This window comes from Pongo abelii, chromosome 2, assembly GCF_028885655.2.
Source record: "Pongo abelii isolate AG06213 chromosome 2, NHGRI_mPonAbe1-v2.0_pri, whole genome shotgun sequence".
NCBI classification, from domain to species: Eukaryota; Metazoa; Chordata; class Mammalia; order Primates; family Hominidae; genus Pongo; species Pongo abelii.
In genome coordinates, this window is record NC_085928.1 from 197402701 (window position 1) to 197474789 (window position 72089).

The 72089-nt window shown below is 39.6% G+C and overlaps 1 long non-coding RNA gene and 1 other non-coding gene across 2 annotated transcripts; one reads left to right on the plus strand and one right to left on the minus strand.

The window, feature by feature from the left end:
- Positions 1-9177: 9177 nt before the first annotated feature.
- Positions 9178-9278, minus strand: LOC112132937 (small nucleolar RNA U13). The gene has a single exon (XR_002914636.1). It is a non-coding gene; the product is annotated as a small nucleolar RNA U13 (small nucleolar RNA).
- A 23516-nt stretch (positions 9279-32794) lies between these two features.
- On the plus strand, positions 32795-35670 carry LOC112132773 (uncharacterized). The gene is made up of 4 exons (XR_002914499.2): positions 32795-32870; positions 33356-33504; positions 34574-34614; positions 34974-35670. It is a non-coding gene; the product is annotated as an uncharacterized LOC112132773 (long non-coding RNA).
- Positions 35671-72089: the final 36419 nt, after the last annotated feature.

The window sequence follows — 72089 nt, forward strand, 5'->3', positions numbered from 1 at the left end:
GTTTCTGTGCAACCCAGAGCATATCAGAGCTTCTCAGAGCAGTTACTGGAACATTGGCTCTGCTTTACTTACGGACTTTAGGATCTATAGACTTCTTTGTTTTTAACATCACATGTTGTTTCCATCAGAAGATTTTATTGTAATGAGTCAGTGCTTCTCACTGGGACTAATACTGGTCACAGGGCATGTTTTAAAATTTAATGGGATCATTTGATTTGCTACTGTTATTAGTGGACAAGAGCCAGGAATGACAGACCTTTTGCATTGCAAAGGACAGCTCCAAACAACTAAGAAGTGTCCTGCATTCCATGTAAAAGTTAAATAACCTTTTTTATGCTAGTCTGACCTTTTTACACTAGTCTTCCTTCACCAGTGCTTCTTTCCCCTCTCAAATAAACTGCTTTGCTATTGTGTCTTTGTTTCAAGGTGAGTTTCTGGTGTAGCCCGAACTATGGTAATTTGTTTAATTCTAGCATTTAACTCTCTCTCTCTCTCTCTCTGTCTCTCTCTCTCTCTCTATATATATATATACACACACATATACACACACACACACACACACACATATATATGTATATACACACTAGTCTGACCCTAGCATTCAACTCTATTTTATATATATACTCACACTGCTAATGGCATTTGAATTCCATTGTAACACACCTGTGCTGATCTGCATTTGTAGCTATGGCATGCAATCTGATCCTGTGAAGAAGTGCAAGCATTTCACTACTTGCTCATGTACTCGAGTGTGATGTGCTCCAGCAATTGCATTGCTAAAATGTTATTTTTTTTTACTAATTACTTCCCTTTATTTCTTCATGTATTAAGTTCGGAGCATTATATTGCAGTTTGTGAAATGATATGCTTACAGATTACATTATCTATGATTTTTATATCCAGATACTAAATGGGATATCACAAAATATTTGTTGTTGCTTTTGTTGTGTGCATGTGTGTTTGTGTGCTTTTTTTTTTTTTTTTAGAAAACAGAACATTCGATCTAAAAGTCAAGAAAATGGCTGATATAGGTGATAAATATTCACAGCTTAGACAAGGGCTCGAGGGGTGAAAAAGAAAGTCACTGTGGATATAGAACTAACAGAATTTACAAAGTGATTAGATTCAGTGGATTATAATTAAGCTCTGTTTCAACTTTCCCTTCTGTAGGCTAAATAAACCCAGAGCCATCAACTAACTTGGCCTGCTTTATAAACCTTTTGTTATCTTGGCTGCTGGCTTCAGAAGCACTTCCCTGGGTCTCTAAGTTGTGTTCAGTTATGGATTTCCAAACAGAGCTTAAACATATTAAGTGAGAAATCGGGTCCCCCAATTCCCACATAATACACCATGCCCTGGCTCACAGATCTGACCATGTAATGTGGATATGCACATGTAGCAGACATTATCAGTGGCCTGTCTATATTCTCCCATCTCCTGTGTATGTCCAGTGACTTGCAACTGCCAGCATCTGCATTTCTTTGATTAAGAGTCTTCTTTGGCCATTGAATCCCATCATGAAGGAGGCTGGAAGTGCAGCCCATCCGCATCACCCAAATAACACTCAACCTGTAACTTCCTGGAGTAGGTGTATAAATACTGGAGCTCCCTCATCCCTTATACGGGATAACTCTAAGGTGTGTTCCCAACACTGCTCTCTAGGGTTTCCTCTACAGGATTAAGCTCCAGTCATCCACAGTAATAGATGATTTGATAATAAACCCCATGTCGACTGCCTTCCCTGTCTCATTTTCCCCTTCTTTCACCAGTGTTTCTTTCACCTCCCAAATAAACTGCTTTGCTATTGTATCTTTGTTTCAAGGTGAGTTTCTGGTGTAACCCGAACTATGGTAATTTGTCATTCATTGGGCTAGAGTCCTCTCACGGTAGAGTTACATAGTTGAAGAGCCCAGGCCTAGGAGACAGACCTGGACCCTAGCTCCCATCTGTAACAACTCACCATTTGAGTTTAGGCATGTTACTTCTCTCTGGGCTTTAGTTTTCTTACCTTTAAAATAAGAATTTGGCTACATTAGCCTTTCCCAAAATGCACTCATTGGAAGAACACTCGGTTTTTGAAATGTTAATAGTTGTCATGGGGAAAACAGAAGAGAAGGAAGAACATTTCTGGTCTATATCAGGATTATGCTGAAGTAAAAGTAGGAGTGCCTAGCTCAGTGAATGACATATAGTAATCTTGTAATAAATGGTGATTGATTCTGAATACTAACGAGTTAGCTCATGCTCCACACAGAATTGCCATAGACAGGGGTTCTTAACCCGAAGTCCATGAACTTCCTGAAATTATAATTAGAATTATATACCCTGTGCTCCTGTGCCCTTTTCTGGGGCAAATTTCTCAGTTTAATTATATTTTTAGGCTCCCTACAAAATTAGCTCTGTATTAAGCCATTTATTCTTATCAGTTGTTTTAAAACATAACAGCAAACCACTACTTCCATTTCAGTGATTAATCATCAATAAGCACTTATTAAACATCTTATCTCCCTTTCGGAGGAACAATTTCTAGGTCTTTGTGCAGTGGTCAATTGTAGAAGGATGTAGTTGAAGAGCTACATAAGAATTTCTGAGATATGAATACAAATTGAATAAAGTGACATTTAAATATAAGAATTCAGTTGATATAAGAAAAAGAACTAATGGGTTAAAAAAAAACCCTGTATGTCACAGGAAGGGGTATCGGCATTTAGGTAGAAATGAAAAAAAAGTTGAATCTGGCCAGTTTGATGGAGATATGCTGTATGTTGGAATGGGGGTGGGATAGACTCTAAATGGATCAGGATAATCAGGCTGCTGTTAGAACACTTTCTCCACTCTTTTCTGTTAGAGCAACAGACCACAAGTCTTAGATTAAAATGCTTTGCTCCACTCTCTGTCCATCCATTGGATCAGTGTGTCCTGGTGTTTATTATTATTATTTTTTTAATGTTCACTACATCTGTCTTTGGTGCCTCAATAGCTTGCACGGTCCTTTCCTATGTGTGAGGCCTTAATAACGTTTTTCAGGCTGTTTGAAGATCTGATATTATCCCAAACCATGAACAGCAGAGCTGTCTTCGCATGAATCAACCTCAAGGAGAATGGAACAAACCACTAGAGGTGTTTCCAGCTCCAATTTTTTTTTCAGTCTTTTTCTCTACACAAAGCCTAATCTTTGGTTGTTATTGACAACTGTTATGACCACATTTGAGAGTGTGTGCCAGGAGCCGTGTGGAGGAAGTGTGGAGGCAGAAAGAAAAAGAGACAAATTGGCAGGAATAATTTTAAATGATGCCTTTTCCCCCAATTACTTAAACTCACCTGGCTTTGTCTACATCAAGAGAGGCATAATTTTCTTGTTTTTGAAAACAAATTATGCCTCAGTAGAAAATAAACGCATTATCATGGGTAAAAGGCAAATACATTGTCAAAATAATTGCTATGGGAGATAGAATCCAGTTTCAGCAAACTGTTTTCAGTTTCTTATAGGCAGCAAATACTGTTTAATGAGAATAAGCTAAACAATATCATTGGTACAATGACCTCTGCTACACTTTTTCAGTTAAAATTTCTAGCTCGGTCAGTCTTTACATTTTTGTGAGTTTAGGGTCCCTTTTTAATAACTGAGGATTTTAAGTACTGGTGGTTGTATGCTTAGTAACTATTAAAGAGAAAAAATATAAAATGGTGTTCTAGTTATTGTTGATACTGATTGTGGGACCACAGCTGTGACTGTCACCCACAAAACTTATACACAGCCTCTCTCTATAGTCTCTTTGCTTTCTCATGTCAAGGTAGTTGGGTTCAAGAGCAAGTATCTCAAGAAAACCTGGTGTCACCTGTATCACCTTTTATGATTCAGACTAAGGTCACTTGGACTCAGGTGTCCTCAGCTCAAGTCACAGAAATCACTCCTGCTTCCATAACAGACCCATCCAGACTTATTTGCTTCAGGTCAACATTATATTATAAGACAAATATCCGGGATTAGAGATATTGTGGCCATTTAAAAAAGTACAATCTTCCACAAATAGAAAAAATGCTATCACCATTTTTGTAACATTCTTAAATGAATATATGAGCTTATCACACCTGGCAATGAGATTTCAGTGTCTCAGTATCACCTCCCATCATTGGGCATCTCTGCTGTAGAGCAAATGCAGGTAAAACACACTTCAAAAGGGTCAAGGCAAATAGGCACTGCTTTCCACCCTTACCATGCCATTTCCACACACAGAAGATCGACCTTCTTGATCTCTACTGAGCATACCTTCCAGCACATTCCATATTCTGCCCTTTCTAGCCTTCTTTTAATCATTCACCTACATGTGATTTATCTCTCATTCAGACAACAAGGTTGAATGAAAATACATACCTAGTCACAAAACAAAGCATCTCACAAACCAACTCTGGCTACATTTTTTGGTACAAATAATAACAATGACATATGCAGCTACCAATTTTGAGTACTTAAATGCCAGACACTGGGCTAAGTGCTTAACAGACATTAGCTAAACTAACCATCAATAGGATAAGAAGACAGGTCCTAATATTATCCTATTAAAAAAAAACAAATCAAAAGACTCCATGAAGTTTATTATAAATGTACCCAAAGTCCCAGCTAGAACATCATGGACTGGAACTCACAGAAACCTTGCTTTTAATCATTATGTTGCTATGTTCCCATACAGGCTAAAATTGTCTATATAGTGTGACATTAATGGACTTGCATGATCTGGACCTTATTTTTCAGGTTTAACAGTTTTTCTCCACCCTTCTGCAATCTATACTGTAGTGACCTAGTGCATCTTACTATATCCCCTTCCTCCAGAGACACATAGTCACTTTCATTCTTTTGTACATGTGCTTAAGGTATCTTTCTATTTTCCAATTGGCAAAATAAAAATTCCCTGCAAAATTCCATTTCCTCTAGGAATCCTGTACTGACTTCTTCAGACAGTTAAATGTCTCTCCTCTCAAACTCTATGTCACTGAATACATTCCTCTATTAAAACTTCTCTGAAATCATTGAATTTAATTATCCGGGTGTCTTTCCCACAAGGTACTATATACTACGTGAAGCCTGAGATGTACCATTTGTCTGCAAAGCTCAAAGATGAACACAGCACTTGTACCAAGTAGTCATACATTAAATATTTGTTAGAACTTCAGTTTTTTGCCATGATGGAGTGCACTAGCCTTCTTGTGGTAAACAATCATAAGCCTGGATAAATAATATAACTGTTTTCTGATGTTGAACCAAAGGTAGTGGAAGACTGTGCTCTCTGAGAGCTGGGAAACAAACAAGATAATCCCCACAATAACCATGGCTTTCTGCCTGAAGGCACCTTTCAGACTGTAGGGCAGTGAAAAAAAAGCCAAAACAGCACAGTTGCCTCACTGAGCTAAAAAAGATAAAGACCAGAATTTAAGACTACTGAAACAGTTGGAGTTTCTGGAAACAGGATAAGAAGGAAAAGGAAGCTGAGTAGAGAAGGAACTCCAAAAATCTGCATAGGGAGCCCCTTGAGTCTTTGGCTGAGTATTAGCTTGTGTATATGCACAGACAAATTTCATAAAGCTATGCTAAAAGCATTTACCAGAGGGAAAAAAATACTGGGGAACTGTGAGCCAAACAAACCCCAGAGTTTGCACAGGGCTAGAAGATGATTGCATTCTGATCTTTCAGAGTGGAGACATTTTGCTAAACATCTCAGATATGCAATAAAACTTATAGAAAAGCAATACTTTAGGAATAGAATTAGCGGAACCCTAAGGTAGACATAATTCTAGTCTTTAAAAGTTTATGAATAAATCTCAAAAGGAACATGTTAATCCTTGAGCAAATTCAATGCCGAATGGAACAAAACACAAAATTCTATTATGAAAGATGAGAAAATTCTCCAAAAATGTAATTTCTACAATATCAACTATACAATCAAATTTACTACATATGTAAATGAACATAAATATGTGATCCATAACCATAGAAAAGTCAGAAAAATAGAAACAAAGAAGCGGGAAAGGTGATAAAATTAGTAAAGAAGAATTTGAAAACAACTGTTAAAATTATATTCAAGTATTTAAAGGATAGCATAAGCATAGTGAGAGAACAAATAGGGAATCTGAATAAAGGGAAATGTAGCATAATAAAATGGAAATTCTAGAATTGAAAGATGCAATATTTAAAAGGAAAAAATTATGAGATGAGTTTAATAGAAGACTAGACAGTCCATAAGAGAGGTTAATGAACTAAGATAGAAGAATATAAATTATGTAAATGGGAGGATGTCACAAAAAATAAAATGCTGAGGGAAGTGAATAGCATCTCTGTGAGCTCTGGGACAATATAAAGGAGTCTAGTAAGTGTGTAATTGGAATCCCAGGAGGAGACAAAAGAGAAGTTGAAGTGGGGAAAAATATTTACAGAAATAATGATTGAAACCTTTTAAATAACATGAACAATATAAATCCATGGCTACAAGAAATTCAGTGTACTTCAAGCAAGATAGACACAAAGAAAACTAGACCATAGTATGTTATAAACAAATTGATGTAAACCAGTAATATGTAAAATTAATAATAAAGAAAAAAAATCTTAAAAGCAGCCAGAGGGCAGAAGAAAAGACATATCAAAAACAAACACGAGAACAACTGATTATGAGTTGTTCTCAATTATCAATTATCACTGATTTCTTATCAGAAACTACTCAAATCAGAGAAAATTGGAACATCTGATGTGGTGGCAAGAAAACCTCTCAACTTAGAAATCATATCCAAAGAAAATGTTGTAAAAATGAAAGCAAAATACAATATTTTCAGATAGATGAAAGCTGAGAGACTTTGCGGCTAGCACATCTTCCTTTGGGCTGAAGCTTTCTTTAATGTTCTAGCCCAAAGGAAGATGATTTTCGATGGAAACTAAGAGCTACATAAAAGAATAAAAAGAGCCAGAAATGGAGCCAGGCGCAGTGGCTCATGCCTGTAATCCTAGCACTTTGGGAGGCTGAGACGGGCAGATCATTTGAAGTCAGGAGTTCGAGACCAGCCTGGCCAACATGGTGCAACCCCATCTCTACTAAAAATACAAAAAATAGCTGGGCATAGTGGCATGTGCCTGTAATCCCAGCTACCTGGGGGGCTGAGGCAGGAGAATTGCTAGAGCCCAGGAAGTAGAGGCTGTAGTGAGCCGAGCCACTGCACTCCAGCCTGGGTGACAGAGCGAGACTCTGTCTCAACAAACAAACAAACAAACAAACAAAAAAAGACTGAGAAAGCCAGAAATGGTAAATACATGTATGAATTTAAATTTTTTCTCAACTCTTAAAGTTTTTAAAAGACAACTATTTAAAAAGAAAAAATAATGTATTATAGGGTTCATAGCACATGAACAAGTAAAACACATAATAACAATAGCACAAAAGATAGGGCTGAAATGGAGATAGAGTGTTAAAGAGTATTTACTTTGTATGTGAAGTGATATATATTATTTGAAGCTTGACAATGATAAGCTAAAGATGTGTATTATGAACCCTAAAATTACCTCTGAGAAATAAAGCAGAGGGATGGCTAATAAACCAAAAGGGAAGATAAAATAAAATAATAGAAAGTACTTAGTTGGTTCAAAAACAGGCAGAAAAGTAGGGAGAAAATCATGAAGAACAGAGCCAAAAATTAGAAAGTGAATATCAAATTGGCACAGTAATACTCCACATAATAATTACATTAAATATAAATAGACCAAAAAATCCAGTCAAAAAAAGATTTTAAGATTTGATTAAAAAGGAAACACCAGCCATGCAGGGTGACTCATACCTGCCATTGCAGTACTTTGGGAGGCTGAGGCAGAAGGGTCACATGAGGCCAGGATTTTGAGACCAGCCTAAGAAAGCAAGACTCTGACTCTACAAAGAAAAGGAAATAGCTAACTATAGGCTGTTTACAAAAGACACATATTAAATATAAAAGACATATGTTAAATATAAATATATAAAATATATAAATTATACAATATATAAAAATATATAAAATATATAAATTATATAATATATAAATATATAAAATATATAAATATAAGTTAAAGTTAAAAGATAGAAAAAGACAAACAAGGAAATATTAATCATAAGAAAACTGGAGAGGTTCTGTTAATATAAAACAAAGTACATACAGAACATTGAGTATCACCAGAGATAAGGAGAAAAATTTCACAATGATTAATAAGTACCAATTCATCAAGAAAACATAAAACATGATCCTAAGTGTGTATGCACCTAAATACACAACTTCAAAATATACAAAACAAAAACTGAGAGAACTGAAAGAAGGAAAAAAATCCACAATTACAGTTGGAAATTTCAAAACTCATCTCTCAGGAATGAATAGAACAAGAAGGAAAGTCTAATAAGGAGACAGTCTTGAGCAACACTATCAATCAACTTGCCCAATGGACATTTACAGAAGACTGTACCCAACAACTGCAGTATACAGGTTTTCTTCAAGTACACATGGAACATTTATCAAGAGAAGCCATATGGTAAGCCAAAATCTGAGTGTTCATAAATTTTTAAATATATACGGAATATAAACATCTATTATATATAAGAATATATAATAGATATATAACTATAATATCTATATAGAATATAGACATATAATAGATTATATATGTATCTATTTTATATATATAATAGATTATCTATATCATAGATTTCGGGGGTAATGTGCAGATTCGTTACATAGGCATATTGCATAATGCTGGGGTTTGGGCTTCTAGTGAACCTATCACTGAAATAGTGAACATAGTATCCAGTAAGTAGTTTTTCCAACTCTTGCTTCCTCACTCCTTCTCTCCTTTTGGAGTCTCCGGTTTCTATTGCTTCTATCTTTATTTTCATGAGAACCTATACTTTAGTTCTCACTTGTAAGTAAGAATACGCAGTATTTAATTTTCTGTTTCTGCATTAATTCACTTAGGATTATTGTCTCCAGCTCCTTTCATGTTGCTGCAAAGGATGTGATTTTATTCATTTTTATGGCTATGTAGTATTCTATGGTGTACATGTATCACCTTTTCTTTATCCAATACACCATTGATGGACACATAAGTTGATTCCATGCCTTTGTTATTGTGAATAGTGCTGTGATAAATATATGAGTGCAAGTGCCTTTTTTTTTTTTTTTCAGGTCAGATGCTGATGTCATAACAAGATTCAGAGGGTGGCACCTCTCACACGTGTGCATGAACACCCAGCCATCACGTTCATGAACTACAAAAGGATCTGCAGGTATCTTTTTGAAAGAATAATTTATTTTCCTTTGGGTAGATACCCAATAACGGGAATTGCTGGGTTGTATAGTAGATTGATCTATTTTTAGTTCTTTGAGAAATCTTCATATTGTTTTCCGTAGGGGTTGAACTAATTTACATTCCCACCAACAGTGCATAAGTGCTCCTTTTTCTCTGCATCCTTACTAACATCTGTTATTTTTTGACTTTTTAATAATAGCCATTCTAACTGGTGTGAGATGGTATCTCCTTGTGGTTTTAATTTGCATTTCTCTGATGATTAGTGATGTTAACATTTTTTCCATATATTTGTTGGCTGCTTGTATGTTTTTTTAAGAAGTGTCTGTTCATGTCCTTTGTCCACTTTTAATGTTTATTTCTTGTTGACTTACTAAAATTTCTTATAGATTGTGGATGTTAGACCTTTGTTGGATGCATAGTTTGCAAATATTTTCTCCTATGTTGTAGGTTGCCTGTTTACTCTGTTGGTTGTTTCTTTTGCTGGGCAGAAGCTCTTTAGTTTAATTAAATCCCATTTGTCTTTTTTTGTTTTTGTTGCATTTGCTTTTAATGTCTTAGCCATAAATTCTTTGGCTAGGTCAATGTCCAGAAGAGTATTTCCTAGATTTTCTTCTAGCATTTTTATAGGTTGAGGTCTTACATTTAAGTCTTTAATCCATCTTGAGTTAATTTTTGTATATGGTGAGAAGTAGGGGTACAGTTTTATTCTTCTAAATATGGCCAGCCAATTTTCCAAGAACCATTTATTGAATAGGGTGTTGATATAGCTTGATATTTGTCTTTGCCAAAATCTCATGTTGAAATGTAATCCTAGCCAGGCATGGTGGCTCATGCCTGTAATCTCAGCACTTTGGGAGGCCAAGGCAGGTGGATCATCTGAGGTCAGGAGTTCGAGGCTTGGCAAATATACTGAAACTCTGCCTCTACTAAAAATACAAAAAAATTAGCCAGGTGGGGTGGTGTGTGCCTGTAGTCCCAGCTATTCAGGAGGCTGAGGCAGGAGAATTGCTTGAACCTGCGAGGTGGGGTTGCAGTGAGTCAAGATCCTGCCATTGCACTCCAGCATGGACGAAAGAGCGAGACTCCATCTCAAAACAAAAGAAAGAAATGTAATCCCCAGTATTGGAATTGGGGCCTGGCGAGAGGTGTTTGGGTTGTGGGGGTGGATCCCTCAAGTCCTGCTGCTTTCCTTGCTATAGTGAGTTCTCAAACTATCTGGTTGTTTAAAGCGTGTGGTACCTCTTCCCTTCTCTCTTGCTCCTACTCCTACCATATGAGATGCCTGCTCCCCCTTCACCTTCCACCATGATTGTAGCTTCCTAGGCCACTCCAGAAGCTGAGCAGATGCTTGACACCATGCTTCCTGTACAGCTTGCAGAGCTATGAGCCAATTAAACCTTGTTTCCTTATAAATTACCCTGACTCAGGTATTTGTTTATGATGATGCGAGAACAGCCTAAGACAGATGTTCTTTCTCCGTTGTTTATTTTTGCCAACTTTATTGCAGATCAGTTGATTGTAGGTGTATGGCTTTATTTCTGAGTTCTCTATTCTGTTTTATTGGTCTATGTGTCTATTTTTGTACCAGTACCATGCTCTTTGGATTACTCTAGCCTTCTAATGTAGTTTTAAGTCTGGTAATGTTATGCTTCTGGCTTTATTCTTTTTGCTTAGGATTGCTTTGGCTATTTGGGCTCTTTTTGGTTCCATACAAATTTTAGACCAGTTTTTTCTAGTTCTGTGAAAAATGACATTGGCAATTTGATAGAAATTGCTTTAAATCTGTAATTTACTTTGGCAAGTATGACATTTTAATGACATTGATTCTTCCACTCCATAAGCATGGAATGTTTTTCCATTTGTTTATGTTGTTTCTGATTTCTTTCAGCAGTGTTTTGTAGTTCTCCTTGTAGAGATCTTTTACCTCCTTGGTTAAATGTATTCCTAGGTATTGTGTGTGTGTGTGTGTGTGTGTGTGTGTGTGTGTGTGTGTGTATCCATTGTAAATGCGATTGATATCTTAATTTGTTTCTTAGTTTAAATGTTATTGGTGTATAGAAATGCTACTTATTTTGTAGGTTGATTTTGTATCTTAAAACTACTGAATTCATTTATCAGGTCTAGGATTCTTTTGGAGAAAATTAGGGCTTTCTAGGTATAGGATCTTGTCATCAGCAAACAGAGAAGATTTGTCTTCCTCTTTTCATATTTTGGTGTCTTTTATTTTTTTCTTTTGTCTAATTGCTCTGGCTAGGACTTCTAGTACTATGTTGAATAGGAGTTGTGAGAGTAGATAACCTTATTTTGTTGTAATTCTTAGGGGGAATGCTTTTAACTTTCGCCTGTTCAGCATGATGTTGGCTGTGGGTCTGTCATATATGGCTCTTATTATTTTGAGGTATGTTCCTTCAATGCCTAGTTTGTTGAGGATTTTTATCATGAAGGGACATTGGATTTTATTGAATGCTTTTTTTTTCTAGGCCCATTGAGATCATATAGTTTTTTATTTTAATTCTATTTATGTGGTGAGTCACATTTATTGATTTGCATGTGTTGAACCATTCTTGAGTCCCATGAATAAAAACCACTTGACTGTGATAAATTATCTTTTTGATGTGCTGTTGGATTCAGTTTACTAGTATTGTTTTGAGCATTTTTATGCCTATGTTCATCAGGGATATGGGCCTGTAGTTTTCTTTTTTGGTTGTGTCTTTGCCAGATTTTGATATCAGGATAATATTGGTTTAATAAAATGAGTTAGGGAAGAATCCCTCCCCTTCAATTTTTTGGAGTAGTTTCAATAAGATTGATACCAGCTGTTCTTTGAAAGTCTGGTAGAATTTGGTGGTGTATCTATTTGATCCAGGGCTTTTTTTTTGATGGTAGATTTTTTATTGCTGATTTACTTTCATAACTTGTTATTGGTCTGTTCAGGATTTCAATTTATTGGTGGTTCAATCTTGGGAGGTTGTGTTTCCAGGAATTTATTTCTATTTCCTCTAGGTTTTCTAGTTTATGTGCATAGACATGTTGATAGTAGTCTTTGAGGGTTTTTGTATTTCTGTGTTATCAGTTGCAATGTCACCTTTGTCATTTCTGATTGTGCTTATTTGAATCTTCTCTTCTTCCTCCTTAGTTAATCTAGCTGGAAGTCTATTAATTTTGTTTATCCTTTCAAAGAACCAATTTTGAAAGGTTCTTTGATCATTTGTATGGTTTTTTCGTTGATCGTTTGTATGTTTTTTTTTTGTTTGTTTTTGGTCTCAGATTCATTTAGTTCAGCTCTAATCTTTGTTATGTCTTTTCTTCTGCTAGCTTTGAATTAGGTTTATTCTTGCTTTTCTGTTTCCTTTAGGTGCAACATTAGATTGTTAATTTGGGATTATTCTATCTTTTTAATGTAGGAATTTAGTGTTATAAACTTTCCTCTTACACTGCTTTTGCTGTATCCCAGAGGTTTTGGTATGTTGTGCCTGTCTTCTTGTTGGTTTCAATTTTTTAAATTTCTGCCTTAATTTCATTGTTTATTCAAAAGTCATTCAGGAGCAAGTTGTTTAGTTTCCATGTACTTATGTCATTTTGAGAGTTTCTATTGGCACTGATTTCTAATTTTATTTCACTGTGGTCCAAGAAAATGTTTGATATGATTTTCATATGTTTGAATTTATTGAGACTTGCCTTATGACCAAGAATGTGGTCAATTTTAGAAAATGTTCCATATGCAGATGAGAAAAATGCATTTTCTGTGGTTGTTAGGTGAAATATTCTGTGTATGTTTATTAGGTCTATTTGATCAAGGGTCTGATTAAAGTCCAGGGTTTCTTTGTTGATTTTCTGCTTTGATGATCTGTCTAGTGCTGTTAGTGGAGTGCTGAAGTTCCCTACTATTATTGTATAGCTGTCTATCTTTTTTTTTGATAGGTCTAGTATCCTTTTTTTTTTTTTAATGTTCCGGGATACATGTGCAGAACGTACAGGTTTGTTACATAGGTAAATGTGTGCCATGGTGGTTTGCTGTACCTATCAACCTAGGTATTAAGCCTATTAAGCCTTGCATCCATTACCTATTTGCCCTGATGCTCTCTCTCCCTCCCCTCGCCCAGCCAACAGGCCCTGGTGCATGTTGTTTTCCTCCCTGTGGCCATGTGTTCTCATTGTTCAGCTCACACTTATGAGTGAGAACATGCACTGTTTGGTTTTCTGTTCCTGTGTTAGTTTGCTGAAGATGATGGCTTCCAGTTTCATCCATGTCCCTGCAAAGAACACGATCTCATTCCCTTTTATGGCTGCATAGTATTCCATGGTGCATATATACCACATTTTTTTAATCCAGTCTATGATTGATGGGCATTTGGGTTGATTCCATGTCTTTGCTCTTGTGAATAGTGTTGTGGTAAACACATGTATGCATGTATCTTTATAATAAAATGACTTATATTCCTTTGGGTATATACCCAGTAATGGGATTGCTGGGTCAAATGGTATTTCTGGTTAAAGATCCTTGAGGAATTACCACATTGTCTTCCACAATGGTTGAACTAATTTACATTCCCAAGAACAGTGTAAAAGTGTTCCTATTTCTCCACAGCCTCACCGGCATCTGTTGTTTCTTGACTTTTTAATAATCGCCCTTCTGACTGGCATGAGATGGTATCTCATTGTGGTTTTGATTTGCTTTTCTTTAATGATCAGCGATGTTGTGCTTTTTTTAATATGTTTGTTGACCGCATAAATGTCTTCTTTGGAGAAGTGACTGTTCATATCCTTTGCCCACTTTTTGATGGGGTTATTTGTTTTTTTCTTGTAAATTTTTAAAGTTTCTTGTAAATTCTGGATATTACACTGTTGTCAGATAGAGAGATGGCAAAAATTTTCTCCCATTCTTTAGGTTGCCTGTTCTCTCTGATGATAGTTTCTTTTGCTGTGCAGAAGCTCTTTAGTTTAATTATATCCCATTTGTCAATTTTAGCTTTTGTTGCAATTGCTTTTGGTGATTTCATTATAAAATTTTTGCCCATGCGTATGTCCTGAATGGTTTTGCCTAGGTTTTCTTCTATGGTTTTTATGGTTTTAGGTTTTACATTTAAGTTTTTAATCCATTTTGGGTTAATTTTACATCAGGTTTAAGGAAGGGGTCCAGTTTCAGTTTTCTGCATATTGTTAGCCAGTTTTCCTGTACCATTTATTAAATAGGGAATCCTTTCCCCATTGCTTGTTTTTGTCAGGTTTGTCAAAAATCAGATGGTTGTAGATGTGTGGTCTTATTTCTGATGTCTCTATTCTTTTCCATTGGTTTGTATGTCTGTTTTGGTACCATGCTGTTTTGGTTACCATAGCCTTGTGGTATAGTTTGAAGTCAGGTAGCGTGTTCCCTCCAGCTTTATTCTTTTTGCTTAGGATTGACTTGGCTATACAAGCTCTTTTTTGGTTCCGTATGAATGTTAAAGTAGTTTTTTCTAATTCTGTGAAGAATGCCTTTGGTATTTTGATGGGAATAGCATTGAATCTATAAATTACTTTGGTCAGTGTGGCCATTTTTGCAATATTGATTCTTCCTATCCATGAGGATGGAATGTTTTTCCATTTGTTTTTGGCCTCTCTTATTTCCTTGAGCAATGGTTTGTAGATGAATTTTCTTAGGGTTTGCTTGTCTGGGAAATACTTTATTTCTTCTTTGTTTTGAAGCTTAGTTTGGCAGAATATGAAATTCTTGGCTGGCATTTTTTTATTTAAGGAGGCTAAAAATAGGCTCGTTATCTCTTCTGGTTTGTAAGATTTCTGCTGAGAAGTCTGCTGTTAGTCTTATAAGGGATTTCCTTTATTCCTAATTTGCTTCTTTTCTCCAGCTGCCCTTAAGACTTTTTTCTTTTGCATTCACCTTGGAGAGTTCAATGATGATATGCCTTGGGGATGGCCATCTTGTATAGTATCATTCAGGTTTTCTCTGAATTTCTTGTATCTGGATGCCAGCCTCTCTAGAAAGATTAGAGAAATTTTCCTGAATTATCACCTAAAACATGTTTTCCAAGTTGCTTGTTTTTTCTTCTCCTCTCTCAGGAATGCCAATAAGTCATAGGTTTGGTCACTTTACATAATCACATATTTCTTGAAAGCTTTGTTGATTTTTTAAAAATTATTTTTTCTTTATTTTTGTCTGGCTGGGTTAATTGAGAAGATTTGCCCTGAAGCTCTGAAATTCTTTGTTTTGCTTGTTCTATTCGATTGTTAAAGCTTCTAACTATATTTTGAAATTCCTTTAGTGAATTTTTCTTTTTTTATATATTAATTTTTTTAGTTTTTAATTTTTTTATTTTCTTTTTAGTGCAGAGATGAGGTCTCACTATATTGCCCAGACTGGTCTCAAGCTCTTGTACTCAAACAACCATCACACCTTGGCCTCCCAAAGTGTTGAGATTATAGGCGTTAGCCACCACACCTGGCTCCTTTAGTGAATTTTTCAATTGCAGGAGTTCTACTTGGTTTTTTTCTTAATATAACTATCTCACCTTTCATACCCTGAGTAGTTTTTTTGTTTGTTTGTTTCTTTGTATTGGGTTTCAACTTGGATTTTGTTGGGTTTTCTTGCAATCCATATTTTGAATTCTTTATCTGTCATTTCAAAGTTTTCAATTTGGTTAAGATCTATTGTTAGAGAGCTGATGTGATCCTTTGGAGGTGTCAAGACACTCTGGCTTTTGGTACAGCTGGAGTTCTTGCATTTATTCTTTCTCATCTGAGGGAGCTGTAACTTCTTAATTTTGAGTTTGGATGACACTTTTTAATTTTTAATTTGTTTTCCTTTAGTGTATGAATGTGATGTATAATTATTCGGCGTTGTTTCTGGGTGCTTTCAGGGGACTGAGGCATTGTATGGGTTCCTTGGTTGTGGATAGCTTCTGTGTGGTGTTTTTATCATATGCTACTTTTTGTAGTGATGTATTGAATGTATGAGCCAACACACTACATCTTGTGGGGCTGAGGTTGCAGAGGTGTCAGGAAGTTTATCTCATTGACTAGTACTAAGCCTTTCTGGTAGCAGGTTTTTAATTTTGGTGGTTCAGTTCAGGCTGAAGACCAGTAGGAGGTGCTTAAGAGTAAGAGCCCGCTGACCCTCAGGTAGGCTGATGTCTGGTGGAAACGACTATCCTGATGGAGGAAGCAGGGGGCAGAGGTGGGAAGAGAGTGTTGGGATGTGCTGAGGTCTTGGGGAAAGCAGTGGGAGTGGGGGATGTGTGCACCAGCTCCTTTTCCTGAGCTAGAAGTAATGAGACCCCCTCTGAGGGCAACCACAAAAATGGGCTCGGGGCAGGGCCTCTTCCCCCAGTCAGGTCCAGGGCAGGCAACTCCACAATTTGTCTGTCTTCCATTGTGAGAATCCTGCCACTGTGTGTAGGCAGCGGAAGTTGGCCCTTGCCCTCTCTGTAAACCCAAGCATCTTGAGATCACCTTCAACAGAGTGGAGCAACCAAGAAAAGAGCCAAAAACACTCTGTGAGTATACACACTGCTCCCTAGAAGGAAGATCCACTACTGTGTCCATAACAGTGTACAGGGGAGTGGGAGATGACCCCCTCTCCATGCCTGTTCCCGGGCGATGGGTGTTGCCACATTTAGTGGTTGGTGCTGTGCCTTCCTTTTCTTTGTTCTGAGGAGGTTTTAGTGGGCTGTACTCCCCCGTCCTTATGGGTGGCCCATACCCAGGGTTAGGTCTGCATGGGTCTCACAGCTTCCCAGGAACCCGCCAGTTCCCTGTGCTTGCCGGAGTTAGAGTGGAATATGTTTTTGTCCATAATGGAATTAAATTGGAAACCACAACAGAAATATGTATGGAAAATCTTCAATAATTTGAAATTAAACAACATATTTTTAAATACGAAATATGTCAAATAAGAAAACATAAAGGAAGTCAGCAAATATTTTGAACTTAATCATAATGAAAATACAACAGATCAAAATTTCAGGGATGTAGTCAAAATAGTTCTTATGGGGAAATTTATCGTTCTTATGGGAGAAGGTTTAAAAGCAATGTATGTTTACTTCTTAAGAACTTAGAAGAAAGAAGAGCAGATTGAAGCCATAATAAACAGAAGGAAGAACATAGAAAAGATAAAAACAGAAATCAACTAAATAGAAAGAGAACAAATAATATAGAAAATTAATAAAAAGCAAAGGTACTACTATGAAAAGATTAATAAGATTAATATACCTCAAGCACATAGCCTTGCTTGATTACAAAGAGAAGAAAAGAAAAAACACAAATTACTAACATTGGAACACTATTTTATTATCTACAGACATTTAAAAAATCTTAATACCTTAATGCCAGTAAATTAAGTAATTTAGACAAAACTGGCAAATTTTTTGAGATACAAATTACCAAAACTAATTAGAAAACAAGAAAAAATATAAATAGCCCAATATCTATTAATGAAATTAAAAGTTACTGAAAAGATTTCCAAAAAGAAAATTTCAAGTCTATATGACTTTACTCATCAATTTCATTAAATGTTTAGAGAAGAAATGAGATTGTTTTATAACAGATTCTCTAGAAAAAAGAAGAGACAGGACTTCTCAACACATATTATGATAATCTTGTTTCCAAAATCAGACACATTATAAGAAAACCACAAACCAATATCTCTTATAAATGTAGACATGAATTTCCTTAAAAGTACATCATTAAATAAAATCAAACAAATCTTAAAAAGAATAATATATCAAAACCAAGTGGGGCTTATCTTCATCATCTTAGTCAGTACTTTGTCCATAATGAAGAGAGATTTATTTTTTTGTAATTCTTAAGGCTGGGAAGTCCAAGACTGGAGTGGGGTGGGGTTGGGGGGGTGGGCAGCTACATCTTGCAAAGGCCTTTGTGCTGCATCATCCCATGGTAGAAGGTGAAGGGCAAGAGAGGGAGAAAAAGACAGGGCCAAACTCAACCTTTTATAATAAACCTACTCCCAAGATAACAGCCTTAGTCCATTCATGAAGGCTCCACCCTCATGGCCTAATCACCTCTTAAAGGTCCCACCTCTTAACCCTGTTGCATTAGGGATTTAGTTTCCAACACATGCTTTGGGGGAGAAAATCAAAATGTCCACTTTGCTTGTATTCAGAGTTGAATTGGAGTTTCTAAGCAGTGTCTAAAAACAAGAAGAAGGAGGAGAAAGAGGATAGGAAAGGGAGGAAGTGGGAGAGGGGAGAAGAGAGAGAAAGAAAAAAAGAAAGAAAGAGGCCAAGCATACAGATTGAAAAAGAAGACTTGGCAGGGTGCAGTGGCTCACGCTTGTAATCCTAGAGATCTGGGAGGCCAAGGCAGGTGGATAGCTTGAGTCCAGGAGTTCAAGACCAGCCTGGGCACCATGGCAAAACCTTATCTCTACAAAAATAAAATTAAAAAAATTAGCTGGGCGTGGTGGCACATACCTGTGATCCCAGCTACAGTGAGCCAAGATCATGCCATTGCACTCTAGTCTGAGTGACAGAGTGAGATCTTGTCTCAAAAAAAAAAAAAAAAAAGAAGAAAGAAAGAAGAAAGAAAGAAAAAGAAAAGAAAGAAAAAGAAAGAAAGGAAATAAAGAAAAAGAAAAACAAGAGTTAAACTATCTTTATTGGCAAATGGAGAGAATCCTAAATAATCCTTTGAAAGTACAAAAGCTAATAATAAAGTTAGCAAGGTTGCAGGATACATGATCAATAGAAAAACCAATTGTATTTCCATACAAAACAATTTAAAATAAAATTTTAAAATTAAAGCATTTTAAATTAGAGAAAATTTATTTACAACAATATTTTCAAAGCATAAAATCCTTAGGGATAAATGTAATGCAGTATGTGCACACCTCTATACTGAAAACTACAAAATATTCCTGAGAGAAATTTTAAAAGACTTAAGTGAATGGCATGGCATCCCATGCTCATTATTTGAAAGGCTAAATGTTGTTAAAATATTAATTCTCCTCAAATTAATCTATAGAATCAATTTAATCCCAATCAAAATCCCAGAATGCTTTTTTGCATAAATTAATAAGCTAAATTTAAAATGTATACGGAAATGCAAAGAACCTTAAATAACCAAAACAATTTTATAAGAGAAGATAAACTTTGGAAGGCAGATACTACCTTATTTTAAAACTTATTAAAAGCTATGATAATCAAAACAGTGTGGTATTAGGGAAAGACAGACAAATAGATTCATGGAATAGAACAGAGAGTACAGAAATAGACCCACATGTATACGGTGAGTTGATATTTTACTAAAGCGCCAAAGAAATCTAATGAAGAAAGACATTCTTTTAAACACATGGTGCTGCAAAAACTGGCTCCCTGTAGATAATAAAATAAACTTCAATCCATAGCTTACATCATACTATAGTACTAACCTGAGATAGATTATAAACATAAAAGCTAAAACTACAAAACTTTTAGTAGAATATATTTGTGATCCTAGTGTAAGCACAACTTTCTTAGAAAAAGCCATTAAGGAAAATGAATAGTCAAACTAAATTGAGAGAATATATATATATATATATGTATATATATATATGTATATATATATATGTATATATATATATGTATATATATATATATACCACACACACACATATATATATCTGACTTCTATTATATATAGTTATAGGTAAACAATTTTTATACTTCAATAATATAAAGACTTTACAGTTATGCCTTGTAACTCTTATGATATTTTTTAGTTGACAAAGTACTTTTCTACCAATGTTTTTATGTGGACTTTTCAACATTACCCCATGAGATTAAACAGTATTAGGATTATTTTTCTAATCTTACAAATGTAAAAACGAAGCTCAGAAATGTGTGTTTTCCAACAGAACTAGAACTAAATCCGAGTCTTTGAGGCACCCAGTTCATCATCATTGCCATCACACTGGCTGGTATGCCTCGCTTAGTTGATTTCTGATATGCCTCTCCTTATGGACTGACTCCTCAGGCTTGCCTCTCAATTAGAACAGCCCTGGCACAACACTAACCCCTTACCTTGCCAAACTCCAGCTCCGAGCTTCTTGTCTTTCCAATTCCAGATTACAGCATTAAACTCTGGTTGAGCCTGAATGATCCCATATAGTCCTTCCCAGGTAAAATATTCGTTAGTTGATGGTTTCTTAATCACAGCTCAGCTGCCTCCTTGGGTTATTTATCCGATTCTGGGCATGTCACAAAAAGAATGTTGTTGAAAGGCAATGTAATAAGTATGCATCAATCCTGCAGCCTTTCTTATTAAGAAATTTCAAGAGGGTCCACCTTCTGGAAGGAAGCAGCACTTTGCTACAGAGGCAAACACATCCCACGGCATTTTATGAACCCCTTCTGAAGGGAATGGAGAGACAGCTCATGTTAGTGACAGATCAGTCGCAGGCAGTAAGAGGGCAACAGGGAGTCAGACTGTTACCTATTAACGTTATTACTATTGCTGTTGTCATTATTATGATTATATTACGCATTCACTTAATGGTAACAATACGGCCTGGACCCAAAAGAAGGCTCAAAAAAAAAGATGTAATCTCTTCCCAGAGGCCTCATTTTTAAGTCAGACATGTTTCCGGTAATCCATTGTCACAGTCCTCTGGTGCCGCCTGTTTGGGTATCTGTCTGTGTGCTCTGACTAGCCTGGTCAGATAAATGTCAATAAATTGTGCGCACAGAGGAATTTTCTCTCTCATGTATGCTTTACTTTTGATAAAGCAGGGCCTATTCTGAAGATAACATGACAGATTTATTGACATAATCATGCATATACTTCCATCTTCTCAAATAGGTCTTGGAGAACCTAATAAAACGCCTGGGGTTGAAACTGACCTCAGAGATCCAACTACATAGAGCTCAAATTCTGCCCTTCAGTCGCCATCCAGCTTATGCTTGAATGCCCCTAATGTTGGAGAACACAGCACCTCCTGAAACAGTCCATTCCATTCTTAGACAGCTCTTCCTTTTATTAGTTCTTAAGTATCTGCCGAGTCACCTCCCTTCTCTTTTCAGAGACAGGCATTCTCCAATCTGTATAGGAAAACAGCTTTCTCCTATCTTTGCCCATGGCTTTGCCCTCACTGGAGTTCTCCCTAGCACTGGGGAGTTCTCCTATTGCTATGGTTTTTCCATGGCTGCCCTGCAAATCCTCTGGGCATCACCTGGAGCTCATGCTCCAGTAAAGGGGCTGTTGCTTAATAAGCCTCCCCAAAATGTAGTGGCTTAAAACAATGATCCATTATTTGTTATGATCTGAAGTGTTGGCTGGGGAGTCTGCTCTGCTGGTTTCACCTGGGATCCCTGGTAGGGCTGCATTCAGTTGGAAAGCTTGGCTAGGCTAGAAGAGGCAACATGGCCTGAGTGTCAGGTATTGCAGTTGGTGCTGACAGTGACTAGGACTCCTTGGTTCTCCTGCAAGTGGCTGCTCGTTCTTCCCTAGGCTCAATTGCCATTCTGACATGGTCTCTGGGTAGCTTTCCAAGGTGGCAAACATGGAGCTTACAAGGCCTCTTAAGGCCTAACCTCGAAAATAGCACATTATTTCTGACACATTCTATTGGTTAAAGCCAATCACAAAGCCAGCCGAGCTTTGGGGTGGGGATATCGACTCCATGTCTTAATGGAGTGTGGCATGTTTTTCGTTTTCGTTCTACCAATGCCCTGTCTGCTAGAAAACACGGAAGATTGAAAGTACGGGTGGAGCACAAGGGCTTCCTCCTTCTCTTTTTTCACTCTGTTTCTTCATTTTCTTAACACCAGTCTCTCTGGGTATATGGTGTCATGCAAATTTCTTTTCTAAGGAGTTTCAATTATCTTGAAAGAGAATTATTACATAAAAAGGAAGAGAGCATGGTTGTAAAAAATGTAAACATTGCTTTGAATCTCAAAAATGAAGGCACTTAAAGACCTGTGAGGGGGTCCTCTGTGGCCATTTTACCAAATCTCAGTCTGGTTCTTCTGTCCTCAGGTTCAATAATTTCTGCTTCTTTCATACCAAGGGCCTCATTGTTCAAGGGCCTCTATCCAAATTTCCACCCCCTCCACTTCCTTCTAGGAAGCCTTACCTCTTTACAAAGGATGAGATTCCCCTTACTCAGATTCTTTATCTTTTCCAGATATAAAAAGGGTTTAAGATTGAAGCATGTGATCTTAGCACCCCAAGCCTTCACTGATGTTGGTCATCAGCCAAATTTCAGACAGGCAGGCACAAAATTCCTGGGGCAAAGTGAGCAGAGTGTCCCATTCTAGAGTTTTTTATTTGATGGCATCTTGTGAAAGCTGAGGCTGTCAGTTATTCTTTCCTGGAACCTATTAAAATAAGATCAGCTCCCAAGAACAAACGACAGGTGTGTGTGTGTGTGTGTGTTTGTGTGTATGTGTGTGCATGTACATGTGTGCACATGTGTGAATAGGTTTAGGAGTGGGTGTTGAGGATGGTTCAGGTAGAGTGGATTTTTATCAATTAAGAATGGAGTCAATTTGTCAATTGAAAATGGAGTTAGTGAAGCTCCCAATATTGAGTAAGAAGTGTCTGGCTTCTTTTCTACTCAGCTTTGATCTCTGATGGAATCATAAAAGTCTCATGCTGCAGACTGGATTCAGTGGTTTCCAACCCCAACCACACATATGCATACACAGACACACACATATCTGAAGGGATGTCCTGACTCTTTTTACTATGTAAAAAGGGGAAATCTACCTTCTTATAATCTCCACCCACCTGTAATAATTTTCTGCTGCAGACACACAGATAAGGTCTAATTCATCTTTTTATGAGAGGCTTTTGTGTATTCCAAGATAATTACCACCAGGCACAGTGGTTTATACTGGTAATTCCAGCAATTCAGAAGGCTGAGGCAGGAGAATCACTTGAGGTCAGGAGATTGAGACCATCCTGGGTGACATAGTGAGACCCATATCTAAAAAAAACCAAACAAATAGAAACAAAAATAAAAGTTAGCGGGGTATGGTAATGCATGCCTGTAGTCCCAGCTACTTGGGAGGCTGAGGCAGGAGGATCACTCCTTGAGCCCAAGAGTTCGAGGCTGCAGTGAACTATGATTGTGCTGCCGCAACTGCAATCTAGCTTAAGCAACAGAGTGAGACCTCACCTCTAAAAATTAAAAAGAAAAATATAATTACTATGTACTTCTCAAGTTTTCTATTGTCCTAGCTAAACATTGAGGCTGGCTGAATACAATATTACCTGACAAATGTCATGTGATTGATGCAAAAAAAGATGAGAAAACATATTCATGTTCATACCTATTATTTTTACGCTAGATATTTCAGTAGTGCATCCAGCAGAAATTCAAATTGTTAGATATAGGACATAGATAATGGGTGGAATATGGAACATGGAATATTAAGTCATCAATTCTGCTCTATTTCTTTTTGTTTATGTGTCCAGCACAGTCAAAAAAGATAAGAAGGAAAAGACTGTGAAAGTAGGTTGTCTTAATCCATTTTACGCTGTTATGATAGGATACCACAAAGTGGGTAATTTATAAAGAAAATAAATGTATTTCTCACAGTTCTGGAGGTTGGGAAGTCCAAGAGCATGGCACCAGCATCTGGTGAGGGTCATCCCATGGCAGAAGGATGGAAAATAGAAGCAAGCATGAGAGAAAAAGATAGCACACGTTTATAACAAAGCGATTCCTTCAATATCTAACCTACCCCTGAGATGACAGCAGTAATCTATTTGTGAGGGTGGAATGCTCATGACCTAATCACCTCTTAAAGGTTCCACTTCCCAATAGTGTTACGCTGGCAGTTAAATTTCAGCATGAATTTTGGACGGTACATTCAAACTACAAGACAGATTTCATGTTCAATCTAATAATTCTCTTCCATAACTGGACAAGTCCTACAAATAAGGTTAGTATTTAATAACATTCAATAATATTTATTAAACACCTACTATACATCAGTCACTGTGCACCTGGCACCCAGAAAACCCGGCTGGGTGAATACTAGATATCACTTAAGTCATACAACTCTGTGAGGTAGAAATTATCCCAATTTTCAAGATAAAGAAATTGGAATGTGGGTAGGTTAAGTGAGTAGGCCAAATTTTTACTTCAGTAAGTATAAAGCTACCCCAGAACTTTTGTCTCCAAACTCAGTACTTCTCTTTACTCTGCTCAGTGCATGCCTGTTCTGTGCATCGGGTGGTGGGGTTAGACACAGCACAAGAGGTTTTTGCCTTTGTATTTTACCCTCTGCATGGGAGGAGGAGAATTCAGAGAGGAGGGGAATATTGAGCTGGTCCTGCAAAAACAGTGGGCAGAGGAGGCATAGGAGGGGACATCAATACAGGGAGATTTAAGAGCCAAGATATATATAGAGAAATTTGCTGGGATGGTCAGCAAATATTGGGCAGAGTGGTCTGGCTAGATGGTGAAAGACCCATATTGGGAGTGAAAGGAGGCTGGTTTGAAACTCTGTGTTAGTTTGGCTATAGTCCCTGATAGAGTGTGACTGTGAAGAGCCTTGAACAACAGATTAAGAAGCCTTGTTCCCATGGTTGGTCAGGCCCAGTGTATTGATTGGCCGCATTTCCAGAGGTCTAGATAAGCCTGCATCAAGGAAAATTCCTTTTTTGTTGCTGCTGATGTTGAGCATGTTCTGGGCTGGCCTTTTCTCACCATTGGAAAGGTAAACAACTGTAGGATTTAGATTTGAGTTTGACAATAGGAAGTAAGGTACCTTGCTTGACCTGTGTACTTACCAGTAGAATGGGGAGAAACATAACCATTGGAAAGGTAAACAACTGTAGGATTTAGATTTGAGTTTGACAATAGGAAGTAAGGTACCTTGCTTGACCTGTGTACTTACCAGTAGAATGGGGAGAAACATAACAATTATTTACATGGTATCTGGCATATATTTTTGGGGGGAGTTCCTAGAAATATTTAGCAACAGAATTCAAAGGGTCCGGATCCAGCCATTTAAGTCTTAAGCTTTTCTTCGTCCCAACTCCATCAAGAGGGAGTCAATGAATACTTCTAGCAGAGTTGTCACTTGATGAAAAGTAGTGTGATGGGACCACCAATCTGGGGCAGATGTCCTAGCATGGCTTAGAGTAGAGATCCAGGAAGCAGGAGGACCAGGTAAGAGACAAGCCAGTGGTGGAAGGGTTGTCAGGAAATCTAATAAATTTGTCCATGTATTTATTTATTTATTCATTCATTCACTCATTCATTTATTCATTTATTTAGTTACTCAACAATTATGTAGGAAGAACCTACCATGTGCCGGGTTGTAGGTCAAAGCTCTGGAAATCAGAGGTGAACAAACTGGACATAATTCCTTCCCTCAAATTATTTACAGTCTCTCTTCTAAACTTATTCTTCTAACATTTCGATGCAATCTTTCAGTGTTTTAGGATGGTGGGATTTTACCGTATTTAAGATGTTTCAGCAAAGGGAGAGGGTAGTTGGTTATGTAGTGGTCTCGCTGACCTTAGAGGTAGTTGTTGCACTAACTAAGAGTCTGACTGAAATTTCTACTAAATATCTCCCAACACAGGAAGATAAGCATCTAGAATTCGTGTTTATAGGATATGCATCTGAGCCTGTGATGAGACCTCAACTGGGATTCTTCTTAAAAGGAGTCAAGAAATGAAGTGAGAAGATTTTTTTCTTCTTTATTCTCGAGCAAAAACAATGTAGGATAGAGAAGCCACAGGCCAAACTCTCTTAGGAAAGCTGGCCAGGAATGCAAGCACTGTGAAAGTTCTTTCACAAGAAAAGGAGAATTGCCTTCTAGGATTATCCTGATTTCAAAGTCAAGGTAGCATGAGATTGGCTTATTTTTGCTCTGGGCTTGAAAATTTAACTGACTCAGGAGAGAAATGTTAGGACCAATTTCTGGCCTTGAGAAATTCCCTATCAGGAGGTTGGTACAAAGGTGCATTTGCAGTAATCAGCCTTTTTCTTTAGCTTACACCTCCACCTGCATCATGTAATTGCATCAATACCTCCTCAAATTCCCATAAGATTATTTTTGAGAAAACTTAATGTGTTACTATGTAACTTCTCTGAGCCTCAGTTTCCTCACCTGTCCAATGGGGCTGATGATATTTTAGCAGCACTAAGTTGTATCACAGAAGTAATAAGCCAAATTAAGTTTAGCAGACTTAAGTTGTATCACAGAAGTAATTATCCAAATATAGTACATAGTAGCTCGCTGTCACCTAATACTTGCCTCATACCATCACATCTAGGAAAGTTAAAATACCTTTTCTAAGTGACACACTTTGTGAGAAAAGTTAGACCAAATATGTAAGGAAGAAATTATTAGTTAGTAATATTTTCCCCAGTCGGTTTCTAAGTTCCTCAGATTATTTATCCCAAGATTTGTGGGAAGAAGCTCAAATGAGACAGGGTCTAGGAAAACCTGTTGCAAGCTATTAAGTGTCCTCCGCCTATAGGGGACCATCTTAGACCTGAGGGGGCCTGCTTCCTTGCTTTCAGCAAGACTGCTTGTGCCCCAAGGCCAGCATCAGTGCATGGAAGAGGGCTTATTATCAGCCCTGCATGCCTGCTAATGATGACCACAAGCGGCCTTGAAGAGGCTTTTCATCACCATGCCTTGTCTTCTTCCAACTCCAATTTGTACAGGCTATGGGTTGCTTCACTTCCAGGAGCCAGACCCCAGGGGCTGTTAATAGCCAAGGTCACCAGTGTGAACCTCCGCTCATCCTAGCCAGCATGGCTCTGACTTCCCAAGAGAAGATAAATGACTGATAATCACCCCCCCCGCCAGAGAGGAGAGAGTGACACTTCTCATTAACAGAGGGCCGGTCAGGGAGTAGGATGCAAATGGCACTGATGCCCCTGTGGCTGCCGCCACTCTCATTGCCTCCTGGCACATCACGGCAGCTGGATGACAACTTGTCTCACTGAAGAACTCCGAAACTGTTTCTAGGGGTGCTTTTGGGAGAAGCAGAGGCAAATCCTGCCAGAGCTTTCTGATACCAACCCTATGGCATTTGTCTTCTTGACTATATACCCGAGGCTGCAGCACAGTCCTCCACTTGAAATGTAGGCCTAGAGGAGGACCCACCTCTAGAGGGACTCATTCCAGCTTTACTTTCTTCGAATACACACGCATGCACACGTGCACACACACACCCCTACACGCACACACACACCCCTACACGCACACACACACATTTTTCCTATTTTTTTTTTAGGGCAGTGAGAAATTCTCAAATTTCAGTGTGCATCAAAATAACCTGGAAAAGTTATAAACATACAGGGCCACACCCCAGACCTACAGGGCCTAGAGAACCTATGTTTTAACCAGTTTTCCAGGTAATTCTGATATAAAGGATCATGAGATCACACTTTGAAGTATACTATTCTAGGAGTTAAAAAATAAATACAGAACCTATTTTATAGAGTGTTAAAAACTGGAAGATAATTCAAAGATATCTAGAATAGCCTTTTATTCTACAAATGAGACAGTGGATAGAGGCCTAGGCTCTAGCTGCCTGTCAGAGTTCAAACCCTGGCTCAGCCTCTTACAAGCTGGATGATTTGGGGTAAGTTACTTAAATTCCCCATGCTTCAGTTTTCTCATCTATACAAGAGAAACAATATAAAATATTACCTACCTCAGAAGAGATTTTATGAGGTTTAAATGCATTCATATAGTCAAAGTTTTGGAAAAGTGCCTGGCACATAGTGAACATTCAATAAATTATTTGTATCATTCAGGTTCAATCAGAAAAACAGAACCACTTTGAGTAGCATAGAATATGGCATATATTACAAGGCTTAGACCAGACATAATTGTGGGAGCTCATTATGTTGCTACCTTGGGGGGCAGTTTCTGCTTTTGGTGCTGGCCCTAATGTCAGCAGGGCTAGAAACATAGAAGAAAAGATAGACATCAAGTAGGAATATCAAGGACAGACTAGAATCTGCAAGAATTAGCTGGAACAATATGTGCTGCTTCTTCAATCTCGGTGATGCTGTTGGCCTACAAGATAAGCTGGCAGCCTGCATGATAGAGTCACACCTGCTCTTGTCCCAGTACTCAGAGAAGTTGAAAGAGGGGATCTGGCAGGAGCTGAAGGAGCTGCAGTGTCAACTGTGCTCTAAACCAACCAAGTAAGCCAGCATATCAGTGACCATGTGCAAGAGCTTGTAGCTGCCCTCATTAACCTTTAGAGGATAAAGAAAATAAAATAGCCCTTCTTCACTTTCCCCTTTCAAATCTCACGTGACTTGGAACACTAATTTGTGGCCAAAGTTAACCTGAAATTATATAGACAAGGGGACTCCAAGATTTGTAATTCCAGCTTAGCTAAGTTGACAAAGTACAAAACCATCATATTGTCAATTTCTCTTAATACACATCAGGAAACTGAAACAGAGCTGGTGAGTACCTTAGGCAAGGTCACACAGCAAATTTTTGGGAGAAGAGAGAGAGAGAAAGGCCTAGGTGTAGGCTACTCAGCTTCTGACATTCAAACCTCCTGGTTGCCACAAAGAACTTAAGAAGGTGTCCCTCTGAATGTTTCTTAAACCTACGGAGGGAAAGCCCAAGGAGATGATGGGTCTGTTTCAATAATACATTCACTGAGGGACTGCTAGGTGCCAGTTAGTCTGTCATCAGGCAGGTAGGACTCCCTTCTTTGCTTACAGAGAAGAAAACTGCATTGGTAAGTACAATAAAAGGCCAAAGAGATATATGCTTCAAGGGAGAGACAATGGTAGTGTTTTAGGGTGGAGCTTGTTAAAAGATGGGTTATCAGACCATGTCAAGTGACTTCTGCCTAATACTCAAAAGTCATCAGTCTAGATCCTATTCTCTACCCTCTTATCTCTTGCTACTCTGCCCAAATGAAGTACGATATATGGGACAATTTACTTTAAAGCCTGTTGCTACTGTGATAACATGGATACTGTTGTTTTCTCCAACATCCATCTGAGTAAATCAGGCTAAGCATAACCTCCTTGCCGCAGTGGTTGCTTCAAGTTACCCAGAACTAAGCCAGGTACTAGAGTTCGTTTGGTTGCTGGTGTTGAGATGATCACTTAAAAAATTGTCTAACTCTTTGAGACCAGCCTGGCCAACATGGTGAAACCCTGTTTCTACTAAAAATACAAAAATTAGCTGGGTGTGGTGGTGCACACCTGTAATTCCAGCTACTTGGGAGGCTGAGGCAGGAGAATTGCCTGAACCCAGGAGTTGGAGGTTGCCAGATATTTACTCAATGGTTGGAGGAAGTGCATTTCCTCTTCCACTAGATACTAAAAAGGAGTTATCACACTGATTGTGCTATCCTCAGCTGACAAACACAGAAGGAACCAGTTGTAGCCTAGAGTCAACATTATGGATGGCAGAATGAAAGAAACATCATTGAGCCATTGAATCAACCATCTTGGAAGCCTGCTTGAACTCTAGGCTTTCCAGTTAACTGAGTCATTATGTTATCCTGTGTTTGAAATAGTTCAAGTTAGACTTTTCCATTACGTGTTATAGAAAACATCTGCATTAATACACGTGCCTTTGAATATGCTGAGGATTTTTTTCCTCTGCTAAAATAACAATTCTTCTTACTTTACCTAAAGTCTTCTACTTTTCTCTCAAGAACTTGTTCCATTGTCTCATCCATCCCAAAGCCTTTGCTGATCTATTTCCAGAGCCTCTATTCCCACTTAGGTTCTGATATTCTTTCAACTCTTGTCTGTTTTTCCCAGAGGTGCCAAAGACCACTGGGCTTGGTTTTACGTTGTGTCTCTATGGCTTTTGACTTTTGGTCTTTCATTGACTCTGGCTTCACTGCTGCCTTTCTGAGTCTTCCCAATTAAGAAAACTTAGAGGAGAATGCCCACACTCAAAGCACCTAGGATTGCCAAGAGAGAACCTTAAACAGAAGAGAAGGTACTGGAGTCCATTTGGTTGCTGGTGTTGAGATGACCACTTAAAAAGTTGTCTAACTCTTTGAGACCAGCCTGGCCAACATGATGAAACCCTGTCTCTACTAAAAATACAAAAATTAGCCAGGTGTGGTAGCACACACCTATAATCCCAACTACTTGGGAGGCTGAGGCAGGAGAATCCACTTGAACCCAGGAGTCAGAGGTTTGCAGTGAGCCAAGATCATGCCATTGCACTCCAGCCTAGGCAACAAGAGCAAAACTCCTTCTCAAAAAAAAAAAAAATTGTCTAACTCTTTGTATGGAAAGTTTGGAATAATCAGGGACTCCTATCAAGACCTTTAGCTTCCACCATGCAAACATCATATAGGATGAATCACCTTCCGGATCTTCCAACCAGGGTCTTTGTTCAGCTTGAACAACTAAAATTAGCACTTTATTCACAGTCCATAATGGCTGGGGAATTATTTCATACACATGGGACAAAGGAGAGGGATCCAAAGAGGGCCCTCTTCCCTAAGTCTCATTCATGAGATTCTTCTCATTGAAGAGGCACTCTTCAAGCGTCCAATTTGCTGCAATTATAGCAATCAAAAAAGCATTCAGTCTTCTTCCGCACCTGACAAGCCGGCTCATGCATTCTCACCAACAGTGGTGGGGTGGATGCTATTGCAGCTCCCATCCCCCGATTCCAGCTACAGCCACTAATACCACCCTTATCCCCACACCCAGAGCTAGAGGTGGTTCACAGTCCAAGGAACTCTGTCATGTTAACATCGATGGTAGACCTGTAGCTGCCCAGAATCACATGGGTTTACTGGTTCTCTAGAAAGAGACTGGTTTGCCTTTAGTATTGGCTTATAAATATCTCTATCCCCATGGCCTGAAAGAGAACTGATGATAGATAAACTTCTCCATTATGTAAGTTTCTAAGGGCTGATAAATAAGTTCCTGCCATGATAACAGGTGCAGGTGTAGTGCCATGGAGAAGCTGGGGCCTGTCTGATTGCTGCATTGTGCCAGCATTCATGTTACTTGAATGGGTGCTTTGTGAGAATACAGTCTCTGCAGATTGCAGGGACCGGCTGCTGCTGGTGAAAGGGTGGGGGTCTGTTGATTAAAGTCCCATTAACAACACACAAATAACTCTCAGCTTCCTCTTCTCACTTGCCTCTTTGTTCTAGGCCAATGGCTCTCAGGAGAGCTGAAAATGTTATTTAATTATTTCTAACCCCTATACTGCTGCTACTAGGACTCCTTCTGGAATATCCATTCCCTGCAAGGCATCTGTATTCATTCTCATGAGCCACTCCAGGCTTGCCAATGGATGAAAGAAGTCTGCAACCACTGTAAACAATCAGGCTGGTGTTGAGTCACTTACGTGGACCACCACTGTGCCACTCCTTCTGAACACTCCAGCTGCTCCACCTCTGACATGCTTCCATCTACCTTGGAGGCCAGCTGACCACAGCCCTTAGATCATTACTCGATCTCTCAATCCCCTCTGAGAGTCTTTGGGAAACAACATGCGAATGTTTATCATTGTTAAGTCTGGTCACTGAGCCTCATGGAAAATTCTCCCCTCTTTTCTCAATTTTCTCATTTATAAAATGGGAATAATGAGAATACTCAGACCTTCTTCAAAAGGTTATTGTGAGTCCCAAGTGAGATAATACCTGCAGAATACTGAATATTCAATTAAAGAGGTGCTCAGTAAGAGCACTACTATTTCATTACTGTTTCTCTCATGTCAGTTATTAGGGTATTTTAAAATATCTTTCTCCAGAATGTCTTTCTATCTCCCAATGTGACGATAGGTTCTCCTAGAGCAGGACACTTCTAAATTTTCTGATGTGTCCACACAATTTATCAGGCAGCTGGAACATGGAATGAACACTTGCATGGCAGCCAGGAGCCTCAAGCTGGAGTCCCAGCACCACCTGTGATTACCACATTCCTCTGTCTGGCTGTCTTTCATTAGGTCTTCTATTATCTCCTCTCTGCCCTCACTCTCCCTTCCCTTCTTAAATCCCCATCCTTCTACCTTGGGCTCACCTACTGAAATCTCACTCCACCTTCCAGTTCAAACCAAATTCCCCACCTTCTGGGAATCCCTTCCTCAGTAGCTGCGGACTACACTGGCCTGTTTTTTCCCAGACTTCTCATTCCTTCACGTTAGCACCCCAATGCTTAGCAACTAGTGGCTTTTTCAATAAGAAAGATGTAGTCTTATTTATCTCTTTGCACAACTCCCTTCTCTATTGTGTTTTCCACATTTACATAGAACTTTGGGGAAGAAATTGGCCCAGTGGCCAAATCTGGACCACTTTCTTTTTGTATGGTCTAAAGCTAAGAATGTTTTTGTACTTTAAATAGTCAAAAAAAGATCAAAAGAAGAAAAATGTTTCATGAAGTGTAAAAATTACCTAAAATTTAAATTTTGGCATCCACAAATAAAGTTTTATTGAAACATAGCCACACTCATTTGTGAAGCACGTTCACTGTGCACTGGTTACCAACTTGTCTGAGTCTGGGAAGGCAGAAGATCCTCAAACATAACAAATTACATGAAACAAATTTATTATTTACAGATAAACAGCAAGGGATAACAGAAGTGTAGGATTGATTGTGAGCTTCTCCCCCCAAACTCAGAAAAGCTGCCAGGTAAATGAGGTCTCATCTGCATGTGCCCCACTTGCATTACTGCTGAGGGACCCTGAAAAGCAGACAACCCTGGGTTTTACACCCTCCCCAGGGTATAAAAGGACTCACTAGGCTAATGTGTTGAAGAACATCCCGTTTCTAGGTGGAAACTGGAACAGAGCCGGCCTGTTCCAGCCAGTCTCTCCTTGTCTCAGGATGTTGCATTCTCAGCATACTTTACAGTTATTCCAGGGAACAACAGCGAGAAGGGGAGAGAGCTGGGTTGGTCCAAGGCCACCTGGAGAACTGTCCTGCACCTGTGTTATATATTGTTTATGGCTGCTTTGACACTGCAACAGCAGTGTTGAGTAGTTGCAGTAGGGACTGTTTAACCCACAAAGCCTACATTACTTACATCTGGACCTTTGCAGGAAAAGTTTGCTGACCTGTACTTTAATATATAAAAACCCATTCACATTTGCACATTCATTTGGTAGTCACTACAGGCCTATGGTAACATCTCCATTTTCAGAAACTCACAAAATAAGCTGCTTGCTCAAGACTGCACGGCTTCAAGGTGGCAGAGCTGGTAGTTTCTAACTCACTCACCTCATACTCAGACCTGCAATGTTTTTCAAGACAGTCAATATTTCAGGTAACTCTTCTTTCTTGTAATCCATTTCCTATCACATGCCTCACTTAGCATCTCCAATGAGCTCCCTCAAGAAATGTGAGCTTGCATCAGTGGCTGCCTAGTCTCTCTGAAAAGTGATGTAATTTTTAGCAAATTAAAGCCCATCGGTAACCGGTAAACTGCTCTGCTCTTAGCTGGCTGGGCCCACAAGGCTTTATCGAACCAACCATAACTTCTTCCTTGGCTGACTGATAAGGTTTAATTAGGAGGAGGTGACATGTTGCTGGTGACCACCGATTTATAATGAACGGCAGCGAGTTTTTTGAAGGGACAGGTAGACATGCTGGCCCCCATCCAAGCCTGCCTGCCTGACCTGTCTCCTAATCTCTTGCCACCCTCCCTCTTTGCCCGAGCTCATGTGGTGGGTGTTCACAGGTGTCCTTAGTCTCTGTCTTGATGGCCCTTGGTCTTCAGGCATACTCTTTCCTTGGGACATCTTTTCCCAGAGCTTGGTGATTTAGGGGAAATTATTTTCTTACACTGAGCTTAGTTTCCCCATCTGTTGAATGAGAATGATGCTTCTAGCTTTCAGCACAGTTGAGATGATCATGTGTGGCAATTTATGTAAAGTGTACCTAGCACAGCTCCTGGCACATCAGCAGGACTCAGTAAGTGATATTACAGAATTTTCTATGATACTACTGTATCTTCATTCTGAGTCTCAGCAAGGGTGGGCACTAAGCCTTATCTTAGGAGGTCGTTTCTTCTTTCAGGTGCTTTATGATTGGGCATGATCCTTTCTCCATCCTTGCCATTCAGTGCTCAAGTTCCCTGACACTTCCTCAGAGCTCACTTGTCAGGAAAGCCAAGAATGTCTGTTGATGTGACTCCTGCCCAGGTAGGAAGTGGTGGTTCTGAACCAGAGCTGAGGTCCCTTGATAGGCTCCATGGAATGGCCTTTGTGGCCACTGGGGCCACTAACCAGGCCTTTCTCCCTCCCACAAATAAGGGTTCCCAGACTTTCATTGGGAGGGCAGTCTGCTGGAGAATTCTATCCAGCTTGTGAGGCTGATGTTTTTCTTCCATTCAGGCCATCTACTGATTGGATGAGGCCCACCAGCATTCTGAAGGGTAATCTGCTTTACTCAAAGTTGATCAATTCAAGTGTTAGTCTCATCCAAGAACACCTTCCAAGGTGACACATAAAATTAATTAACATTATGCGTTAGCATGCAGAGTACTCGCCATGGTCTCTCCCTGACAATTCTTATTTTGTTTGTCTTTCTAAACAAATGTATTTAAGAGGTAAAACAACTGGAGAGCCATATGATGTTTCTTTCTCTGTTCAAGGTGGTCAAATAATACTAATATAAATATTTCCTCATGGGGAGATTAACTATCTCAATTGTATAAAGCATTTTCAGTCTACTCTCTCATTGTTTTGTCATATAAGGCCAATGATCAACTGATCTGATGCATTCATTTTTCAGACAGGGAATCTGAGACCTGGCTGGGAGAAGAGGATTTGCCTGAAGTTATCCCACACAGCAAATTAGTTGGAAAACCAGGATAGTTGATAAATATCCTGAAGCCCAGCCAAGTAATGAAGCCAGAATTCAGAAAGCTGTTCTGACTAGATCTGGGATTTTTACAATAAAGGATCTGTAAGGGATATTTGTGAAAAATTTTGACACTTGACGGCTGTCCTGATTCATTCAGCTACCTAGGTTATCTCTGCCTCTCCTTGACTTGTGTTTTGTCTTTTAAGATGGCAGTCTTGCTCTTTTGCCTGGGCTGGTCTTGAACTCCTGGGCTCAAGCAGTTTTCCTGCTTCAGCCTCCTGAGTAGCTGGGGCTACAGGAGGACATCACTGTGCCCAGCTCTCTCCGTATCTTTGACTAGGTTATTTTACAACCCCATAAGATAGAAATGAAGTTATAGAAAGCTGATAGGAATACAAATAATTATTGCCCATAGAAATGCAAATTGGATCTAATGGAAATCAACTGATTTATTTCCGGCAGATAGTGACCACTTTTGTATCCTTTTGTAAATTCATTTCAGCATTCCATATTTGACTAAAAATGTGTGACACTCCCAGTTTGTTTTTGAATTCATTGTAACATCTACCAATTCCCTCATTAATTAATGAGTTAAATAAAGCCTTTGGCATGTATTTATTTTGTATTTGTAGGAGAGTCATGAGTATATCTTCTTTTAAAAGGTATTCTTCAGTAGGTCTTAGTGTGCACGATAATTACATCTTATTTTCTCATTCTACACTGCTCCCACACCTCACTCAGAATAAATGTAATCTCCTATGAGCTTCTGAACATCATGAAGAACAACAGCTCATTTTGTAAAGTCCTTCAGCATTTGCAAAGCACCTTCACTTCGATCATCTCATTTGATTCCTACAATCAGCCTGGGAGAGCACTTGACATTCCCATTTCACATATGGGGAAGATGAAGGCCAGAGAAAGAATGTGCTGTATAAAACTGAGGTCTTACATATATATATGAGGTAGAGTCATGACCTCAGTATAAGTTTCCTGTTTCTAAGACCTATGCTCATCCCCTTCATTAAGTTATGTCATATTTCTGTGTGTGTGAAATGCTTTGGGTCTGGATGCAAAGCCGGGAGCAGGAGAGCTGCTATTTTAGAAAGAAAAGGCCAAGAATTTGGATGTAATTGAAGTTGTGAGAAGTTGCAGTTCCATCACCAGGATTTTTGTTATTCAGCTCCCTTTTTAATTTTTCCCCTTGAGAATAAAAGCCAGTTTTACATGTTAATGGATTTAATTACTGCATAGAGATCTGAACACATAGAAAAGTATCAGGCAGTGATGACGCAGTGATGGTCTATTGAGCAGCATTTGAATTAATTTGGAGTTTTCAATGCTGTGATTAGTGTGGTTATTAGTGTTAATGCTTGAAGTTCATGTTAACAGGGTGTTACTGTGAATTTGAAGCACTAAAACAGGCCTGGTTTCCTAGTATTTGTTTGTTTATTTATTAATCAGTCCATTCATAATTGGTACAGTGCTGACATATAAAACGCCCCCTGCATTCAACTTCTCAGCTTGACTTAATAAAGGATAATATTGGGTCTAATTTAGCCCAGTGCTAATAGGTTGTCCTTATCTATTCTGGTGCCTTCCCTACTGTGGACATTGTCTCCTTTGTCCTCAGACCACCACTGAGAGACAGATAAAGCCTCAGAACGTGAAGAAACAGCCTGAACTGTAGCTTAGGATAACAGTTCTTTGTTCACTTGAACTCTGTGTGACGTTGCCAAAAACATGCCTCCTTTCTGGACTTCAGTTTTCTGCTGAAAGGAAAACTGTGCTTCAGTTTTCAGCTCGGAGGAAATACAGGGATCTTCTAATCTAAACCTCTATAAAATAAGGGGTTTTGTATTTCCTTTCAGCTCTGTGGTTCAGGGAGCAAATCAAAATGGAGAGATGACTGGAGAGTCATCAAACTCCAGAGTTGTGACTAAAAGATTATCTACCCTAGGACATTAATTCTACAATAGAGGACAGTGAGATACAAAACAGGTTAGTGATGTCCGAGGTCAGATAGCAGGTTAAGGTCAGAGCCTGAAACTGATCCAGAGATTTTAATTCCTAATCTGGTGCTATTTGCTTCTTTTCATTTAGTTATCATATGGTTTTAAAATAGAGTGAATAATATATCCAACTATTTGACTCCCATAATAAAACTTGTACCTCGTTAGTATAAAATGTTAACTTTCAGTCATATTTACTCCCCCATCCCCCTCTTAATATACCATTAAACTCCAGCAGAATTCCAAACCCTGAAGTGGCCATCCTAATAAATAACTGCCATCCTGAGATTGGTGTGTAATATTCTTATGTGATTATTGTTGTTGATATTTTTATTACATATGAAATATCCATTTTCCATTTAATTAATTGAATGTTATTCTTTTTTTTCCTCTACTGGTTGGAATTACACTTTGTATCTCTTCTCTTTTAGGTGTTACCCTTAAATTGTTAATATGCCTACTTAACATTAAAAATGATCTTCGTTTAATCAAAATCTTTCTCACACCAGTATGTAAAACCACCAATAATCCAATAAACCTCATCCTAAATTCCATGTATTTGGAATTGTCGACTGTTTAATTCTACCTCTTTTAAGCATCCCAATTAGTCATTGTTATTTTTTAATACTTTGTGCTTATTTGGATTTAGACACATGTTATTTATACATTTTCTTATCTTTTTTCTTGTATATAATTGCTCTAACACATTGAAGATAATATTCTATTGTCTTCAGGTTTCTAGGTTTGCTACTAAGAAGTCTGTTGTTTGTCCAGTTTGTTTTGTTGTGTATAATTCCTCTTTTCTCTCTGGTAAATTTTAAGATCTTTTCCTTGTTTTGTTCTGTATTTTCATTTCAAAGAATCTAGGTGTTACCGGTGGAGGGTGTCTGGGTTCTTGGCCTTTTAAACAAAGAATTGGACAAAATGCACAAACAAAGCAAGGAAAGAATAAAGCAACAAAAGCGGAGATTTATTGAAAATGAAAGCAGACTCCACAGGGTGGGAGCAGGCCTGAGCAAGCAGCTCAAAGGTCTGGTTACAGACTTTTCTGGGGTTTAAATACCCTCTAGAGGTTTTCATTGGTTACTTAGCGTATGTCCTATGTAAATGAAGAGGCTGAAGTGAAGTTACAAAGTTATTTACTTGGTGTACACTCTATGTAAATGAAGAGGATATTTCCTGTCATAGCTGAAGTGTTTCTGTTTGATTTAGTTCTAGGAAGTCCTTAGGTTCCTTGGACTTCCTTGGAAGTCCTTAGGTTCCAGGCTCTATTCTCCCACCTCATAGGTATAAATTCATTTTTCTTTTTGCTGCTCTGAATGTATTGTAAATCTCCAATCTAAAGTTTCGTATCTTTCTTCAACTATAAAAAATTCTTAGCCATTTCTTTAAACTCCTACTAAAAGAATGTTGTCTGCATTCTAATATCCAAAATCTGTCTTTTGTGCACTAATTCTCTCTATAACTGTGTTTAGTCTCCTCTCTAAACTGTCTGGAAAATTTTCAGTTTCAATAATTTTATTTTTTGTTTCTGTATCTACTATTTGGCTCTTTCTCAAATCTGCCTATTCTGTTTCCATGGAGTATTATTTTTTCTTACTGTTTTATTGTTAATTTCACATCTTTAATTATTTTAAACATTTATTTTGTAGTCTCCCTTAGATGGCTTTATCTCATGCTCTTAGCATGCAAACTCTTATTTTTTGTATCTGTTTACTGTCATTTTTTCATGTATATTCTATAATTTTTGAGTGTGAGCACATTTTCAATGACAATATGGAGATGGGTAGAAATTAGATGTGGTCTGGGTTGTGGAAGTGTCCCTGCAGAAAAGCATTGCAGTTGCTTTTGGTAGGTGCCCCCAGAAATATCATGACCCCAGGAACATTTTTTAATGTAAATGTTAAGGTATAGGAATTCCCACAGTTAATAGGTGGTGTACTTTTTTTTTTTTTTTTTTTTTTAACTCTAAGCTCCTTCATAGAATGGATGCATGAAAGGCTTTCTTTTTTTTTTATCAACACAGAATCTCAATGAAGACATTATATGCTTCTTTATAATGTCTCTGGGTGGTGTGGTATACTGAATAACGTCTGCCAAAGATATTCAGATCCTAATCCCTGGCATTTGTGAATGTTACCTTATATAGCAAAAAGAGACTTTGCAAATATGTTTAAATTAAGGATCTTGAGATAGGAATCCTGGATTTTCCTAAATGCAGTCACAACTGTCCTTATAAACAGGGAGGCAGAGGGAGATTTGACCACAAAGAGGAGAACGTGATTTGAAGATGGAAGCAGATATTGGAATGATACGCTTTGAAAACAGAAGGGGCCATGAGACAAAGTACGCAAGAAAGGTACCTCTAGAAGTTGGAAGAGGCAAGGAAACAAAATGTCTTCTAGAGTCTCCCAAGAGAACACAGTTCTGCCAATCCCTTGATTTTAGACTTCTGGCCTCCAGAAATGTAAAAGAATTAATGTATTGTTTCAAGACGCTACATTTGTGGTAATTTGTTACAGCAGCAGTATGAAACAGCTTGACTTAATAAAACGGAGTCTTTCTAGCCCCCTTTGACTGAGAGTGCAGTATTTCAAAAGTCTCTGCATGGAGACTTGACTGGATTTTTCCATGAAGACTAAGGGTGAGGATGCTATCACTTCTACCAAGTCAAGCTGGGAAGATATCGGATGACAAGATACCACAAAAAAAATCAGTGGTAAAAAAAATCAGACTTGAGAGGGAAATAAAAATACATGATTTCATGATTCTGATCCTTTTTTATTAGCCAAATCAGTGATCTCAGATAATATGTCACAGTTGTCAGGGAAGTGGGGATAGAAGATGGTGTTTCTATTCCATATGTTTTATAAATTTTCACATGAACAGAGAAAAGCAACTTGGGTAACTTAGTTCTGTACTTCAATTTTCTCATGTGTAATGGAGCTAATAATAGTGCTTCTCTCACATAATCATGGTGAGGCACCAACTTGATGGTGCATATAAAGTGCCTGGCATATATATATGCCTTTGCCTTGCATAGACTAAGGATATTTGAGGGGCTTGATCCAGTATTTTTGTCCAAGAATTATGGGAAAAGAATGGAGTGACCCAAAAGGATTTATAAGAAGTTTTCTCAACTAAAAAAAGAAATACAAATGAAGTTTTGGAATTCATCACCAAAGCTTTGGAAAACAGAAAGTTCTGTTAATTTTGGAAGGAGAAGGGTCCAGTTTAAAATGGAAGATGCTAATGTGATCGCTATGTTGTTCATTCAACAAAAATGTGCCTGCAGGGTGGTTAACTTATGCTAAGTGCTACAAGGGAAGCAGACGTCAACAGCAACCACACTCTTCCCATTTAGAACATTCAAATGAACTATTGTAGCAGTTCACAATGTTGCAAGTGAATTTCATCAGCATCCTTTGAGATGGAGAATCCAGAAACTACTTATCGGCAGTTTATGGATGAGGAAATTGACCTTCAGTTTTAACAGGGTCAAAGCTGGCTCTCTACCACCTCTCCTGATTCAATGCAGTTGACCCCGTATCATAGACAACTGGATGGGATCTCTCATCTCAAAGGGTTTCCAATCAAGTAAGGAAAACAAGATGCATAAAAAGAAGGGTGGATACCACAAGGTAAAAAGTGACCATCACAATATATAAAAGGAGAAATAAATAAAGAGCTTTCGAAGATTAGGAAGTCAGCGGCATGGATGGGAGAGGGGTGCCTGGTAAAGCACAGCAGAAAGGCACTGTGGAGGGGTAATGAAACATATGCATTTTAAAGTATCTTTGCCTTAAAAAATAAAAGCCAGTGGTACAATAATAATACAAATGGTTTCTTACTATGCCAGCATGTTCCATCGTATTCTCCATTCCACAAACAATTATTGTGCATGCACTTACCATACATGAGGAACTGGTCATACTGAAAAAAAAGCTATGATGTATCATGGCACTAGCCTGATTTAGGGAAAAGAGCACTATACTTTGTCACCAGGAGACCTGCAGTCCAGCCCTGACACTGCGAGTGACATTGGATAATGTGTTTCCTCTTTACCTTAGTTTCTTCTTCCACACATTAGAAATCTAAAATTCCTTTGCTGCCCTATCATTCTTAATCTGAATGATGAGACATTGTCTACTCTGCTGTCTTCTCTTTCATTACTCTCTGTTTTTCATTGTCTTCCATGATTTTCCTTTCCTCCTTTCCTCTTATTTTTTTCTCCTCTTTCTTTTGGGATAACCCCTCCTCTCGCCTCCCTACTGGTTATTCTGCTTCTCACGTTCAGTGTCTGCATCTTTTCTTCTTCATTACCTAAGTACATGTAAATTGGTCATGTTGCTGATGCGGAAGCAATCTTTAAAATTGGTTAAAATATGCCAACGTCAAATATGACGAATTCTTCCACTTTTGGATTCCTCATGATTTTAATCAACCCAAATCAGCCAATTGAGAAATGACAGCATGAGGTCCAAATTCCCTTAGCATCAATTTTTTTCTTGTTTTGTCCTTTGATGGTGATGATGATATGTGTGTGTGTCTGTGTGTGTGTGCATTGTGTTCACTAGAGTTGTTAGTAGGTTCAGGCATTATTTAACCCATCAAGTAGCACTGAGCCCTTGCTGTGTTTCAGGCACTGACTGAATAGCTGGGGATGGGGAAGATTAAAAAAACAAAACAAAACAAAACAACAACAACAGCATCTCAAGTCTGTTAGTCAGAATGAGACGTGGGGATGTGGCAGATGCAAACATGTGGACATGGTTAGGAATAAAGAAAGAAGCTTTGGCTGCATAATGAGGATATTTTTGCCCATGACGCAGGAATGCCTGGCTCTTGTCTTCAGCACAGGTTTCTTGGATGTTGCTGAACACACAGTAAATTGCAGCAGCATGGGAAGAAAATTACCACTTTGCCACTGAGGCTGAGGTCTGATAATCCATGATAAGGGGCTATCTGGTCAAACCTGATTCAGAGAATGTAATTTAGGCCTATTGACTGCCTTCCTAAGCACCAAATCTGGGACTAATACATTTAGAAATACCCATGGAGAGAGAAAGAGAATTAGGCCCCAGAGGGACCTTAAACTCATTTAATAAGCTAAGCTGAAGACCAACAAAGCTGTCCAATCTGGCCTGGAGCCAGACATTTCCTGGACTTCAGGCAAAAAAGCAAGAGAGAACACAGCACGTGGCTGTAGCTTGGACTAGGTAGAATAAGCCAGGCCACAAGGAAACTGGGCTTACTTGGTGTCCCCGCTGAAGGTACAGGGAGGCAGAGGCTTCCAAGTCATTTATATTTTCTGAAAGGGTACATCTCTCTCCCAGGCAAGCAAAGCCATAGGTCCCTTTTCAATTCTGTGCAACAGATTTTTTATGAATAGATATAGCAACTCAGGGCATACCAGTAAATGCTCGAGAATCCAGCTCATGGTGGGCTGGCTGCAGGAGCCCTCTGACACAGTGGCACTGGCTCAGTGGCTGGCTTTCTATTGTAATTAGTAAATTTTCTTCTTTTTGGAAGTGGAAGTAGCTGGAGAGGAAATGCTCCCTACCATCCTCCATTAAGACAGGAGGAGTTACTGGTCTGATGCAGCCTGACTGAGTTTATTTATTTATTTTATTTTATTTTTTTGAGACAGAGTTTCGCTCTTGTTGCCCAGGCTAGAGTGCAATGGTGTGATCTCGGCTCACTGCAACCTCTGCTTCCTGGCTTCAAGTGATTCTCCCGCCTCAGCCTCCCAAGTACCTGGAATTACAGGCATACACCACCATGCCCGGCTAATGTGTGTTCTTTTTTTTTTTGGTAGAGATGGGGTTTCTCCATGTTGGTCAGGCTGGTCTCGAACTCCTGCCCTCAGGTGATCTGCCCGCCTCCGCCTCCCAAAGCTGACTTAGTTTATGAGAGAAGCAAGAACATTCTTTACTCCAACAGAGACCTGGATACAAGACATTGCTAATGAAGTGCACAGGTTTAGGATGAAGCAGTAGGGTCCACCCTATTTCAGGTTATAAAAGGAAGTTTAGGAACGTGGGTAAAGAATTGTATCTGGATAATGTGGTGAATTATATTCTGATTTCCGAGTAAATGCTCAGATAAGCAAAATGGCATAACCAAGGCCACACTGGAGAACCAACGCACAAATGGATCTTCTGGCTCCAACTCTAGGGCTTTTTCCATTTCAGCACAGCTGCCAGGGGAATAGACAGCAGTCTAGGTAAATGCTAGTAGCAGGGGTCACAGCAGGTGGACAGAGTGTCTGGGAAAAGGCTGCTCATGGAATATGGGATCCCTGTCCTTAGAGAGAGGACAAGACAGAGGAAAATGGGAAAAGCACAGAAAAGGCCTAAACAGAGAGGGGTGGGGGGCAAAACTGGCTTTCCATGAAGGCCCAGAGACATATAGACCAGAAGTGAGGACCAGGTGGGGTTTGGCTGCATGCCACAGTGGAAAGCCAGCACTGAGCCAGTGCCACTGTGTCAGAGGGCTCCTGCAGCCAGCCCACCAGGGGCTGGATTCTCGAGCATTTACTGGTGTGCCGTGAGTTGCTATATCCATTCTAAAAAAATCTGTTGCACAGAACTGAAAAGGGACCTCTGGCTTTGCTTGCCTGGGAGAGAGATGGACCCTTTCAGAAAATACAAATGACTTGGAAGTCTCTGTCTCCCTGTACCTTCAGCAGGTGCTCAACAAATACATGTCTTGCCTAAACTGCACCAGAGTAGACATAATGTCTTAAATGCTGGTATGAACAGAGGGGTTATTATAGTCAGAGCATCAGTAAAAATGGAATTGGGGGGGATCACCCTCCTTGAACATCAGTAAAAGTGGAATTGGCAAGGAATAACCCTCCTTGAACATCGGTGCATTTACCTATCAGAAAGCTCATCTATGTCTCACATTCCAGATGTTTACTGTGGCCTTACTGACGGAGATCTGAATATGACCAGGCTTGGAATACTGTGGCTTTGGAGTTAGATTATGGTTTGAAGTCTGGTTTTGCCACTCCATGGTATAAACTTTTACCCCAAGCACTCTTATTTTTCCCCATAAGAAGTTCTTATAGCTGTAGTGGCATCCCCTCTCCTTTGACTTGTTACAAAGATTAAATGTCATAACATGTGAGGTTAGTGCTGTTAGAGAGTCAAGAGAACAAGGGTCCATCCCCCCCGAGCCTGGGACAGTCAGAGGTGACTGTGCAGAGTAGCTCCATGGTTCTATGTAAGTATTTAACTTCTCTGACCCTCAGTTTTCTCATCTGTAAAGCAAAGATAAAAATACCTACTTCAAATTATTTGTGTAAGGATAAGATGAGATGATCTATGTACATAGCATTTGGATGTAGTATGTGCTCAGTTAAAGGTGGCATTATTCTTGGTGTCATGTGTTATCCTCCGCAATATAAAATATACTAACTACCATAGAAGAGTGACTCCTGAATTCTAATGTGCATGAGAATCACCTATGGAGTTTGTTAAAAATATGGATTCTCAGTCTCATCTCACTTCAAACAATTTTGAGGGGTGACCCTGAAACCTGCATTTTAGTGAGTATTCTCAAGTGATTTTGATGAAGTCATTCAATGATCATACTTGGAAAAATATTGCTATAGAATTATATGTTAAATAGAAAACCTGGCTTTGGTTCATGGCTGTCAAAACTGTCTAGGTTAGGCCTACATCCTAAAAATGTCCCACTCCCCTTTCTTTCCCTTCTCCTCTGTCTCCAAGCATGACGGAAGTGGCAGTTGTTTAAAATAAGCTGCTACTATTATTAGCATCACCTTTGGATACCTCTTAGAAGAGTAGCTCTCCACCTTGGAGGCATATTAGAATCACTTGGAAAGCTTTCGATCATCCGGAGGCCAAGGCCAAACCCCTGACCAATTAAGTAGGGATCCCCAGGTGGATCCAGGCGTTGGGGTTTTGGAAGCTTGCCTGGTGATTTCAATGTGCAGCCAAATTGAGAACCACTGCTCTAGATCCACTTTCCCCCAAATCTCTTCAAAACTTCTCCCTAACCTAGTTTCCATCCCATGCCTTCTATCTTGGAATTTCTTCTCTTTCTAATTTTTTGGCTGAGTCCACTCAGCAGGTTTCCTGGTTCTGTTGGGATTTTTCCTGATGCCCTGATACCTCTTACCTGTCTCGATTTGGCATTGATGTGCTACTCATCACTGTGTCCAAGCCTGCAGGACACCTGGGATAGCTTCTCCTTGTCTTGGAAAAAGAGGATCACACATGCCACTGTCTTTCAAACTGTTTTGCCACTTGCTCCTGCTGCAGCGTTTTTCTTACTCTTGCCTACTTACCCTGCCAGAACTCATGCAGAATTCTCCTCCCCTGCACAGCCACCTCTGACTATCCCAGGCTCAGGTAGATGGACGCTTTTTCTCTTGATTCTCTAATAGCACTAACCTCACATGTTATGACATTTCATCTGTGTAACAAGTCGAGGGAGAGGGTCTGCCATGGCAGCTGTAAGAACTTCTTGTGGGAAAAAATATGAGTGCTTGGGGCAAAATTTCATACCAAGAGGAGTAAAAAACAGTTCAGAAATGCATTTTCAAAATCAAAGAGGGATTGCTAATCATTCCAGAGAGAAGAAAGGAGGTCATCCACTCTGCAATATGACCTACACTATGATTTTCTCAAAATCCTGAGTGTATTCTATACAATTATTACAAAATATTTTATAAGAGTAGATTTCTTAGGGCACTGCTAGTGTGTCTGTGTCCAGGGAATTGCAGGGAAAAACAGGTCACGTGAGCACTGGCATAAAGACAAGAATAAGCAGAGGGCTCTCACAGAAACCTTAGAGAGGGCTTTAGACTATCACAGGTTGTGGAATGTGTGTTAAGGCCAGATTTAACCACACCTATAATGAGCAGAGAGGCTGCATCCATTATCAGAATTCTTTTTAAGCATTCTCTGTGCCCACTGAACTGTGGGTTTTCTGATGGAAGGGCCTATCTCCATGCATTCCGGTTTTCTGGGCACAAGTCTTGGCACATAGGATGCTCTAAATAAATCTTTGGAGAATGAACAACACAGAAAGCATATAATATAGGCTTTTTTCCTAAGGTTCAAGGAAGCACGAAGGAGTCCTTATTGTTTGTGGCTGGTCTATGGCTCAGACTAAATTCTCCTTTATTCCCCACTTAGATGCTGTTGAACTTGTTTCTCCAAACTCTGTTATTCAGAATTTGATTAATTTGAGCTCAAAATGACATTTCAAAATCCCCTATTCCCAAACACATAGCTCATCAAAAACACCTCCCACTATTTACAATTCCACTTCATTGAAATATGATGATGCCAGGCAGACAGCAGTGTGTATTCAGTGGAATTCAATTTTCCTGATCACTGGCTCCATCGATCAGTCTGTTTGCAAAGGGCTGATGCAAGCATTCATCCACTTCATACAGACGGTAGGTGAGCCACTCTCCTATTATTTCTGCAAGTGAAAAAGGTTGTTAAACTATAATGATGGTATTCTGAAGGATCACTTTACTATTGTTGTTTTAAGCTTTATTGAGTTTCTATCAAGGGCCAGGAGTTTTTACTATGTGTTCATATTTAATCTTTACAATTGACATTTTAGGGGGGAAGAATCTGAGGCTTAGAGAACTTAGGTGAATTGTCCACAGTTACAGAGCTGGCAATGTGTGGAGCTGGAATTCAAACACAGTTCTTGTGATTTCAGAATTGAATATTGTCCATTATACTTGGTTCTCCCCTTGGCAGTTGTCTTGGGGCTGAGGCAGGGAAGGTAGAAAGAAGTGACTGAGAAAGGAATCCCAAGACAATCTGATAGAGAAGAAAAATTACAGTGGCTTATTGTTCAACATATTCACCACCTGTCACTCTCTCCTGGGATCCCCACTGTGGCTGAATAAGCATTTGTTACTGCAGCCAGAAGGCTACACTTGGCCACAGGCCTGTCTCTTCCCACGTGTTGTGACAGTGGGACACCAAACACAAACACGCACACTCAGGGCAGTGGCCAGGCCCAGAGGAGCTGGTAGCATGATGAGCAAATGTGGTGTCAGAGAAGAGGTGTCTTCAGGGAAGGAATCTCTGTGACTCTTGCAGGCAAGCAGCGTCTTCACCAGAGGTAATGGTCTGGGCATCTGCCTTAGAGAGAAGACAGAACACAGGCCTGGGAGAGACCCATCCAGAATTCCAATCTACCTGGTAGTGTTGCCAACACAAATCTCCCTGAGGGTAAAACATTTTCTAACCCAGGCACAGCCAGGAAAGTGCTCTGCAGGACCCATCTCAGCCCCATCACAGTTCAGGAAGCATGACTACTGTATCTTCAAAACTTCACTAAACGTTCCTTGTTGTTCATTGTTATGTCAATAGACCTTCTACATTGTAGCTACCCCCAATGCATGAAATGCATGGAAAAAATCTAAAAGAGAATTATATTTTTGATCCATAGGTAAAATTGGAGAAAAATTGGGAGCATGCTTCTCTCTCTCTCTCTCTTTATTTTTTTTGTGATGGAGTCTCGCTCTGTCACCCAGTCTGGAGTGCAGTGGTGTGATCTTGGCTCACCACAACCTCCACCTTCCGGATTCAAGTGATTCTCCTGCCTCAGCCTCCTGAGTAGCTGGGACTACAGGTGTGTGCCACCACACCCAGCTAATTTTTCTTTTTTTTTTTTTTTTTTTTTAGTAGAGACAGTGTTTCACCACATTGGCCAGGCTGGTCTCAAACTCCTGACTTCAGACGATCCACCCGCCTTGGTCTCCCAAAGTGCTGGGATTACAGGCATGAACCACCATGCCTGGCACTTCTCTCTTTTTAGGCAATAATTCTAGCTGTTCTCAAGACCAAAACCGGTCAACACTTGTCCTCAGTTTCTCTGAAAACTGAATCATGCATCATGACAATTCCCTTCTCTAGTAGAAGAGCTCTTCAAAGCAATCATTTTCTTTATTAGCAAGTGTGGGTGTCTTCATAAACTTCTGGATTTGTTTCCAGGGTCTGGTTAACAAAGGATAGGATCTCATATGGCACTCATAGCAAATCTGAAATAGATGGGGCTGATACTATCTGTTATTTCTATTTTGCAGATACTCATGAAACTGAGGCTCAGAGAGTGTGCATGACTTACGCAAGCTCACACAGCTAAGTAACAATTATACTTTGATGAGATCTGGGTGTTCTGTTGTCCAGTCCAATATCACATTGTACATTAAGACTTGAGTCATGCCAGTATCGCTATGATCATAGTCACACTTTTATCATCTAACCTCGAATCCTTAAACCTTAATATTCATTTCTCTTAGAAAAATAAAACATGGTAGATCCAAACTACTGTACTGAATACAATCTGACACCACTCTGAATAGAGAACCTCCAGGAAGCCATTCTGGTGGGTGGTGAAAGGTCTCAGGAGGTGCAGTGTTTGAAAAAGCAATACAGATTTCAACAATCAGGTTATTAAGCAAAAACTTTTAGATGAGCTTTCTAATCCTATCAAGGGCTTACTCCTATTCCCCACTCAGCTGGCAAAGTTCAATTACATTGTAGGTCAAAATAAACACTGCAGGGGAAAGATTTTATTGTCTTGCTCTCATTCAGGCTAAGTATTTGACTCCTTGTGGATAGCAAGCATCAGCATTTCAAAACTGTGTGTGTGTAAGAGAGAGAGATAGAGAGAGGATATCTGTACTGTTTTCAAGTCCTGACTATTATATAGTAAATTTTAAATGTTGTCTTAAACTTAGTTAATTGCTCTGATTGATATTTTGTGTTCCAGTTGTCAAAAAAAAAGAAAGAAAAAAAAACAAAGAAAAGGGGAGCAAAAATAGAAATATTTGAAAAAAGAGGGGCATATGAACATAGATACATGTATTATCTTTACAATGTTTATAGTACAGTTTATAAAGCAATTTTACCCACCTACATTGCTACTTTATTCCTCAACACTGTTCCATGTACAAAGTAGGCAGGGTAAGTACACATCAGCATTTTTTTAAAGATAAACAGAAAGGAAGAATCAGATCTAGAGTCCTGTTTGGGAGCCTCTAGTTCATGTCATTTTTACATGAATATTAGCCTTCCCTTACATAGCATTCGCCAGTATAAGACACCATTAAAAATGCTTTATGTTGACTCACATAATATATAGCTGTACCTACTCGGATTCAAAACGCAATTGAACTTTATCAGTTTTATACAAACCATATATTTAATTTTATACAAACTGAAATAATCCATGATGGAGAAGGAGTGCTCATTTAGGGGAAAAAAAGTGAACCATTAGCTATGGCTATATAAATAATACAATTTTCAATGGTTGTGCTGCATTTGCACAACACTGAACATTTTTAAAAATACTTTCTCACATGCAGTATCTTTCATTCTCACTGGAGCCCCATGAAGTGTCACTTTCCCCATTAGACGTGGGGTAGCAGGAGCTGAGGCTCTGTGTTCTGGAACTAAGTCAAATTAGTGACACATGCCCAGTGGTGCAGGTGGGTGGCAGATCTTGTGGGTGGTAGATGTTAGGGAAAATGGGAAAAGTAAGGACTGGAAAGTGGAGCGGCATGGAGAGAGAACCCTAGTGGGGCAGGTGGCTCAGACGACAAAGTCCTTTGAAGTGAGGTGAAGACTTGGTCTGAGTAGTGGTGGGATTCATCCTTTTGCTTTGTGCTTTAGCCTTTAATGACATCCATCTCCCTCACCTTCCAGATTTATGCTCTTTCATCATGAACCCATTATGTGCTCAAGAGACTGTGCACTGCAGATATTCTCCTTGCAGAGCCCTTACAATTCTGCCTGCACCCATGTTCAGAATCCAATCAAGAAAAGAAGGCCAGTGGGGTGGGACCTGGGGGACCAGCAGCCATTGTCTCCTGTGGCAGCCTGATGGGATGGAAAGTTCACAGGGATGCACAGGCTGAGACGTGTGTGTCCACTGAATTCATGGTGATAGCCCTGCTACCTCCATGGCTGAGCACTGGGGTCATCCACCCAATTCAATCCCTTAATTGCCAGTGTCTTGGGGCAAGGTGAAGCCACAGAGTGTGGGCCAGGACTTAGGTTTCCAACTATCACTCAGCAAATATACCCAGCCTTATCATTTAATTTTTCACTTTAACAATTACTTACCAAGCACTGAAAATCAGCACCATGTCAAAAGCTGAATATGGTGGTAAACTTTTATTTATTTTGCAAATAGTTACACAACACTTACTACATGCTATGCACTGGTTTAATTGCTTTATTATTAATAAAGAACTTAATCTTCACTCCAATAATAAGAGAAATATTATTATCTTCATTTCACAGATGAAAAAACTAAGATACAGAAAAGTGAAGAAACTTGTTTGAGATCACACAGCTAGTGACACTTAGAGCTGGAATTTGAATCTATGCTGTATAGCTCCAGAGTGGATACTATTAAGCACTGTCTTTCAAAATCTCTGCCTTAAGTATTTCATAGTCCAGAAAGTCAGACAAACAGTCATGGTAGATTATAATGATTATTGCAGTTGGGATATAGACAAAGTACTGTAAAGAAGCAGAGTTTGAGCAGTTGTACGGGCTGCCTGGGTCCCTGCACTTTTCTGATCCTGGTACTTACTCTTCTTGGTCCCTCACACTCTATTCTCACTAGCTTCCTACTGACTTTGTCCCATATCTGACCCAGAGACCAACTCTATCACTGTAAGGGGGATTTACGGCTTCCTATGCCAGCAGTGCAGGACACTTGGCATCAAGACAGCCTGACTGCTCATCCTATGTAGGTCCATGCTGTCTAAATGGGTTCCTCCTGCCCAACTATTCTGATCAAGTCCCATCTCATATAATGGGTCCAGAAATTTCCGCCTCTGCCTTGGGTCCTGCTCAGACTCTCTGGAAAGTATGCTGATCTCTCTCTGTTTGGGATGAACAAGAAGGGGATCTGGCTGAAACATTTGAGTCTTCATCTAGGACCAGGGCTTATTGCACTCTTCAGGCTACTTAAGTAGGTGGCTCCTTCCTTCCTCACTGCCTCAAGTGTATTCCTCCAGTGCTTGAACATGAAGGCTGGCCTTCTCTGTGGAAGGGGGCCTCTTTCCAGTCAATGATAACTGGACATTTTCCCACTGGAATGTATAAACAAGCTTTGAGGTCTCAAACTCCTTAGGACTAAAGCTGTCTTCTCTCTCCAACCCTTTCTCCAACTGTATATCTGAGGTCCTGAGACTTGCTGACTGATGTTGCCAACATTGCCTGCCCATTTCAGACACCTCCCTTACCACTCTCCTTCCCCAAGTCACATGCCAGGACTGCCATCTGTCTCCATACCCTGCACATCCTATGGTCCATTTATCACAACCCTCTCATGTCCTCTGCAACTGTTTCTAGAAGATCACCCTGATGTCTCCTCCAGCAACTTCTGCAATTTTAAGCAATTCATCAGCAGTCTTCACGCTTGGACTGTTTATTTATATCAAATTCTAGTCATTGGCCTCACTTTATTTTTTTAGGTGTTTGATCTCGAGAAAGTCAACCATTTCTGACACTCAAGACACTAGCATTTTCTCTTAGCTTTTTCTTCTGCATCCATAAAACAGAGGGCTCCATCATGTAATCAAAGGGAGCAAGAGGCAGAGGTTTCATCCTAAGACATCTGATAAATACATTTAATCTTTATTTTAGTGTTTTTAGATATGCTAGGCACTCTATTACATTTTTATTTTCACTTTCTTATCCATTCTTACAAAACTCTTTCAAATTGGTAGTTATTATTGTAACCACCCAAGGGGTTCTTCCTGCCCATTGCATAAAGAAAGACCACAGTATTGTAGTAGAGAAAGAGTTTAATAGACATGAGGCATGCCACACCACATGGGAGATGGAGTTCCTACTTCAATTATCTTGCCAGAAGCTCCTAGGTTAGAGGATCTTCAAAGGCAGTTTGAGGGAAGAGGTAGGGGTGGCTAGGTAACAGTTGCTTGCTGCTGATTGGTTGGAGTGGAGATAAAATCATGGGGCTCAAAGATGTCCTCCTGAAGACTGAATCACTTCTGGGTGGGCCACAGGAGCTGGGTTGGCTGTTCAAGTGGAGCCATCAGGTCCAGGTGGAGCCATGGTATCAGAGTGTTCAAACCAAAGTGACTCCATCTTGAATAGGAGCTGGGTAAAATAAGACTGAGACCTACTGAGCTGCTGTCTCAGGAGGTTAGGCATTCTTAGTCAGAGGATGAGATAGGAGGTCGGCACAAGATACAGTCACAAAGGCCTTCCTCATAAAACAGGATGCTGTAAAGGACCCAGCCAAAACCCTTTTAAACCAAGATGGTGTTGAAAGTGACCATTGGTCCTCATTGCTTATTATATGCTAATTATAATACATTAGCATGCTAAAAGACACTCCCACCAGCACCATGACAGTTTACAAATGCCATGGTAACATCAGGAAGTTACCCTGTATAGACTAAAAAGGAGAAGAACCCTCAGTTCCAGGAATTACCCACTTCTTTACCAGGAAATTCATGAATAATCCACACCTCGTTTAGCATGTAATCAAGAAGTAACTAGGAGTATATTCAGTTGAGCGGTACATGCCACTGCTCTGCCTATGGAGTGGCCATTCTTTATTCCTTTACTTTCTTAATAAACTTGCTTTCACTTTACTCTATGGACTCACTCCAAATTCTTTCTTACATGAGGTCTAAGAACCCTCTCTTGGGGTCTGGATCGGGACCCCTTCCCAGTAACAATGGGTATCAGACATGCAAAAACCTGGAAAGATGCCTCAATAGTCCAATCTACAATAGTAGTGTTATTTGCAGGAGTAATTGGGGAATTTGCATATTTTATAACCTCTGGAATAATGGCTAACAATCTTACGTCAATTATGTCTGCACCTTTACAGGACTCAGGTTCCTCTCCGCCCCGCAGCCTGATGGCCTCGCATTAGCTTTATAAAACTGGTTGAGTTTTGCAGCAAGGCCTATTATCATTTAAACTGTAGCCTACATGTCTTCCAAAGTGAGCTCAGCCCAATAGCCCAGGAATAATTAAGGGAATGGCAAGAAGGTGGGGGGTGATAATTCATCTTATTGTTATAATTTTCTAACTGATATAATTTTTGCAAAGGCAGTTTCAATATCACCATTTTACAAATGAGAAACTTAGGAGTAAAGCATTTAAAGGTTTAAAAGTATATTTTAAAGGAGCTCAATGGTTAAAAGTCACCTTTATTAAAAGGTTGACATCCAAGATGTGTGTGTGTTTGTGTGTGTATGTGCATGTTTGTATTTAAAAGGCCTTCATGTCTTCATGTTTTGGTTTGTTTTTCTCTCTTAGGACCTTGTCTTATTTTGAGCAAAAGTTTCTTTTTCTTCTTGTTGACTGAATTTGGTTTTCACCTGATTTTTTGACTAAAACAGTTATTGCAACAGAGGCTACTTTTGTGTTTGTAAGCCTTTATTGATATGACAACATGTAATGACCCACCAAACACAAGTCTACCATATAGTCAAACCCAGCTTTTTTTTCCCTAATTTAAAGAGAAATAATTTAAGGAAGAGTGTTTCATGCGTGTCCGTGTGAAGAGACCACCAAAGAGGCTTTGTGTGAGCAATAAAGCTGTTTATTTCAGCTGGGTGCAGGTGGGCTGAGCCCGAAAAGAGAGTCAGTGAAGGGAGATAGGGGTGGGGCTGTTTTATAGGATTTGGGTAGGTAAAGGAAAATTACAGTCAAAGGGGGGTTGTTCTCTGGCGGGCAGAGTGGGGGTCACAAGGTGCTCAGTGGGGGAGCTTTTGAGCCAGGATGAGCCAGGAGAAGGAATTTCACAAGACAATGTCATCAGTTAAGGCAGGAACAGTCCATTTTCACTTCTTTTGTGGTGGAATGTCAGCAGCTAAGGCAGGAACCGGCCATCTGGATGTGTACGTGCAGGTCACAGGGGATATGATGACTTAGCTTGAGCTCAGAGGCCTGACATTCCTGTCTTCTTATATTAATAAGAAAAATAAAATGAAATAGTGGTAAAGTGTTGGGACAGCGAAAATTTTGAGGGGTGGTATGGAGAGATAATGGGCGATGTTTCTCAGGGCTGCTTCGAGCAGGATTAGGGGCGGCATGGGGACCTAGAGTGGGAGAGATTAAGCTGAAGGAAGATTATGTGGTAAGAGGTGATATTGTGGGGTTGTTAGAAGAAACATTTGTCATTTAGAATTATTGGTGATGGCCTGGATACAGTTTTGTATGAATTGAAAACTAAATGGAATAAGGAGAAAAACAGGTATAAAAGGTCTAAATATTGGGACGACTCAGGACATCTGATTAGAGAGTGCCTGAGGAGGTTCAGCATAGTCCTGCCAGCAAAGATTATTTATTTACTTCAAGAGTTAAGAGTGGCAGTTTGGAGATAGCACCAGGAGATATCAGCTGTGATGGCTTGGAGAAACAGTGTAAACCGGCAGTGTAAACAAGAGCAGGGCATGTATGAGTAGTTGAGAACGGTGAATAAGAGTATGACTAGACAGAAGATAGTAGGGATGACAAGTTTTTCTGGGGCACAGTCTAAGTTGATCTGGTGTCTGGAATGAGACTGGGGCCTAATAAAAAGAAGCGTCTATACAGGAGCTCAAATGGTCTGTGCTTTGTAGCATTCTGAGGACAGGTCTGACTTCTGAGAAGGGAAAGTGGTAAAAGTATTGTCCAGTCCTTTTTAAGTTGGTGGCTGAGCTTGGTGACGTGTGTTTTTAAAAGACCTTTAGTCTGTTCTACTTTTCCTGAAGACGGAGGACCATAAGGGATATAAAGGTTTCACTGAATACTAAGAGCCTGAAAAACTGCTTGGCTGATTTGACTAATAAAGGCTGGTCTGTTATCAGACTGTATAGAGGTGAGAAGGCTAAACTGAGGAATTATGTCTGACAGAAGGGAAGAAATGACTGCGGTGGTCTTCTCAGACCCTGTAGGAAAGGACTCTACCTATCCAGTGAAAGTGTCTACCTAGACTAAGAGGTATTTTAGTTATTTGACTCAGGGCATGTTGAGTAAAGCTAATTTGCCAGTCCTGTGTGGGGGCAAATCCTCGAGCTTGATGTGTGGGGAAGGGAGGGGGCCTGAATAATCCCTGAGGAGTAGTAGAATAGCAGATGGAACACTGAGAAGTTATTTCCTTGAGGATAGATTTCCACGATGGAAAGAAAATGAGAGGTTCTAAGAGGCAGGCTAGTGGCTTGTACTATAGCATAGCCTGCCTTTGCTGGTGTGCGGCGATTAGGCCTGGTGGAACTGCCATCAATAAATCAGGCGTGATCAGGGTGAGGAACAGGAAAGAAGGAAATATGGGGAAATGGGGTGAATGTCAGGTGGATCAGAGAGATACAGTCATGGGGGTCAGGTGTGGTATCAGGAATAATGTGGGAGGCCAGATTGAAGTCCGGGCCAGGAACAATGGTAATTGTGGGACTTAACAAAGAGTGAGTACAGCTGAAGAAGCCAGAAAGCAGAAAGTATACGCCTCAGGTATGAGGAAGAAAATAGATTTTGGAAGTTATGAGAAATGTAGAGAGTAAGTTGAGCATAGTTTGTGATTTTGAGGACCTCTAAAAGTATTAGGGCGGCACCAGCCGCTGCACGGAGACATGATGGCTAGGCTAAAACAGTAAGGTCAAGTTGTTTGCACAGAAAGGCTACAGGGTGCGGTCCTGGCTCTTGGGTAAGAATTCTGACTGCACTAACCATGCCTAGGAAGGAAAGGAGTTGTTTTGTAAGGGATTGAGGTTTGGGAGATTAATCGGACATAATCAGCAGGGAAAGCACGTGTGTTTTTATGAGAATTATGCTGAGATAGGTAACAGATGAGGATGAAATTTGGGCTTGACTGAAGTAATGGGAGCTGTCTGTGAAGTCTTGCAGCAGCACAGCCCAGGTAATTTGCTGAGCCTAATGGGTGTCAGTGTCAGTCTAAGTGAAAGCAAAGAGACGCTGGGACGAGGGGTGCAGGGGAATAGTGAAAAAAGCATCTTTAAGATCGAGAACGGAATAATGAGATGGAGGAAGATATTGAGGACAAAAGAGTGTGCGGGTTGGGCACCACAGGGTGGATAGGCAAAACAATTTGGTTGATAAGGCGCAGATCCTGAACTAATCTGTAAGACTTGCCCAGTTTTTGGACAGGTAAAATGGGGGAATTGTAAGGAGACTTTATAGGCTTTAAAAGGCCATGCTGTAGCAGGCGAGTGATAACAGGCTTTAATCCTTTCAAAACTTGCTGTGGGATGGGATATTGGCATTGATCGGACTAAGGGTGATTAGGTTTTAATGAGATGGTAAGGGGTGCATGATCGGTCGCCAAGGAGGGAGTAGAGGTATCTTATACTTGTGGGTTAAGGTGGGGGAATACAAGAGGAGGATGCAAAGGAGGCTTTGGATTGGGAAGAAGGGCAGCAATGATATGTAGCTGTAATCCAGGAATAGTCAGGGAAGCAGATAATTTAGTTAAAGTGTCTCGGCCTAATAAGGGAACTGGGCAGGTGGGGATAACTAAAAGGAGTCCTTAAAAGAGTATTGTCTAAGTTGGCACCAGAGTTGGAGAGTTTTAAGAGGTTTAGAAGCCTAGCCGTCAATACCCACAACAGTTATGGAGGCAAAGGAAACAGGCCCTTGAAAATAAGGTAATGTGGAGTGAGTAGCCTCAGTATTGAATAAGAAGGGGACAGACTTACTCTCCACTGTGAGAGTTACCCAAAGCTCAGCGTCCGTGATGGTCTAGGGAGCTTCCGAGGCGATCGGGCAGCGTCAGTCTTCAGCCGCTAAGCCAAGAAGGTCTGGGAAGGAGTCAGAGAGCCCTGGGCCAGAGTTCCAGGGGCTCTGGGAGTGGCTGCCAGGTGAGTTGAACAGTCCGACTTCCAGTGGGGTCCCGCACAGATGGGACATGGCTTAGGAGAAATCCTGGGCTGCAGGCATTCCTTGGCCTGGTGGCCAGATTTCTGGCACTTGTAGTAAGCTCCTGGGGGAGGATGTTCTGGAGGAACACCTGGCCACTGCGGTTCAGGCATTTGGAAGTTCTTGTGTGCTGGAGATGTGGCTGGGGTTTGTCTCACAGTGGAGGCAAGGAATTGCAACTTTTTTCTATTATTGTACACCTTGAAGGCAAGGTTAATTAAATCCTGTTGTGGGGTTTGAGGGCCAGAATTTAATTTTTGGAGTTTTATTTAATGTCGGGAGCAGATTGGGTAATAAAATGTATTTTGAGAATAAGATGGCCTTTTGACCTTTTAGGGTCTAGGGCTGTAAAGTGTCTCAGGGTTGCTGCCAAAAGAGTCATGAACTGGACTGGGTTTTTCATATTTGATGAAAGAGCCTAAATGCTATCTGGTTTGGGAGAGGTCTGATAAAGAAAAAGGAGCATTAACCTTGACTATGCCTTTAGCTTCAGCCACCTTTTTAAGAGTAAATTGCTGGGCAGGTGAGGGCTAGTCACGGAACGAAACTGTAAGCCAGATGAGGTGTGAGGAGAGGAGGTGATAAAAGGATTATAGGGTGGAGGAAAAGAGGCTGAGGAAGAATTGGGACTTAGCTCGGCCTGGTGACGAGCAGCCTGAGGAGGAGGGGAAAGATCAGATGGGTCTGTAGAAAAGGAAGACTGGAAAGACTCAGCGACACTTGGGGTTGGGACTGAGGGGACAGGCGGGAGGGAAAGAAGGAGGATTTGGGAGGAATCGCATTGGGAACAGAGACTAGAGAGGGACCAATGTGTAAAAGAATGCCTGGACATCAGGCACCTCAGACCATTTGCCCATTTTATGACAAGCATTATTTAGATCTTGTAGGATGGAAAAATTGAAAGTGCCATTTTCTGGCTATTTGGAACTACTGTCGAGTTTGTATTGGGGTCAAGTGGCATTTCAGAAGAAAATAAGATGCTTAGATTTTAGGTCAGGTGAGAGTTGAAGAGGTTTTAAATTCTTAAGAACACAGGCTAAGGGAGAAGAAGGAGGAATGGAGGGTGGAAGTTTGCCCATAGTGAAGGAGGCAAGCCCAGAGAAAAGAGAGAGTAGAGACACGGAGGGAAGGGGTTCAGGGGTTCTTACCCTCCAGAAAAGCAGGAAAGGGGTTGGGGTACAGAGATACAAGTTCGGGGCATGGAAATAAGGGATTGGGGCACAGAGATAAGAGGTCAGTGTGCGGAAATAAGGGACTGTAAAGGAAAATTACAGTCAAAGGGGGGTTATTCTCTGGCGGGCAGAGTGGGGGGTCACAAGGTACTCAGTGGGGGAGCTTTTGAGCCAGGATGAGCCAGGAGAAGGAATTTCACAAGACAATGTCATCAGTTAAGGCAGGAACAGTCCATTTTCACTTCTTTTGTGGTGGAATGTCAGCAGTTAAGGCAGGAACCAGCCATCTGGATGTGTACATGCAGGTCACTGGGATATGATGGCTTAGCTTGGGCTCAGAGGCCTGACAGAGTGTAGTTTAGACCCTTAGAAATGTCTTTGTTTAAAGAAAAGCTTTTTAAGTGCACTGTAAAAACATCACATGGTCTAGCCTCATAATTATTCTCCCTTTTTGGAGACCCAGGATTCAGTGTGGGCTCTGCCTACAGCTCAGAGACCCAGGATTCGGTGTGGGCTCTGCCAACAGCTCAGAGACCCAGGATTTGGTCTGGGCTCTGCCCACAGCTCAGAGACCCAGGATTCAGTGTGGTCTCTGCCCACTGCTCAGAGACCCGGTTTTTAATTTTTTTTTAAAGGTAGTTTCTACCAAAATAAAATTGGTCTCCTTATACAATTCTATGAAAAATTTCTATAATTTTATATTTGATTTGGCATCAATCTTTAATCTTCTTCTAGCACCACCAGACTTTTTCTTCTGAATCTTGAGATGTAAATTTTGCCGTCTGATTTTTCACCTAAGAGTTATTTCCTTCAATATACAGAGTTAGGGCTATTTAGCTGACAACTGCCAGAGTAAGGAAACAGGTTATCAAGAGTTTGCAAGTCTAAGATATGAAAAAAAAGGAAGTCTTAGAAATCTGTAAGACACGCTTCTATTGGCATGTCTAATACATCTATGTATTTATGTGTTGTATACATGCGTCACTACTGAAAATATAGAAAGAGTTCTAATTAATTGGCTTAAGAAAATAAAAGCACTTGACTTGAATGGTTTATCAGGAAAAAAGAAAAGACTAGTCAAATGCTTTTTCAAGTTTATGTAACTTAAGTAAAATCTTTAATAAATAAGCTAGCTTTAAAATTATTGGTAATGTTAGAAATGTCTTAAGAATTGCCAGCACACATTTTTGTTTACATTTATTGATCAAGCAATTTCATACTTATCCCTTCCAAATACTACAAGGTGTCAAAATTTGGCATGGGGTAACAAAAATATAAACCCAACCCCAAACAGAATGATTTTTGCTTATGTAATTTTTAAGAAATAAGACATTGATATAGGTTTAATGAAAATAGCTGCATCTTAAATTTAGTAAGATTACCATAACTTCTAATCCCATGGCTTTAGACAGTCTAGTCCACAGGCAGTAAGGAGGTTTGTTTTGGGAAACAACTGTTATCATCTTTGTTTCAAAGCTAAACTATAAACTAAGTTCCTCCTAAAGTTAGTTTGGCCTATGCCCAGGAATGAACAAGGACAGCTTGGAGGTTAAAAGCAAGACAGAGTCAGCTAGGCCAAATCATTTTTACTGCCTCAGTTATAATTTTGCAATGGCAGTTTCATAACTTTAAATTATGACTATCATAGTTTTCATAAATTAGGTAAACAATTAAAATAACAATTAGGTAAATGTAATGGGATAAACACTTGTAGACTAACTTTTCATAATTTAGAATATGAAGTTATATTTAAATAATAGATATTTCATTATTTGGGTATTTTCCAATAATATATGTTGTAGGAAAACATTCTTGCAAAAAAAATAGTGTGTCCTTTGTCCTTTTTAAGAAAAGGTGAACAAGTTTGTCCAATTCAAAGCTTATTTAAAGGTTATGTATAAAACAAGGTAAAGGAACCAGGAAATAATAGGGATGTAAAGAAAGTTATAAAAAAAAAAAAAGAGGGTTTTTTTTTTTTTTTGTGGTAAGAAAGCTTAAAGAGAAATAATTTTGGCCAGGTGCTGTGGCTCACACCTGTAATCCCAGCACTTTGGGAGGCTGAGGTGGGTGGATCACAAGGTCAGGAGATCGAGACCATCCTGGCCAACATGGTGAAACCCCGTTTCTACTAAAACACAAAAAATTAGCCAGGAGTGGTGGCAGGCACCTGCAGTCCCAGCTACTCGGGAGGCTGAGGCAGGAGAATGGCTTGAACCTGGGAGGTGGAGGTTGCAGTGAGCCGAGATTGTGCCACTGCACTCCAGCCTGGTAGCAGAGCAAGACTCCATCTCAAAAAAAGAAAGAGAAATAATTTTATATGAGAAATAATCTTGTATGGTAAATTTAGACCTAAAATAAAATGACTGGTTGTTTAAGAAATAGGGATGTTCAGGACAAACCAGAAAGTCCAAGCATGTCATGAATGGTCTGTGCAAGTCACAATAAGGCTTTATTAAATACAATTTTTTAAAAACCCAAAACTTTTATATGATCAAGTTGTTTATAATTAAAGGGAAATTATAATGCTCTTTCTAGAGGTTGGGCTTGATGCAAAAAAAACACTTATACGCTAAGTTATTGATTAGAACAATGACATTTTCTTAAGAGATTGATTCACTCTTAATAAATTATAAGAGATTTTAATTCTTTTTTTAACCCAAAGTCTAACGTTTATTGCATCTTGCTGTTTCTCTCCCCTTTTAAAAGGTACATTTTCTTAAAGGTCTAAGGGAAATGTTTTCTTCCAACATAATATTCTGTGCTCTGTGGAAGATATTTTCTTTTGCCTTTTGGTAACTTGTGTAATGGATTTTATGTTTTATCAAAATAATTAATACACCATTATTATTAACTTTGGTTTGCTTCCCAGGAAAAAATTGAAATTTAATTTTTTTAAAAAATTAAGGTTATTATATTCATGTATCTTCCTATATGTGCTTTTAAAGTCCTTGTGACATTGAATTACAGGACTTTGACTCCTGGATCTAAAATGGCCACCAAGTCCTGCTAAATCTTAAACACTGACAGCCCTGTAATAGATGGCAAATAAAATTAACTGCATTACTGAGACACAGGGCCAGAAATTAAATCTATTCAACTCTTCAAGGCCCAAGGACTATTGCAGTAGAGGTGGGCATGTGAGATTGTAAGAGCCAACTTTAAAAGATAAAAATAAGTTCAGTTTCTCTATAAATTAATCATTAATGTCAAAGGCACACTGATGCAAGACCAGCATATGGGCCCCTGTGTTAGATTAACAAGGTTTTCTTGAGGCATTAACTGATTCCTTAATAATGGTTATAAAGGTTATAAAAGGCTTCTGGACATTATATCTTATGGTAAAGATTTAAATGTTATAGATTGTTTATACATTTTGAAAAGCAAATTTAATTGGCTTCATACTGTTTTTATTAGGGCTTATTGTTTGAAAAATTAAGTCGCCTCTCTAAAAGAATAAAGGTTTTGCCTGTTTTTGAAATCTTAGATTTATTACTTTGGTTAAAAGAATGACTTATTTTACAATGACTTGTGATCCTATTTTGTGATATCAAGTGTTTTAAACCTTTGATACTTGACAAACTTTTCAAAATCAAATTATAAATTATGTCTTTTTCTGACTTAATTAATCCTCTAAGATATTAGTTTCCCTAAAGTCCAAAAATGACATAATTTCGCTTGTTTAGTACAAAAATTATATAGGAAGCATTATCAAATATAAAATGGTGTTTGGTTTTCTTTGTTAATTTGTATAAATACGTTGTTGATATGTGTTCTAAAATTTTGGGACACTCCTGTAATTCTGATATGACTTTATCAGTAATAATGATAATTGTTACGTTAAAAGTATTGTCTGCCACAGAGGTAACAAATTTCCTTGTCAGTTTTGTCTTTGACTATGGGTTCCCTAAAACTTTGTGTCAACCTTGGACAATGGTTGTGTTGTTTTGGTCCTCTTTGGAAGGTGGTTTTATAATCATCTATAAAACTATAACAGGTGCTCTCGAATGCAGGTTTCTGATAACTTTGGAGACTGTGACATCAGAATAAAGGAAAAACTTTCAGGACTCATGCATAGAGTGCTAAAATGTTCATGAATATCAACCAGAACAGGAATTAACTGCATGGACTGAACTAATCTTTTTGACTTTTTGCTTAAAATGTTGCTGATCATTTGTTTTGTTTTTCAGAGTCTTGAAACTTTTCTTTTGAGCTATTGACAGCTTTGGCAATTTAATATACTCTTATGAACAAAATTTGGAGCATGTTTGTTTCTCTCTACCTGATTTCTCCAGAATTTAGAAACTATTTTTGAGTATTCTTAATTTATGGCAATCCAGTTATTTGCATAAGTGCAACAAGAATTTGTTTTCATTTGTAACAAGACACAATTGGAGAAATTTGTTATTTTACCAAGGCTTTGACTGGAATGGTGTGTTGTCCTTTAAGGAATCAAACTTGACTCATGGAACCAAAAAAGTCCTTGGGAAAACTGTCCTTATACTTTACACAGTCCCTCTACAGGGTTTCTGACCTGTGGTAAGTAAAGAATGTCATTTTCAGAAAGGCCCAGGAGCCCCAAGTTTATCTTGGAACCTCAAGAGGAGGGGAAGTTCACCCAACACATAGGTATTTGATGGTACAAGTCCATGGTTGGGTTCAGCTTTAAAAGTCTTATCTGAGATTCCTTCTATAGTAAAAAGTTCCATCAAAGCCAAATTTTAAAAGCATATGTGAAAAATAATTATTCTTGCTGCACTTTATACAAATAATCTGACCAAATATAATAAAGCAAATCAGTCCTACCATGATTTGTCTTTAGTAAAAATGGAAAACTGGAGAGAGAAAAATTATGTTTCAAAAACTATTGTACACTTGTTGTTAGATTTGAGTCTTTCCTAATGTTTTTCAATTTTTATTATTTTCTACAGTTTGGGCTAAATTATAATTTTTCCTGGCTACAAGTTTTCAAAATAATATTTTTAATTTTTTCTTCTTTCTTTTCCTTTTTCCCCCATTTTTGTCCTAATTTGAAATCACTGAAAACAAACCTGTGTTTTCTTAAAACCCTGTGAACTGAAGCCAGACACCTTAAACTTCAGAAGAAAATAACAGCAACCTATTTACATACATAAACCACTTTCATATCTGCCTACTAATGTATGGACTTCAGAGTAATGTAACCTATGTCAATTTTCCAGGATCTTTCTTTTGTTTGTTGTTGTTTTTCTCCTTTCCTCCCCCTCTTTTCTCTTCATAGGACATGAGACTTCACAATCTGCTAAAAATGAGCTTTCAGGAGCTACCCATCTAGAAATAAACTGTCCTAGCCATGAGAGATCAGATGAAACCTGAGACCAGAAACTAATTTCCTTCTAAAATGCTTTCTCCAAAAGATTTTTTAAAAGAAAAGAGGGGAAATGTGACAGGAAAATCTTGGGGCCACAAAATTACTAAGCTAATGGAAAAAGTCAAGCTGGGAACTGCTCAGGGCAAATCTGCCTCCCTTTGTATTCAAAGTCATCCCTCTGCTCACTGAGATAGATGCATATCTGGTTGCCTCCTTTGGGAAATCTTATCAGAAACTCAAAATAATGCAATTATTTGCCTGTTGCCTACCCGTGGCTTGGAAGCCCCCTCCCTGCTTCGAGTTGTCCTCATCTTTCCGGAGGGAACCAATGTACCTCTTACATATATTGATTGATGTCTCATGTCTTCCTAAAATGTGTAAGACCAAGCTGTGCCCTGACCACCTTGGGCACATGTTGTCAGGACTTCTTGAGGCTGTGTTACAGGTGCACATCTTCAACTCTGGCAAAATAAACTTTATAAATTAACTGAGACCTCTTTCAAATTTTGGGGTTTCACAGTCATAGAGCTAATAACTGATGGAGGTATAATTGCTTGAGGGGTTCTTCCTGCCCACTGCATAAAGAAAGACCATGGCATTGTAGTAGAGAAAGAGTTTAATAGGCACAAGGCCAGCCACACCACATGGGAGATGGAGTTCCTACTCAAATCATTTCATCAGAAGCTCATAGGTTAGGAGACTTTCAAAGGCAGTTTGAGGGAAAGGGTGGGGGTGGCCAGGTAACAGGTGCTTGCTGCTGATTGGCTGGGTAGAGATAAAATCATAGGGAGTCTAAGTTGTCCTTCTGAATTGCTTTGCTTCTGGGCACAGGAGGGGGTTGGAGCCATGGATTTCAGACATGCAAAAAAACCTGGAAAGATATCTCAAAAGGCCAATCTATAATAGTGGTTTTATTTTCAGGAATAATTGGGGAAGTTACATATCTTATAACCTCTGGAATAATGGCTGGCCTTCATTTATGTCTGTGCCTTAGCAGGACTCAGGCTCCTCTCCTCCCCCAAGTATGAAGGCCTCCCATTAGCTTTACAAAAGCAGTTGAGTTTTGGGTAAGGCCTATTATCATTTACACTGTAGCCTAAATGTCTTCTAAAGTTAGCCCAACAGCCCAGAAATAATTAAGGGAAAGGCAAGGGGTGGGGAGAGTTGGCTTAGCTTACTGTTATAATTTTTCTCACTGATATAATTTTTGCAAAGACAGTTTCAGAGCCAGTTCTCAAACCCAGGTCTGTCTGATTCAAGCTGTGTTCTAAACACCAACGTTCTAACCATTTTATTTCTTTCTGAGCCTCAATTTCTTTACTGTAAAATGAGGGAGTGCAATGGATCATAGGACTTCACAAGTCTTTTTCAGCTCTGGAAGAATATGAATCTAACAGTGCAGATTGGAGTTTAGGATGGAGCTTGTCTTCCTTGCCTTCTGTTCTTTCTGATTCCCTCTGGAGAGAAAGGAGCTCTGTCTTCAAGTTGGAAGGATTGTCTTATGAAGGAGTGAGCTCGCTCAGTCTCTGAGCCCTGAAGCAACAGATGCTAAATGAAAATTATATTCAGTTCCACAACAACTTTCTAACATGCAAAACACTTAGTATCCTATAGGTATTGTGAGTCTAATAATTTTTAGGAGCAAATAAAGAGTTTAAAACTTGGGAAACTTACCACCAGGTGTAATCTGAAAGCATGCCTACATCTAACTTAGAAGCTAACTCTGATGTGGAGTTAAGCTGAATTTTTGAGGCTGCTGTGCCCAATGAGCCAAAAAATATGTATATATCTTAGAGTGGGAAGGACTTGAGAGATCACATTGCCCATCATCTTCATTTTATATATGAGTGAACTGAGGCCAAGAGAGGGTCAAGAGTTGTGTGGTGACCCAGACATAGAATACTGCCCTGAGCTATTATAGCAACCCTGTGTAACAATTAGAAAATTTTAACTACAACAAGCTTAAGGATCCATGGGTTTTCTTGAAGTGTATTTCACACAAAAGGAGGAATATCTGAAATCTGAACTGCAATACCACCAGCTTCCCCAAGAAGATTTAAGCAGTCTTTTCTACCACACTGACTGGATACATCTCTGATATGGTTTGGATTTGTTTCCCTGCCCAAATTGCAATTGAATTATAATCTCCAGGGTTGGAGGAGGGGCCTGTTGGGAGGTGATGGGATCATGGGGGTGGATTTCCCCCATGCTATTCTCATGATAGTGAGTAAGTTCTCATGACATTTGGTTTTCAGAAGAGTGTAGCACCTCCCCCTTGGCTCTCTTCCTCCTGTTCCATCCATGTAAGACATGCCTACTTCCCCTTCACCTTCTGCCATGATTGTAAGTTTCCTGAGGCCTCCCCAGCCATGGTTCCTGTATAGCTTCCAGACCCATGAGCCAATTAAACATCTTTTCATTATAAATTACCCAGTCTCAAGTAGTTCTTTATAGCAATGCAAGAACAGATTAATACAATCTCCCAGTTGAGTGCTCTTCATCTCAGACATTATTTCAGATGGCACTATAGTTCTTTGCAATCTCAGCCTATGATGCTATTATTATCTATACTTTTAAGAATATATTTAACAGTGTTAAACTTGCTGAAGTTGCTCAGCTCCATCCAATAAAAGGATTGACCAAGATCAAATTAGCATTTCATTAACTATTTTAAATATAATAGTAACTTATTGAGCAATGATGACAGGATGTCTCAGAATTGGTAATACATTGAATTGCCCTTCAAATTCAGATTCTCCCATGCTTATGAGAAAATTACAAAAGGGAGATGTGGGCTGAGAAAGCAAAGATATTTCATCTTCATCGTAGAAGAGGCGTATCTTAAAAGCAATGAGAATGATTTGTTTGCATGGCAATTTTCAGAGTAGAGTTCCAGAAAAAACTTGCAAAAGAGTCAGAATCACTCTCTCAAAGCCAGATTATGGGTAAGCTCTTTTGAGATCCCATGCCAAGGACCTTGAGAGAAACTGATGGTGGAAGGGACAGAATCAGGCCACTCTGGGAGTTTACCTGACTTGCAAGTTGATTGAATGTGGTGGCTGTCAGTTCAAACTGCATGGTCTAGATGAATGTGAGAACTCAACTCATATGAGCTGGTAGAGCCAGAATACAAAGTTCCACCTGAATTGTGGGTCATGAATCAGGAGCACCCAGGCAATGGTGATGTCGACTCAGGTACTTGCAACAACATGGTGACAGTCCAGATGAACAGCTCGTTTGAGCAGGACCCCAGGACCAACTGGAGGGAAATGGGGTGGGCAGGAGAAAAAGGATCTAGTAATCCAAGAGGAGGAGAATGTCCAGACCCAGAGTGTGGAGGCCTAGTCACAGTGGCTAGTATATATAAACATTACAGACTCAGCAGGAAATTATGGTATCAAAGTGTGTTTATATTGACTGGGTAAGCATAGCTAGAAGCAAGTAAAGATTGTAGCTTGAGTGAGGGAGCATGCTGGAGAAGAGTTCACCTAGGCATAGTGAATAGCATGTCAAAGAAGGTGAATTATTCTAGATCTCTCCTGAAGGATGTGCCAGATCTCTAGGATTGACTCAGGAAAGAAGGAGAGCAGGGCTGTAATGCCTATACCACAACAAGGCCAGGAAGGTGGGGACTGGAGCTCATATTTTAAAGATCTCTGCTCATTTGCAGTTGTATCATCATAGAAGGGCATGTGGTTAATCTCCAGCAGAGAGAGAATGCGAGTGCCATTCTTCTGACTTGATGTCTCTTTCCATCCTCCTCTTTTGGGTGACCTGTTAGATGCTCTGAGAAACTCACCTCTGCCAAAGCAAAAATGGCATCAATCAGGTCAATGTGTGTTGCCCTTGCTAGGTAACATATTTGTATGTAATAAGGACTTATCCAAGGTCACAGAAATGTAGTTTCTAACCCCAAGATCCATATATTTTTCTGATGTAACTGTTGGGCTTTGATGCTTAGCTGGTAAAGAAAAAAATATATTGGGGGAATGGGCATGAGAATTTTCTGTATCAAGGATTTGTTGTCAATCAGTGGTACATTCTTTACAAAGGTTGTTCTGATTTAAAAAGTAGCCATCATAAACACCTTTTACGTTTTCTAAAACTTGAATATTTCTAAAGCATATGCAGTTTCATGATGATAACTTAGAAATATAGAGTACATTTTAGTATCTCCGTGTTACTGATACAAAATAAGGCTTTAGACAATAGAAGTCATTTGTCTACAGTTACATCAGAAGAGTTTGAGCTAGGGCTTGCTCTTATGTCTTCAGAGTTCCAGACACTGGGCTTGGCACCATTCAATGCAGTCTCTCCATCCAGTGCTAGACGGAATGGATCTAAGGCTTTTAGAAATATGTATCTTTTGCCATCCATAAAGAGAAGCCCATTCTTGTTTTGGAATCCTGAAAACCCCAAGCCTCACATAAAAGCCATTACTGCTCCTGATTTCTTGCTTTCCTACTATGATGAAGCTGAAGGATTGCTTTCTCTTCAGCTGAAAGATTATCTCCCCTCTTCCATCCCCTTTCTGCCTTGGGTCTAAGGAGTACCATTGTCCTATAGGTGTTAGACAGCTGTGGCCTTGCACCCTAGAGGGAGCCAAACTTTCCAGTAAATCTATTCACTGTAGACTGGAAATTGTGCTGAACAGCTCAGCAGGGAGCAAAGATATTATTATTATTTTCCACTGTTTGATTCATGTAGCATTCATTAGATGATTATAGCTGTTGGGATTTGATGGATGGAGTAGTCTATCTTGTCGCTATATTTCTGAGCTGGTCTGTAGCTACTCAATAATTACCATGCAGCAAAGTGGGGGCATGTTCAAGAATGCTAATGAATTATCAGTTTTCTTTAAGCCTCATTAGATTTCTTGATAGCAAAACCTCCCATTGACAAGATCTCATCTAATATGATTTTCCAAAGTCCCTTATTGCTTGTCAGACACAAGACTATCTCTGCTTGCATGAAGTAGTTTTAAAACCACACTAATTTCCTGCTATTACATTGTCCCAAGTATTTGTTTTTGTTACACTTTTTTTGTGTGTGCATCTGTGGTGTGTGTCTGTGTGTTGTGGAAGTGGGAGGGAGTAGACTGAGGTCTCTGGAGAAAGCAAAACAAACACAACACTGAATTATAGAATTGAATTTTCTGGTTGGATTTTTAAATTTTTGACAGGGTTGTGTTCTGTCACTCAGGCTGGAGTGCAGTGGTGCTATCATAGCTCACTGAAGCCTCAAATACCTGGGCTAATGCATTTCTTCTGCCTTGACCTCCCAGGTAGCTGGGACTACAGGTGTGAACCACCATGCCCAGCTTATTTTTATTTTTTTGTAAAGATGGGGTTTTGCTTTGTTGCTCAGGCTGTTCTCTAACCTCTGGCCTCAAATCATCCTCCTGCCTCAGCCTCCCAAAGTCTCTTTGGAAATTATTTTACACTTATCTTGCCTTTCATCCCTAAATCTGCTTTCCTCTGTTAGTAAATGGAAAAAGGAAAACAATCCACTCAACTCTTTGGCCTCAAAGCCTAGGCATCATCCTTGATTCCTCTCTTTCCCTTGGCCCTCACATCAAATTCATCAGCAAATCTAATTGGATTCTACCTCCAAAGGACATTCTAACTATATCCAATTCTATCTCCCTTACTGTAAGTCTAGGCTAAGCTATCACAATCTCTCTCCTGGTCTACTGCAACCCTCTCCTTCCTTGGTTTCTTGCTCCCATTCTTGCTGTGTTAAAATCCATTATCCCCAAAGCAACCAGAATGATCTTTATAAAAACAAAAAATTAGATTGTATCACTCACCTGCTTAAAATACCTCAGTGACATCCATTGCAATTGAATTAAAATCCAAACTCCTACATATGATCTACATGCCCCTGTAGGACCTGGCCCTTATCAACTCCTCAGACCTCACCTCTCATCATTCTCCTCATTATTCGCCACACTCTTGACAGGCCATGGTCATTCCCACCACAGAGCCTTTGCAAGTCCTGTTCTCTGCCTGGACTGTCCTTTCCTTCAAGCTTCACACGGATGACTCCCTCCATCACTTACATTTCAGTCCAAATGTCATCTCAGAGTAATTCTTTGATAGTAACCTTCTACCCTCAGACACTTTCTGTAAGATTGCCCTGTTTTATTGTTTTCACAGAATGCATCATTACTTGACATTGTATTCCATTTGTGGCCGGGCACAGTGGCTCACGCCTGTAATCTCAGCACTTTGGGAGGCCAAGGCGGGTGGATCACTTTAAGTCAGGAATTCGAGATCAGCTTGGCCAACATGGTGAAATCACCATCTCTGCTAAAAATATAAAAATTAGCCTGGCGTGGCAGCGGGCACCTGTAATCTCAGCTACTCAGGAGGCTGAGGCAGGAGAATTGCTTGAACCTGGGGGGAGGAGGAAGTTGCAGTGAGCTGAGATCGTGCCATTGCACTCCAGCCTGGGTGACAGAGGGACACTCCATCTCAAAAAAAAAGAAAAAAAAATTGTATTCCATTTGTATATGTCTACTTGGTTATTATCTGCCTTCCACGATTAAAATGCAAGCATCTGAGGACAGGGACTTGCTTTCTTTGTTCCTTGCTATATCCCTAGCACCTAGAACAGTGTCTGGAACAAAGCAGAAACTTAAAAATAATGGTTGAGAGAATGAATGAATGTGTGAATAAGTCTAGTACAACTCCTTTCTTTTTAATGTGGAGAAACTGAGGCCCAAAACTGGAAGTGAATTGTCAAAAACTATAAAAAGGAAAGGCTTGGTCCCCTGATCCTGGTTTTATGATCTTTCCAGCGTATCAAGTTGCATCTCAAAGTGGTTCTCAACCATGGATGATTTTGCCCTTTAGGGACACTTAGCAATGTCTGGAGAGATTTTCAGTTTTTCCAACTGGGGAGAGGTTGTAATGGCACCTAGTGGGTAGAAGACAGGGATGCTTCTAAACATCCCACAATGCACAGGACAATCCCCACAACAAAGAAGTACCTACTGATAATGTCAACAGTGCCGAGGTTGAAAACTCCTGGTCTGGGCCAGGCGCGGTGGCTTGTGCCTATAGTCCTGGCACTTTGGGAGGCCGAAACAGGCAGATCACTTGAGTTCAGGAGTTCAAGACCAGCCTGGCCAACATGGTGAAACCCCGTCTCTACTAAAAATAGAAAAATTAGCCAGGCATGGTGGCGGGCGCCTGTAATCCCAGCTACTCAGGAGGCTGAGGCATGAGTATCGCTTGAACCCAGGAGGCAGAGGTTGCAGTGAGCCGAGATCACGCCACTGCACTACAGCCTGGGTGACAGAGTGAGACTCAGTCTCGAAACAAACAGACAAACAAACAAACCCTAGTCTGGCACTTGGAAAGGCAAGATATTCCTCCTTTATTCTTTCCTTCCTTCCTCTGGACTGCCAGAAAACCTTACATAAACCAATTCTCCTAGACTGCCTCAGTTTCCCTATATGAAGTGTGCAACAGCCTTCCATTCAGGAAAGATGCTGTCTTAGGCCACAAGGTTCATCTTTTCCCTCTCTAAAGTAAGCCCTCCAGCAACTCATTGGCACAGGACATGCCACTAAGTTGACATTCAATTAATATCAGTTATGACATTTGTTAAAGAAACTAGTTGTGCAGACTTTTCTTTTTGCTTGTTTATATTCTACTAATCTTTTAAAGTTGTAAATTTCACCATTTCCAGGCAGACTTTCTTGAGTTCCAGGCAGAGTTCATCTCCCCCTTACACCATATTCTCTTAGCACTTAATTTATATTCATTAAAATACCAACGCAAGCCCAAGAATTCCTCATTTTCCCCTTACCCCTGCTCTCTGAGTTACTTGAGGACAGGCACGGAGTCTTGGCAGAGCACTGGGCACAGCGTGGGTGCCCACTACATCCTGGAGGGAGGACACATATCTGATAGGCTGCATATCTACTTAATGTGACAATACAGAAAAACTTGCAAAATGAACACTATAAGACAAACGGAAAGATTTATCTTTCATAGCAGCCAAAGAAAGTTGGGAGGCAGCATGTTAATTGACATGTCTTTTTGGAATATTGCTTCTCTTTTGTGGGTAAACATAGGCATTCATTAGGCAGGCAAGTGGAGCCAGCTTTCCATCAACGTGGGAACAGCTGGAATGAGTGATTATCTCTAAGTTGGTGACGAGGGTCCCAGGAACAGAAGGAACAGTGTGGTCTCTGCAAATCCCTAAGCCAATGACAAGGATGGGGACAGGCGTGCTGCAGGCTGTATTATCAGCACCCTAAACGGAGATAAGGAAAGCAAAGTATCAGCCTTACACTGCATTCCTGGGAAGCGCTGGCTTGCCTTAAGCCTGGCATGCTATTTCACTCAATGCAGCTGCAAACAAGCAAGCTTAGAAATGAATGATAGAGTTCCTTTTAAAAATAAAATACGAAACAAAAGCATTCTTCTTTTTTTTTTTTCCACTGTGGGCAAAGCAATGAAAGTGCCTTCTCAAGAAAAGTAATTTAAACAGACCAATTTCTTCCATATTAACCTAAATTACCTTTTTAAAACACAAGATACTGAACTCAGGAAAGCCTTTGGAAATATTGCCATGTCTCC